Source organism: Nicotiana tabacum, chromosome 2, assembly GCF_000715075.1.
Source record: "Nicotiana tabacum cultivar K326 chromosome 2, ASM71507v2, whole genome shotgun sequence".
Taxonomy (NCBI): domain Eukaryota; kingdom Viridiplantae; phylum Streptophyta; class Magnoliopsida; order Solanales; family Solanaceae; genus Nicotiana; species Nicotiana tabacum.
This window is the reverse complement of record NC_134081.1, coordinates 24,703,038-24,766,335: the sequence shown is the minus strand read 5'-3', so window position 1 is coordinate 24,766,335 and position 63,298 is coordinate 24,703,038. Positions and strand designations below refer to the sequence as shown.

At 37.0% G+C, this 63,298-nt stretch overlaps 2 protein-coding genes and 1 non-coding gene across 3 annotated transcripts; 1 reads left to right on the top strand and 2 right to left on the bottom strand.

The window, feature by feature from the left end:
* Positions 1–35,405: 35,405 nt before the first annotated feature.
* Positions 35,406–39,239, bottom strand: LOC107789019 (protein OCTOPUS-like). Its single transcript, XM_016610785.2, has 2 exons — positions 36,961–39,239; positions 35,406–35,865 (listed from the first exon to the last, which is right to left on the bottom strand). The coding sequence occupies exon 1, from the start codon at positions 38,957–38,959 to the stop codon at positions 36,974–36,976; it is 1,986 nt and encodes a 661-aa protein (XP_016466271.1). The 5' UTR covers positions 38,960–39,239; the 3' UTR covers positions 35,406–35,865; positions 36,961–36,973.
* Positions 39,240–44,476: 5,237 nt separating this feature from the next.
* LOC142166333 (uncharacterized) lies at positions 44,477–46,821 on the top strand. Its single transcript, XM_075225349.1, has 3 exons — positions 44,477–45,146; positions 45,869–46,070; positions 46,146–46,821. Exons 1-3 carry the CDS (start codon positions 44,477–44,479, stop codon positions 46,819–46,821), a joined length of 1,548 nt encoding a protein of 515 aa, XP_075081450.1.
* Positions 44,900–45,004, bottom strand: LOC142173967 (small nucleolar RNA R71). Its single transcript, XR_012703337.1, has one exon. It is a non-coding gene; the product is annotated as a small nucleolar RNA R71 (small nucleolar RNA).
* Positions 46,822–63,298: the final 16,477 nt, after the last annotated feature.

The window sequence follows — 63,298 nt, the reverse complement described above, 5'->3', positions numbered from 1 at the left end:
GAAGAAGTGGAAGGGTTTTTGATATTTAATATATATATATATATATATATATATATATATATATATATACATTCTTAACGGGTTAACGGATTATCCATTAAGAAAATTAAATAATTCGCCCCCAAACCGATAAGCCGTTAATAAAAAAAATTTAATCTGTTCCCCGTCCGTTAAACCGTTAACTCGATACCAATAAGCCATTAAGCTTCGATTTCGGTTCGATTTTCGGTTTCAGTTCGGTTTTGAACACCCCTACCTGTGGCACTGGCCTTGCTTCTACGCACACGCAGGTGTGCTGCTCGCCTCCGCTTCTGCGACTTCCCACCCAGTCTGCCCAAGCCGCTTATGCGAGCCTCACCTCACTTTTGCAAGGTCGCTTTTGCGACCAAACTCCCGCAGAAGCGGTTGCACCAGCACCAGAAATTTATAGCAACTCTACCAAGGCTCAAATCGATATGAAACCCGTTCGAAACTCACCCGAGGCCCCCGGGACCCCATCTAATCATACCACCCAGTCCCAATACATGACATGAACCTGCTCAAGGCCTCAAATCACATCAAATAATATTAAAACTACAAATCGAGGACCAAAATTCTTCTTGAACTTTTCAAACTTCCAAACTTCGACGAACGCATCCGAACCATATCAAAATATTCCAGAATGATGCCAAACATTGCGTATAAGTCCTAAATCACAATACGAACCTATTCCTAGGTTTGGAATTCCAAACGAATATCGATAACTCCAAAGCCTGCTTAAAACCAAACTTAGGAAATCCTTAAACCTTCAAAATGCAGCCTTCTATATTAAGCACTGAAATGCTTCCTGTTGATCCGATACCCAACCCGAACATACGCCTAGTTCGAAATCATCATTCGAACCTATTGAAACCTTCAAATCCTGATTCTGAGGTCGTTTACTAAAAAGTCACACCTTAGTCAATTCTTCCAACTTAAAGCTTCCGAAATTGGAATTTTCTTACTAAATCCACTCCGAACTTCCCGAAATTCCATTCCGGCCACACGTATAAGTCATAACACCTGAAGTAAAGCTACTCAAGGTCTCAAACTACTGAACTATATGCTATATCTCAAAACGATCATTACAGGTAGTGTACGAAGGTTTTAGAACGAGGTTTTGTTTTATATGAGGTTTATTACCGATATTGGGTTATTTTGAGCAACTACTGTGATCAAAAACTTTATTACGAGTATGTGAGTCATGTGGTATGTCATATGAGTACATCTTGGGTTATGGTTATGGCTTGATACAGCATGTTCAGATTTATACAATGTGTAGATGTGAGGTTCGGGTCTTGTAGAAATTTTTGGATGTTGGAAATTGGATTTTGTGGTTTATGGGCTAAGGTCGAAGTAATAATATTCAGTTATGTTGTGTTTTCGGGTCTATATGGAATAGTGTGACGTAGGATCATCCCCGGGTATGTGCATGGTAAGATTACACGGAGGTTTGATGGCTTTGGAACAACTCTCGGCATTTTCGAGGACGAACGAATGTTTAAGTGGAGGAGAATGTAACGACCCGATCGGTCGTTTTGAGTATTTGCATTTCGCTCAGTAGTTTGTGGGCATGAGTAGCTTCGTATGATGTATTATGACAGGTGCGTATCGTCGGTTTTGGTTTTCAGACAATCCGAAGTTTGATTTGGAAGAATGAATTTCATCGTTAAAGCATTAAGTTAGAAGAGTTGACCAAGTTTGACTTTTGTGAATTTGATCCCTGAAACAGAGTTTTGATTGTTTTGTTAGGTCTGGATGGAGATTTTGGACTCGGGCGTATGCCCGAATTTGCATTTAGATATTTCTAGAAGGATTCGACACTAATTGGCAAAAGTTGGAAATTTGAAGATTTGGAAAGTTCATAAGTTTAACCGAAAGTTGACTTGTGGATATCGGATTCAGATTGTGGTTCTGGGAATTTGAATATCTTCGTTATGTTATTTGGGACTTTTGTGCAAAATTTGAGTTCATTCCGAGTTGATTTGTTATGTTTCGACGCGCGTTTTGAAGTTGAAAGTTCAAAGTTCATTTAAGTTTGATTTGAGGCTCGAGTAGGTCCGTGTTATGTCATGGAACTTGTTGGTATATTCGGACGGTGTCTCGAGGGGCTCCGGTGAGTTTCGTACGTGGTTCAGATCATTATTCATCTTGTTGCATTGTTGAATATTTGCTGGTACTAGTGTGCTACATCTGCGGAGTCTTGGTCGCAGAAGAGACTTCGCAGATACGGGCTGTCCATCACAGAAGCCAGAAGAGGCTGGGTGAGGAAGATAGCAGAAGCGGAGAATATGGCGCAGATGCGAGTGCGCAAGTGCGACGAATTGGAGCGCAGGTGCGGAGGTGTTCGCAGAAGCGGAGTCTTGCTACCGCAGGTGCGAGGGGTGCTGGTCCAAGCTGCTTTCACAGAAGCAAAGCATTTTACCGCAGAAACGGGGCCGCAGATGCGACAGTGTGACCGCATATGCTGAATTTCTGGGCGGAAGCTATAAAATCGAGGTTTTTGGTTCTTTTATCATATTTTGAGATTTAGGGCTCGGGGTGAAGCGATTTTGGAGGCAAATTTCATCACAAGGATTGGGGTAAGTAATTTATACTCGATTTTGATTATATTTCATGATTCTATCTTATTTTTTTGGTAATTGGATTATGAACTTTAAAGAAAAATTTGGGGTTTTAGCCTAAAGTTTCATAGAGTGAGTTTTTGAGTTTTGAACATTGAACCGGGATCAAATTTGGATGAAACTAGTATAGTTGGACTCATAATTGAATGAGTTTTCGAATTTTATAAGTTTTGTCGAGTTCCGAGGCGTGGGTCTGAGTTGGACTTTTGGGTTGATTACGGGCTTTTGATTAAAGATTTGACCTTTATCGATTGGATTTATTTTCTTTGGCAGTATTTGATGTATTTAAGTTGCTTTGGGCTAGTTCGAGCCGTTCGTAGGTCGATACGCATGGGATGGCATTTTTGGAGCATCGTTTGGCTTGCTCGACATTGGATTTGACTTATTCGAGGTAAGTAACACTTCTAAACTTGGTGCTGAGGGTATGAACCCTTGAAGATACGTGATATGTGTTTAGGTGTTGAGGTGACGCACATGCTAGGTGACGGGCATGTACCGTGTGAATTATGACTCGCTTATTTCTGTGGTGCTGTGTAGTTACCTAATCATTTTTTATCCATGAGATTTCTATGTGTTAGAGTAATTGAGTTGTGATCTATGTTAGAAACCATGTTTAGGCTCTATGTTGATTCTGTTGGGACCCATTGGGGTCATATATATTGTGGAGTTATTTGCTTAAATTGCCGTTACATATTCAGTCATACTCATTCATTTGCATATCATATCTCAGTCTCTGTTGCTATTTATTAACACATCATATCATCATTTTTGGGCAGATTTTCATGACATAGTGAGCCCGAAAGACTAGAGAGATTGATGACTGAGTGCTGAGAGCCTATTTGTGAGTGATATTTATGGGAGCGGGTTGCATGCCGTAACATTTTTTTGATTTATGCCATGATTGGCTTATTATAGCGCTTGGGCCGAAGGAGCCCCTTCAGAGTTTGCACATCCGTAGTGAGCGCAGCTATCTATTGAGTGCGAGTGCGAGCACCAAGCGATTGGGAGGATTGAGTTACTGTGAGGACTGAGTGACTGGGAAGAATGACTGGATTGATACTCTGAGAGTATACATATGGTTGTTCACTATATGGTATCACACTCGACATGCGCACTTGACATGCAGGCATAGAGATGTATTTTTCTCATATTGTACGGTATCACGTCATTCATGACTTCTCATACACATTGACATATAGGCATAGAGATGTACTTTCCTCAATGCCATTTGATAATGAAACATTTACATGTGGAAAAGTTCTGGAAAGAAAATCAAGGTTTTACCAACTTACTCATGTTTTAGAGCTTTCGGTAAAAGATTTGGGTTTTACTATTATACTTGAAAAAGCATGCCTATTTTTCCGAAATTTTGAACGAGCTAAGCACTATATCTCTGAGTTGCTTCTTTTAGCATTTTCATTATGATGTTATGAATTGTTGTTGGCTATTAGTGTGGGACTTCGATCTTTTTCTAGCTCGTCACTACTTTCAACCTAAGGTTAGATTTGTTACTTATTGAGTACATGGGGTCAGTTGTACTCATACTACACTTCTGCACCTTGCGTGCAGATGTTGGATATTGATATTGCTGCGTACGGCGGGAGCTGGATTTGAAGATGTACCTACATTCCATTTGTGTCTATCACTTGTCCTTGGTAGCATTGGATTCGAATTCTGTTTATTATATTTCAAACAGACGCTGTAATTATCTCAATTTGATTTTGTAAAAATTTAAATCTTAGAAGCTCATGATTTGTACTACCAGTCCTTGGGAATTCTTTGTATAATAGTTGAGTTGTATTATCATTCATTATCTTAATAAATGTCATTTGAACTGGTTTATGGTTAACTGGCTTACCTAGCGGGTTGGGTTTGGTGTCATCACGGCTAGTTAGATTTCGGGTCGTGACAAGTTTGTATCAGAGCTCTAGGTTCGTAGGTTCTACAAGTCATGAGCAAGTGTCTAGTAAAGTCGTGCGGATCGGTATGATGACGTCCATACCTATCTTCGAGAGGCTACATGGAACTTAGGATAAACCTCTCATCTTTCTTTCCTTATCGTGCGGTATTGATTCAGCTTGAAGCGTAACTCTTTGAATTCCTTCCACGCATTCATATGTGCATGTGAGCACTCAATATCATTTGTGCATCGATGGCCTATGATTCCATGGATGAGGTGCGAGATGTGATTTTGATGTGCTGATGATGGGCTAGTCTGGAGGACGTGAGGCCGGGTTCTGACTTTAGCTTGAGCATGATGATTTCGGTAGTGTCCCTATTAGTGGAACTTGTGGCTCAATGAGTGATTGGATGGCTATGTGATGAGTATGATATCACTGCTGGATGTGTTCAGATGGATTGAATGTGACGAGGAGAGTCTGCTTGAGATGTAAAAAGGACTATTGGGTGCTTTATTTCTGTCTTGATGTGGCGTATAGTCTCAAATTATGAGTGTATTGGAGGATCTTTCATGTTGTTTAACTGTGGAATGAATTAGATTCTCATGGCTTAGATTCGAATTCTATTTATTACATTTCAAATATCTCAATTCAGTTTTGTAAAAATTTAAATCTTAGAACCTTATGATTTGTGCTACCAGTCCTTGGGAATTCTTTGTATAATAGTTGAGTTGTATTATCATTCCTTCTCTTACTAAATATCATTTGAACTGGTTTATGGTTAACTGGCTTACCTAGCGGGTCGTGTTAGGTTCTATCACAGCTAGTTGGATTTCGGGTCGTGACAATTCTATTGTAGTTATATATATTTTTATTTGAATACTGTATGAAAAGTAAAAAATAGTTGTATAATGTATGGATCGCTATATAAAATTTGTATTAAAGTTATAAATACTATCTTTTTACATAAAGTTGTTGATATGTATCAAAATTATACTAAGAGAGGAAATTTTGATTGAAATTTCAGAGAGGAAGAAGAACACATCACATACAAAATACATACAAATCATATAGAATATATACAAAAGACATATTGTATAAAAATCGTATTTAAGTTATATGATATTGTAGTTATATATTACTGGGTAAAAATAACGTATGAAAGTTGTAAATAAGTTATAAATAAGTTTTATACTATATAATTAGTTATATAAAATTTATTTTAAGTTTATATATTGTTGTAGATGTATCAAATTTGTACGAAATTTATTTTTAATTTGTATATTATTGTACCATATAAATTTGTATGTTGCTGCTATCACTTAGTCCTAGACAACTAACTGGGTCAATTTTCTTTCCTGTGTGCAGTAATATTTGACTTGTTTTGGGATAAATATGTATTCATGATGTTAGGTGATGGTCATTGCTCTTCTTTCCCTTTAGCTTTATAGTAAGGAGCAAATAACTGGCGAAACTAAAGGGAGTACATGCCCAAAAAGTAGGTTTCAGCAATTACATTGTTTGACGGTGACAACTAAGGAAATGTTACAAGCAGTTTAGGCGTCAGAAAAATAAGGAAAGATGAGGGAAGAAAAAAAAGGAAAAGGGTGTAACTAAATCCCCTAATTTAAGGTACTAAGAATAGATTGTATATCATTTATAAGTAATCCTTGTTTAGGGCGGATAATATACAAAACTAGGACAATTTTGGTAAATAAGTTTCAAATATTGTATAAGAAGGAAAAAATTCCTTACAACTAATAGCCCATAAGTGATCCACAAGACACTAACCCACCACCCCTTTTAACTCACGTTTTTTCCCCATTTCATTAATTGTTCTTGAAACACCGATTTCTTCTCAAACACTGTTTCTTCATTTTTACTCTTGTTCTTAATGTAAGTCTAAATTTCAGTAGGTTTTTGATTTTCTTTTCATAGTCAAGTCTATAATGCAGAAAAAGAAGGCTCTGAAGAAAAATATAAAATTGAGGGCATCTCCAAAAACTATGAAATTAGTCGGTAAAGGAGTAAAATATAACCCTAGTTTCAGTAGGAATGATGATGAAGATTTTGTTGAATCACCAGAATTTGGGTGCAATTTAGGACATGCAACCCCTAAATCTGTTGAAGCAATGCAAAATACCCCTATTGATAGAAGGACTTGTTCACATAGTGTGACTCCCTGTGATAGAGTAACCAGGTCACAAACTGCTCAGCGTGTAGTTGAAAAAGGCACGAGTTCAAAAAGAAATATTAAAATAGTTGGAAGAGATATTGTGAAGCAAAAGTCTAAAATGATGGGAAAGGATGTTGTGAAGGATAAGGGTAAAGGTTATAAATGTAAGGCTAAAAGGGATCGGGATGATGTTCCATCAAAAAAGAGAAAAGTCCGCGTTGATCAAAGAAAAAATATTCTAGCTCATCTTATTTGAAGGTATTCTCTAAATGATATAACTCTGACCCATATGCGCTTAGTTTATTTTAGTATGTAGAAAATGTATCCAGTATAGCAGCTATATTCCAGATTTATATATAAAATATATTATATTTTTTTCATATAGTATATAATTTGTATCAAGTCGATAAGGAATGTGCAACTTGTATATAAAATGTATCATCTATCCACATAGTGTATAAGTAATGTTTAAAGTGCATATTTGTGGTTGTTATGAAGATTATATATATTTATATTTTTGTATTGTCTACAACTTTGGGATCACTATGTTTTCAATATAGTACTCGTATCAGTGTGCATACAAATTGCAATATTGTGAAATATTTGAAAGATACTTTGGATGATCAGCAACTTGAGATGTTTAGAAGAACATGTTTTGATTATTTTGTGGACTTGCCAAATTTTTTTATACATAATCAACTTATTCATTCACTATTTCTTAGTTAAGTGGTGTCACCAAAAGATGATGAGTTATGGATTAAAGTGAATAGCACCAAGTTACGCTTTGGAGTTGCAGAGTTTTGTATCATCACAGGTTTAAAGTATAACGGTGATCCCAATAAGGATTATGAATCTGTCCAGTCGAGTCGGTTGATAGAATTGTACTTTTCAAGCATGTCGAAAGTGTTTAAGAAATTATTAACTGACCGTTTCTTTTAAAAAGATGTGAAAATATGATGAGGACGCATTAAAGATTGCAGTATTGTATTTCATTCACATTTTCCTATTTTCTATTACGAATGCTGATTTCATAACAAATGATGATTTTTCGTTGGTTGAATCTGGTGATTTTGAGACATTCCCTCGGGGAAAAGTGATTTTCAATGCTATGTTGGAGTCAATGAAAGATAAGGTTCATGGTAGGAGAGAGATGTACTGATATGGTGGTTTGCCTTTGGCATTCCAGTATTGGTTTTATGAATGATGCCCCTATACTCACAAAAACTTTGCTTACTTGATTGAATATCTTGTGTCACACATACTAAACTGGACCGTAAAGAAGAAGGTGACCTTCAAGAGGTTGAGGAAAGAATTTTTTCTTTTAAGTCGGGAGCAGGTAAAAAATATTTTTGTTTACTTTTTAACATTTTGTAGCAATGCATATGAATTTACTTCATATGCTAACAGTATGTTGGAAAACTTTTATGAATATGGAGAATAAAGGATTTAGCTTGAGGCGTGTCAAGGACACTGTCCTTAAAGATATTTCGTCCACATCATAATAAAGAAAATTAGGCATATCCCCCAGGATTTAACAAGCTCTTCTAGTATAAACTAGGAACAAAAACAACAAAGATTGAATAAAAGAAAACCCAACATAAAATAAAGAAGAAGAAAGGCTATTACTTTTTGTCACACTTTTTTTACCCATCAAAATGATCCCAAAAGAATACTTATATATAGTCCAAAACTAATATGGACATCTAATAAAAGTTGAAACTATTAAGGCTTAATGTAATAGACGTTAAGAAACTATATAGCCATTAAGATTAAGGCTACTCAATATGCCAAATAGTTATAACCAAAAGTAACTTTCAAATCTCTTATTACAACATTCGATAGCCAATTTTATTTTGTCCCAATTGAATTCAAAACTTGTCACGACCCGAAATTCCCACCTTCGGTAATGTGATGACGCCTAACATTTCACTTGCTAGGCAAGCCAACGTAAGAATAATTTAAATTATTTTTTAACAATTTTAGATTTCTTAATAACAAAGAAACAAGTGCAGAAATAAAGTCTGGAATAAAGTGAATAATTCATAATAATAGTGATATCTAAATACCGTCCCAGAACTGGAGTCACAAGTGCACGAGCTTCTAAAATAATATAGACAAGGGTCTGAATAAAATAAAGTTATCTGAAAGAAAGAACAAAGCTAAAATAAAGTAGAAGGGGACTTCAAAACTGCGAACGCCGTGCAACTACACCTCAAGTCTCCACTGGTAGTTGAATCCGAGCACAATCTACAGTACGACGCTAGGACCAACTTCGAAATCTGCACAAGAAGTGCAGAGTATAGTATGAGTACAACCAACCCCATGTACTCTGTAAGTACTAAGTCTAACCTCGGCGAAGTAGTGACGAGGCTAAGGCCGGTCACTTATATTAACATGTACATAATAATAGTAACAACAACAATAATAGAAATAAAACAAGTAACTCATTTCAACAGTTGAAGCCAACTCGGCAATCATAACCAACTATTGTTTCAATTTATTTCCATTGCGGCGTGCAACCCGCTCCAACAATATAATTCTTCGATAAATTTTCATTGTGGCGTGCAATCCCGCTCCAATAATATAAATTTAAAATATAATCTGTTGCGGCATGCAACCCGATCCCTCAATATATTCCTTTTCATTTTCGATGCGGCGTGCAACCCGCTCCAACAATATAATTTAACAACTCTTAAATATAATAAAAATACTCCAATAAATACCACATTCAGTAAGAAATTATTAGGCAACAATGAACACAATATTTATAAATTATTTAGGAACAAGTAATGACAAGTAGCAATTAATTGTGAAAATCAGAGAGAAAATAGGCAATTTAATTTCTAATATACTAAATGTCAAGTAGCAATTAAGTTAAGTCAAATAAACATGTAACAATTATAGCATGGATTCAAGGCATAATATTGAGCAAGGAATATGCAAGAAACAATTAATATAATAAATAATTTATATTTTAAAATAATTTATGATTTCAAATAATTATGCAAATAATTAATTTGACGACGTATAGATACTCGTCACCTCGCCTATATGTCGTTCACATAAATTTCATATAACAAACCATTCAAGGGTTCTATTCCCTCAAGTCAAGGTTAACCATGATACTTATCTCGATTTGCAACCAACTCAAGATTCCAATATACCCTTGCCTCGCGAATTAGTGTCTGAAAGCTTCAAATCTAGTCACAAAAAATTCAATATACTCAACACGAATCGTAGGAACTAATTCCATATAAATTTTTTACTAATTTTTCGAATTAAAATTCGAAATTTATTTTAAAAATTGATGATGGAACCCACATCTCGAATCCCGAAAAAACACATGAAATCCGAACACCCATTCCGATATGAGTTCAACCATACAAAAATTATCGAATTCTGACATCGGATTGACCTTCAAATCTCAGTTTTACATTTTTGGAATATTTTATAAAAATCTGATTTTTCTTCTATAAATTCACGGATTCATGATGTAAATGAGTATGTAACCATGAAATATAATCAATATAGAATAAGGAACACTTACCCCAATATTTTCCTGTAAAAATTCCACAAAAATCGTCTTACCCGAGCTCAAAATTGTGAGAAGGGAAAAATGGGACGAAATCCCATTTTCAAAACTTAAGTTCTGTTGCCCAGTCATTTACCCGAAGCACAAAAATTTTTCAGCATTTTTACTCTATGCGATTGCGGCCATTCTCCCCCGGTCGCGAAGAACAAATTTTTCCAACAGCCTTCTCCAACTCTTTCGGACAGCCTCTAGTATAATAGTCATAACTATTTGTTAAAAACTCCAAATAACAAATGGTTTATCTTTCTGAAAACTAGACACCAATATTTACAACCTTCATGTTTTAGTCATATCCTAATTCCTTATATATTTCGAGATATAAGCTGTCAAAATTAGTCCCGTGCAATACAAATTTCTTCTTCGCGATTTTCAAACATCTTTCGAGATAGCCTGTAGAATACTAACCATAACTCTTTGTACACAACTCCAAATGCTAAATGGTTTGCTTTTTTGAAAACTAGACACAAAGGACTACAACTATTATTTTTGGATTATCTCCAAATTCCTTATAGATTGTGAGATATAAGCTTCCAAAGTCGGGTCAGTGCAGTAGAAGTTTCCTCTAAGCGATCGCGAAAGGTAATCCGCGATCGCGAAGCACTGGTCAATTTCTCCCATTTTACTCATCGCGATCGCGGACAATTACCCGCTATTGCATAGCACACTATTGTAGCCAAAAACTAGCATCTAAAAATGGCCTAGAAATGGTCCGAAACCATCCCGAAACTCACCCGAGCCCCTCGGGACCTCGTCTGAATATTTCAACAAGTTCTGAAACATAATACGGACTTACTCGGGGTTTCAAATCACGTCAAACAACATCAAAATTATAATTCACACCTCGATTCGGACTTATGAGTTTCAAACTTTTCAATTTACAAAACTTTTGCCGAAACATGTTAAATGACTCCGGAATGACTTCAAATTTGGTACACAAGTCATAAATGACATAACAGAGCTATTCCAATTTTTGGAATCTCAATCCGAGTCCGATATCAATAAAATCAACTCCACTATCAAACTTTGGAAATCTTTAGCCTTTATATTTCTAGTTTTCGTTAAATAGCGATAATTTGAGCTAGGGACCTCCGAATTCGATTTCGGGCATACGCCCAAGTCTCAAATCACGATACAGACCTACTGGAACTGTCAAAATATTGATCCGGGTCCGTTTGCTCAAAATGTTGATCGAAGTCAACTCAGTTGAGTTTTAAAGCTCTATTTCACATTTTAATCAATTTTTAATATAAAAACTTTTTGAAAAATTATTTGGACTACGCACACAAGTCGAGAAATGATAAATAGTAATTTTCGAGGTCATAGAATACATAAATAAATGTTTAAATTAAAGATGATATTTTAGGTCATCACAAAATTAAACTAATTTTCAATTACAAATATATTTAAAATAATTACTATAATAAAGGCTCATTAACATAATATCAAAAGAATGAACCTAGACATCAATTTGAATATTTCTTTTGGGCTATCAAATTAATTTTCTAACACAGTATATATAATTTATACATTTATGATATATTTTTATACATTTAATATACATAATATCAATTAAATTTACGATGTGTAGTTTCTGCAAATAATATTTGGTTGTCTTTTTTATTAAAAAAATTTTCATGATTGCTAAGTTAATTATTTTTATTTGTAGTTGATGTTTGGTAACATTGCCCCAACAAATGTTGAACAAACAAGGCTTGAATTTCGTGATTTTATCCCGGTGTATGAAGATAAAAATGAGATGGATATCGAATTTGGAGCTTTGCTTGAAGTTAATCCAAGAGATGACGTTAATGATTTCAACACTCGACCTGAAAAAAATGCTAAGAATCAGCCTAAAAATAAGCTAGAATCACAACCTATAAACAATCCAGATCCACAACCCAAAAATAAGTTGGAATCACAGCCTATAAACAATCCAGATCCACAACCGAGTAACTTCAGCTCAAGCGACAATGAGCTGAAACTTCTAAGAAGTGAAATCAACAAGGTATATACATTATTTCTATTTTGGTTTTGAGCAGTTTTGACTTCTCAATTGATATTCGGTTTCACTTTTTCTTTTCTAGGTAAACGACAAGGTTTCGTCTTTGAAGCAGTTAATGATTTCCTTATTTGAAAAGGTTTTAAAAGCTTTAGGTAAACGCGATGATTCAAAGCTATTCTCATGACTATGCTTATTTGTTATTTTTACCTGTTACTATAATTTTGACAACTTTTTGTATATTTTTTCTGAACAGGGTGATAGAAAAGACGACGACCATCATGAGAGTCATGGCCATCATGATACTGGTAATATTCATAATGATTATTTTGGTGATAAGGAAGTTGCAAAGAATAATTTCGAGTTTGAGGAAGTTATGGAGAAAAATATTGGTAGTGAGGAAATTGTAAAAAAAATGTTGGCACTGAGGTAGGTCTAGAGAAAATTATTGATGTTATGGAGGGTGTGGTGAAGGATTCTATAGGATCTGGTAAAAGTAGTGAAGAAGTTGGTGATGATGAAGCCTGTATTGAGGATGCGGAGCCTGAAATTACTGCAATTACACAAAAGTTTTGTGACAAAATGATGTAGATGGTGATAGTGTAGTTAATATTGTAGAAGTAAAGAAAAATACTGCTAATATGTGGGGTTCAGTGGAGGATTTTATATGAGTTATTGGTAAAAATAGTTGTGAGAAAGTTGGTGAGGACAATGGTCGAACTAGCGATGCCGAGGCTGAAATCGCGGCAATCACCTAAAAGTATTTTGATCAAAATATTGTACATGGTGATTGTCTAGGAGTGGAGAAAAATGTTGCTACTATGGAGGGATATCGTATAGTTGTTGTTGATCATGACATACCTGAAATAATTCCTAGAGAAGGGAAACCAACAGGGGTCATGAGGTTACCATTCAAGAGCACATTTGACTCTAGTGGTAGCATCCAAATTGCTCTAAATAAGCCAACTAAGTCAAAGAATCTCATCTTGACAAATAAGTCAAATAAGTCTATCTTTACTATAATGTATCCTTTTCAGAAAAATATTGACAATCCTGTTGATTTCAAAATATTGTGTAAGTGGAACACTTTCATCGATAGAGGCTTAAAGACTAATGCGCCGTAAGTTTTATGTTTCAATTTTTTTTTCTTGTTTATTTTTCTTGTTTTGTGTTATGAACCAATATCTTTTTATCATGATTCATCAAGGATAGTATTTATACATACATTAGCAATAAGCTTAATAAAATCTTTGAATTTGGAGTTGATGATATTGGAGAAAAAAATGGTTCTTCATATTTGCATATCCTGGCCTACCCCTGTAATGACCTGACCGATCGTTTTGAGCTCTAGTGTATTGTTCGGTAGTTTGAGGCCTTGGGTATGTTCACTTCAGATATTATGACTTGTACGTGTGGTCAGAATTGAATTTCGGGAAGTTCGGAGTTAATTTGGAAAGTAAAATTCTAATTTCGAAAGCTTTAAGTTGGAAAATTGACTAAGGTTTGACTTTTGATTAAACAACATCGGAAGATTTGAAGGTTCCAATAGGTTCATATGATGATTTCGTACTTGGGCGTATTTTCGGGTTGAGTATCGGATCACCCGGAAGCATTTCGGCACTTATTATGGATAGTTAAAATTTTAAAAGTTTAAGAATTTCTTATGTTTGATTTGAACTGAACTTTGGTGTTATCGATGTTCGTTTGAGGTTTCGAGACTTGGAATAGGTTCGTATCGTACTTTTGTGACTTGTACGCAAAGTTTGGCATCATTCCGGAATGTTTTGATATGGTTCAGGCGCGTTCATCGAAGTTTAAAAGTTTAAAGAAAGGTTTCGATCGTCGATTTGCAATTTTGATATTGTTTGGTATAATTTGAGACCCCGAGTAGGTCCGTGTTATGTTATGAAACTTATTGGTAAGTTCGGACGGGGTCCCGGGGGCCTCGGGTGTGTTTCGGATGAGTCGCGGATCACTTTGGAGCTTTGTTGTATTGCTGAAGGGCCTGAGTACTGGTGCAATCGCACCTGCGGAAAAAGGGCCGCAAGTGCGCCACCGCAAAAGTGGCCAGGAAAGCGCACAAGCGGATTTCGTTGGGCACATGCAAAAAAAGGGCTGCAGATACGGTCGTTTTATCGCAGAAGCGGGACCGCACCTGCCGAGTGGGGAAGTGCAGAAGTGGGGGCGCATATGCGCATTAGGGCCGCAGAAGCTGCCGACGACCTGGATTGGATTCTCTTAGGTACGAGACTTGGAGCTGCAAAAGCGGAATTTTTCTGGCCCATTTTCTTTCATTCTCTCTTGCCTTGGGCAATTTCTAGAGAGCTTCAAGGGGAGATTTTCATCAACCATTGCAAGGTAAGTAATTCCCACACAATTTAGTGAAATATTTGGAGTATATACGGATTTTGCACATGGAAATTTATGGGAATTTTGGGATTTTAAGAGGAAGACCTAGAATTGATAGTTTTGGATTTTCACCATGATTTTGGAAATAGAATTAGGAATAAATTATATATTTGATTTCGTAATGTTATGGGTAATGATTATCTTCAAAATAATTTGTAATCCGGGCATGTGGGATCGAGGGTTGACTTTATCGACTTTTCGAGCGGAGTTGGGGATTGTTATAAATTGATTAATTATGGGTAATGGAGTATATATTTATGGATTTTCATATTGTTTGACTAGTTTTGGAGAGACGGACATCAGTTTGAAGTGTTGGAGTGACGTCGGAGCCGGCTATGAAATTTCGGAGCGAGGTAAGTCTCATGTCTAACTCTGTGAGGGGGAAACTACCCCTAAGTGATGTATTTGATATGTGCTACTTATTGCGGGGGATACGTACGCACGAGGTGACAAGAGTCCGTACGTAGCTAGATTCATGTTAGGTCCGGATAGACATAGGTTCCTGCCATACTATACCTGTACTATTTGAGTTGTCCCTTGCCTATTAAATTCCTTTATTTTACGTTGCGACTTGAGACTAGACTTGCGTAGAGTGATAGACCATTTGGCGGGCTTCATGATTAGCCGCAAAATAATTGTACTCCTCTTACGAATTTCTCTCGTGCTATGCGTTTTCCTCGAAGGGCTTTCCTTAAAAATTTATATCTCACATGTTTATTCGTGAGTAGAGTCAAGGACCCGTTAAAACTTCTTATTCTAATGGGATCGAGCCATTCACCTCGACAGTATAATAGATACATCTATGGATCAGGCTGTTCGCCTCAACAGGATTATGTATCACCCTCTCATGGGAGCGGCCCGTTCGCCTCGGCAATATAATAGATGTATCTATAGTTCGTACCGTTTGACCCATGACAGTGCACACATTATGATGGGATCGGGCCGTATGCCTCAGCATTTCTCTAAAATACCCTTATGAAATAGTGCGTGATATTTGACAAGAAGCTAGTATATATGTGAGTTTTCCTGATTTGAACTGTGACGACCTATCTGGTGAGGTCCATTATATATATATATATATATATATATATATATATATATATATATATATATATATATATATATATATATATATATATATATATGTACATATACTCCGATTGAGAAGGTAACTACTAGCTGAGAGCTAGAGATATTGTTGAGAGGAGAATTTCACCACGTATTTATACTTGTTGTTTCGTTTATTTACTCTGACTCACATCTGTTTAGTTCTACTGTATCTCTCTTATTGGACCACTAGTAAGTAAGTTGATAGATCGACCCCTCGTCACTGCTTCTCTGGGGTTAGGCTAGATACTTACTGGGTACGCGTTGATTTGCGTACTCATGCTACACTTGCTACACTTATTGTGCAGGTACATATATGTCTGGTGGTCTTTTGGGCGCAAAGGCGCGGCTATTGCGGAGACTTTACCATGAGTTGCATTCCATGTTACAATCCGCAGCCTACAGAGTCTCTATCAGAGTTATTTATATTCTCATGTCTAATTTTTTATTCCAGACAAATGTTGTATTTTATTATATTTTCCAGTTGATGCTCATGCACTTGTGACACTGGTTTTGGGGGTTCCTACAGGTTATTCATTATTGTAGTTCGTGTAAATATTATCATTTACCCTGTAAATTCTATTTTATACTATTTAATTAATGAAAATTTATGATTTTAAAATACTAAATGAGTAATTAAATTGATAAATCACTGTTGGCTTGCCTGATGCCATCACGACCTTTAGTGGATTTTGGGTCGTGATAGCTTGGTATCAGAGCGTTAGGTTCACTTAGGTCTCACGAGTCATGAGCAAGTCCAGTAGAGTCTTGCGGATCGGTACGGAGATGTCTATACTTATCTTCGAGAAGCTACAAGGACGTTAGGAGCACTTCCCTTCTTGATTCCTCATCGTGCGATTTGATTCCATTGAGGCTTTTGCCTTTATTTCCTTCCAACTCAATCTTACTCGACGTGGGGCGCTTGTTATCAATTGGGCATCGAGGAGTTGTAGTGGTACTGCAGACGCGGTGCAGAATATTTTTCCTTGCGTGTTCGGGCAGGCTATTATCGTCGCCTTGCGGAAGGATGTTTTTTTGTTCCAGCTCAGTATATGTATTTCTTATGGTTTCAAGACTGTGCACAGATTGCTATGATGTATATGCATTTTTATCGCACAATGTTGGTGTAATAGTAGGGTGTTTGTTTATCTGTCGAGGCAGTGAATGACTTGAAAAGAGAATTTCTCAGTGCATGATTTAGAGGTTCAACATTTAATTCCAGCAAGGAAAGGCAATCAAACTATAGATGTCCAGGTTTGGTTGATGAAGTAACGAGACTTGATATTTGTTAGCGTGTTGGAATTCTTATTTGTGATGTGGTGTCATCGTCCTTGTTCGAACACATTAGGGTTCCCCGGTGTTATGGTCTTCTTCGATTTGCCTTCGGGGAAGGATGTTGGGAAGTGGCGCCTAAGAAGCGATTGTTAGAAATAGCGGAGTGTAGCAGTTTCATAATCGAATTGGTGTTTCTAGTGTTGATCGATCGAGAATGAATATCTTCTAGGAGGTTGGGAGTTGGTAGCGATTTATCAGTTCAGGTGCTACAGGTATGGATTTGATTTGAGGCAACATTTGGGTAGCGAAGTATGAGGGAGGACATGGCGGGAGATGTCTCGCGGTGGTTGAATTATTAGCATGTCAAGGATGAAAAGCAGAAGTCGAGAAGTCGCTTAAAGGAGATGGTTTGATCGAAGTGGGAGTGGCATAGTAGCGTATAGATTCTGTCGTAGGATAGCCACGTGCTGTGAGAAAGTTTAGGGCCATTTGGGAATCGTGATGGAAGGTAATTTGGTCTACGAATTTTATTTGGGATGGTGGCTATTGTACCGAGTGATATTGGATATGGCAGAAAAGAGTTTCCTTGAAATGAAGAGGGGTGTGAAGATTTGATTATCGTTTCGAAACCAACATGACTACGAGTTTGGAATGTTTCGTCGGACTTTCAGTTGAAGTCAATGGGGAAGGAACAGACTTGTACAGCTGGTGGACGAGCATGGGCTCATGAGGGTTTACTGAATGTGTGGTAGTTGTACCCAGTGCATCGTCCGTTGGAAGATGTCGGTATGGAGTTTCCACAAGTCGGTTAGCTCATGTGAACAGGTTGACGGTTGCGTGATTTTGATGAGGAGTTCTACTTACTACCCGGCAGAAGGTCAAATATGCGATCATGGCTGATAAATCGGAATGTTCACGAGAAGTTTAACAAGAGATTTTGAGGAAGTTGGTGTGTTAAAGGTGCGAGATCATAGTAATTGAGAAGGAGGAATCTTCGTGGGTTCTAGGTTTATGTAATTGTAGCTTAAAGATAAGTGGAGGAGCCCCACCATCTACAATTGGATCGCGTGGTTGTCTGCTTATGCAGTTTCTAATTATTGGTGCATTGGTGGGTTGTTATGACTAAGAAAAAGAAAACATCATGGGTAATTCAAGAAAAGAACTTGTCAAATATGTGTTATATTTCGCCTTATCAGTTCATGTTCGGGTTTTGGGAAGACTCAGAGTTATGCTTCTTGTAGATGTGATGTACAAGGAAAAGAATTTATCTGGTTGCCTCTTTGGGAGTGTTCATGTGCTAATAGAGTGTTGGAGTTTGATTATACTCGGGACCAGGCCAGAGTGGGTAACTCCTAATAGTGGTTCTAATGGGTTCAAGGATGTAAGCGCAGTGTCTAAGGATTTTGGGTCCGTTGTGTAGTTAACGATCGAGTTTTTGCAGTGGGTATTAAGATGATGTGGTCTCGCAATTCAGGTCACTCAAGATGATTGCAAATCGAGTTCGTTATGTTTTGAATGGAGCTATTATTATTTCTAAGGCAAGTCCAGAGTAAATTGAAAGAAGTTGGATCGGTTATTAATGGTCAAATCAGCATGTTTGTGGCAATGATAAGTTCCTTCGGCATGTGAAGTTATACATGTGGTTCTGGTTGTATGTGCGGGCTCGACAGCCACCATGACTTGATTGATTTGGGAGGTATTTGATTCAAATGGCCTTGTTGTGTAAATGGATTCCAAAAAAGTAATGGCGGTTTAGATCACGACTTGAGGTTTGTATTTTCTGCAGTTTGGGAATTCCGTTGCGTGTTCCAATGGTTCTTCTGAAATGAGTTGAGTGAAATGGATTCTAGCCAATGAAGTTTTTATTCTACTAGAAGTTCAGGGGTTATGAGGAATTTTGGTTCTCTCACGTAGCGACGCGGTAGGTGCAGTGAGCGGTATGGGAATTAGAAGTTGAGGATCAAGGTTGCGGTTAGGTGTTGACAAGAATGTCATGAGCTCGGATTAGCAGGGAAGAATTCAGATGTTCAGAGTAACCTCGTGTTTTCTTTAGCGTCACCTGAGAATGGTGTCCTGTGTAGGAGGCTTCGTGTATTGATTTACGGGCTCTTAGTTGGCCTTACAAAATTAGTACTGTTGGTGGTATGGAGGTGCAGACCTTGCTACCTGGTACGGAAGGTCGTGGGAACGTATCCCACGGGAAAATTATATAAGTGTGACCTATTAGTCACTTGATTGTTAGAGATTGAAACCAAGCATGGAGATTATGGCACTATCGTTAATGTGAGAGTTTATGCTTGGAATGAGCTCTATTCCTTTGATTGTGAAATTGAGACGTCTTGATTATTCGCACGTGTTTTGAGGTCCCGTGTAGCTTGTGGTGTTATATGAGCAGGATGGCTCTCGAGATACAGGTCATTTATCGCACCTTAGTTTTGCTTGGGTTTTGTGGCGTATTGCGCTATCCATCTCCCTAGAGTTGCGTTTTTGCACTTGGAGTGCTTGTGGACGATATTCGGCATTATGTACGTAGAAGCATTATGGCTTCATGGGTATGTCCTTATTTATTGTTATGAGTGGATCGGGTGGCACGTCGCCACAGGTACGTTGTTTGGATCGGGTTGCACACCACAACGAAATCATGTTTGGATCGGGTTGCACATCACAACTGTATCATGTGTGGATCGGGTTGCACGCCACAACAATGTGATGTTGAGTACGGTTTATTTTGTGTATTTGTTTTTCATTCTCTGAGAAAGGTTCATAGTATCTCTTCGGCTGTTTTATTCGTTATGCGGGCCGGGTAGTTTTTTTTCCAGAGTTCGTTCTCCATTATGTGTCATATTCAAGTTGTAGCTTATCAGCACATTGATGGAGTCATATGAGATCTGGGTCAGTATTTGAGATGTCTTATTGCCGGAGTAGCTTGTACTGGGTGAGACAAGGTTATTGGACCTGGGATCAGTGCGATCAGAGTTATGTAGGGTATATTAAAGAGCAAATGTCGTTATTCACTTCAGAATGAGGTAATTATCCTTGTGAGGAAGAGAGACTCCATGATTTGTTGATTCGGCAGGTGGTTATTAGTTTCTATGCATCTCTTCCGTCGTGGCAGTATTGCGATAGTTGGAACAAGACTTATATGCATCATGAGGTGTATTGTGGGCATCGAATTCGTGGAATTGCAGCTATAGTTGTCAGAGGATGTTGTTATGGTCAAGCGACTTATGTGGTGCATGGTGTGATTTTAGCGGAGGAGCATGGTCATGTTGGGTACTGTGTCTGGTGATTGATGCGGTGTTCATATGTTAGAATCGGGCCTCGTGGAAAATTTTGGATGTTGGAATTTGGTTCTGAAGCTTGTTAGCTAAGGTTATAGGAAGGATCTTCGGTCTAGCTCGAGCTAACGTGCTCACATGGGTTGTGGTGGCACGGATAGGTGCAAGAAGTGTTAAACAGTGATTTTGGACAACTCCGGAGCAGTTCTTAGCACATTTGAGGACGAACCTATATTTAAGTGGGGGAGAATGTAACGACCCGACTGGTCGTTTTGAGCTCTACCGTGTCGTTCGGTGGTTTAAGGCCCTGGGTAGCTTAACTTCAGGTATTATGACTTGTATGTGTAGTCAGAATTGAATTTCGGAAAGTTCGGAGTTGATTTGGAAAGAAAAATTCTAATTTAAAAAGATTTAAGTTGGAAGAATTGACAAAGGTTTGACTTTTGAGTAAACAACCTCTGAATAGGGATTTGAAGGTTCCAATGAGTTCGTATGATGATTTCGTACTTGGGCGTATGTCCGGGTTGAGTATCGGATCACCCAGGAGCATTTCAGCGCTTATTATGGAAAGTTAACATTTTGAAAGTTTAAAAATTTCTTAAGTTTGATTTAAAGTGGACTTTGGTGTTATCGATGTCCGTTTGAGGTTCCAAGTCTTGGAATAGGTTCGTATCGTGATTTGTGACTTGTACGCAAAGTTTGGCATAATTCCGGGATGTTTTTATAGGGTTCAGACGCATTCGTCGAAGTTTAAAAGTTTGAAAGTTTAAAGAAAGATTTCAATCGTCGATTCGCAATTTTGATATTGTTTGGTGCGATTTGAGTCCCCGAGTAAGTCCGTGTTATGTTATGGAACTTATTGGTAAGTTAGGACGGGGTCCCGGGGGCCTCGGGTGTGTTTCGGACGAGTCGCGGATCACTTTGGAGCTTTGTTGTATTGCTGAAGGGCCCGAGTACTGGTGCAATTGCACCTGCAAAAAAAGGGCCGCAGGTGCGACATAGCAAAAACGGTCAGGAAAGCACAAGAGCGGATTTCGTTGGGCACCTGCAGAAAAAGGGTCGTAGATGCGGTCGTTTCGCCGTAGAAGCGGGACCATACCTGCGGAGTGGGGTAGCATAGAAGCGTGGGCGTAGATGTGCATCAGGGCCGTAGAAGGGGCCGGAGACCTGGATTGGGTTCTCGCAGGTGAGAGACTTGGAGCCGCTGAAGCGACTGTCGCAAAAGTGACCTTCTGGACTGCAGAAGCGGAATTTTTTCGGGCAACAAGGTTTTTATAAAAACGGGGTTTGGCCCATTTTCTTTCATTATCTCTTGGCTTGGTCGATTTTTGGAGAGCTTCAAGAGGAGATTTTCATCAACCATTGCAAGGTAAATAATTCCTACATAATTTACTGAAATACTTGGAGTATATACGGATTTTGCACATGGAAATTTATGGGAATTTTGGGATTTTAAGAGGAAGACCTAGAATTGATAGTTTTGGATTTTCACCATGATTTTGGAAATGGAATTAGGAATAAATTATATATTTGAGTTCGTAATATTATGGGTAATATTTATCTTCAAAAAATTTCGGAATCCGGGCACGTGGGCTCGAGGGTTAACCTTCATCGGCTTTTCGAGCGGAGTTGGGGATTGTTATAAATTGATTAATTATGGGTAATGGAGTATATATTTATGAATTTGCACATTGTTTGACTAGTTTTGGAGATACGGGCATCGGTTTGAGGTGTTGGACTGGCGTCGGAGCCAGCTATAGAACTTCGGAGCGAGGTAAGTCTCCTGGCTAACTATGTAAAGGGGAAACTACCCCTAGGTGATGTATTTGATTTTTGCTACTTGTTGCGGGGGCTACGTACGCACGAGGTGACGAGAGTCCGTACGTAGCTAGATTCATGTTATGTCCGGGTAGACTTAGGTTCCCGCAATGCTATAACTGTACTATTTGAGTTGTCCCTTGCTTATTAAATTACTTTATTTTATGATGCGACTTGAGACTAGACTTGCGTAGAGTGATAGCCTTGCTATTGTAGAGATTTGACGGGCTTCATGATTAGCCGCAGAATAATTGTACTCCTCTTACGAATTTCTCCTGTGCTATGCGTTTTCCTCGAAGGGCTTTCCTTAAAAATTTATATCTCACACGTTTATTCGTGAGTGGGGTCAAGGACATGTTAAAGCTTCTTATTCTAATGGGATTGGGCCATTCGCCTCGGTAGTATAATAGATATATCTATGGTTCGTGCCGTTCGACCCTCGGCAGTGCGCACATTATGATGGGATCGGGCCGTTCGCCTCAACATGATTATTTATCACCCTCTCATGGGAGCAGGCCATTCGCCTCAACAATATAATAGATGTATCTATGGTTTGTGACATTCGACCCTCGGCAGTGCGCACATTGTGATGGGATCGGGTCATACGCCTTAGAGTTTCTCTAAAATACCCTTATGAAATTGTGCATAATATTTTACTAGAAACCAGTATATTTGTATGTTTTCCTGATTTGAACTATGATGACCAATCTGGTGAGGTCCATTATATATATACTCCGATTGATGAGGTAACTACTAGTTGAGAGATTGTGTTATTGCTGAGAGGAGAATTTTACCACGTATTTATACTTGTTATTTCGTTTATTTACTCTAACTCACATCTGTTTACTTTTACTGTATCTGTCTTATTGGACCACTAGTAAGTGTCGATGTCGACCCCTCGTCACTACTTCTCTGGGGTTAGGCTAGACCCTTACTAGGTACGTATTGATTTACGTACTCATGCTACACTTTTTGTGCAGGTACATATATGTCTAGTGGTCTTTTGGGTGCAAAGGCGCGGCTATTGCGGAGACTTTACCATGAGTTGCATTCCATGTTACGATCCGCAGCCTGCAGAGTCTCCATCAGAGTTATTTATATTCTCCTGTCTAATTTGTATACCAGACAAATATTGTATTTTATTATATTTCCTAGTTGATGCTCATGCACTTGTGACACCAGGTTTTGGGATTCCTACAGGTTGTTCTGTCACGACCTAAACTAACCCCTGTCGTGATGGCGCCAATCGTGAAACTAGGCAAGCCGACTCATTTCCAAAACAAACCGATGTTTTCATTTCAAAGATAATTTCAATGTTATTTAACATAAAAACCTTCGTAAAGGAGTTCAAATCAAAATAAAAGTGCGGAAGGAAAAGCCCGACATCGGGGTGTCACTAATCATGAGCATCTACTACAATCTGTCTAATAATATCAAGGCTAACTCAGCCTGAAAAATATCTAAATACAACTAGAGGAAGATAAGAGGTAGAAGAGCAGGGGTTGCGATCGCCAAACAGCTACCTTGCTATCTCCAAGAAAAATCTGCAACCAGAACAATCAATAACTGCTACCGTGTCCCTGAATCTACACACAAGGTGCAGGGAGTAACGTGAGTATGCCAACTCAGTAAGTAACAATAATAAATAAAGACTGAGCAGTAGTGACGAGCAATAAAGCATATAACATTCATATCAGAAAATCTCAGTAAAATACCACATGCTTTTAAAATCAAGATTTGAATCAAAACATCTCGTTTAAACCCAGTTCCAGTAAAAAAAATTATTTAAAGATATTTTTCAACAGTTTTCAAACAGAGGAAAAATGCAAAGGTGAGCAAAATGGTAAAATCATAAACAGCCCTTCGGGCATAAACATCACTCATATACATCCCCTCGGGCAAACCTCACAGTCACTCGTGCCACTCGGGCATACCTCACAATCACTCTTGCCACTCGGGCATACCTCACAATCACTCATGCCTCCCATTCACTCAGCACTCGGCACTCGGCACTCGCACTCAGTAGGTACCTGTGCTCACTAGGGGTGTGTACAGACTCCGGAGGGGCTCCTTCAGCCCAAGAGCTATAATCTGCACGGACAACTCACGTGTTGACGGATAACTCACGTGCTATAATAATAAAGTATGCTGCAGGCAGGCAGCCCCGATCCATACTCATCCTCACAAATTAGGCCCTCGGCCTCACTCAGTCATAAACCTCTCAAGCCACTCGGGCATTTCAGTAAAACAGGGCATTCGGCCCAAAATATTTATATGCATCAAAATAAAGTCATAAAACTGAGCTACGCGGTAAACAAGTATAAATATGATTGAGTATGGATTTTCAATCGAAAACAATGAGAGGATGGTAAGAAAAAGCCCCTAAGGGTCCAAACAGCACTGGCGCAAGGCCCGAACATGTCATTCAGCCCAATTTATAGAAACTCTTTCTAAAACATATAAGTATCATATAGTTTCAACAAAATATGCAACTTTACAGTTACTACGGGATGGACCAAATCACAATCCCCAACAGTGCACGCCCACACGCCCGTCACCTAGCATATGCGTCACTAAAATATAGAATGATACAAAATTCGGGGTTTCGTACCCTCAAGACTAGATTTACAATCGTTACTTACCTCAAACCGGTCAAATCTCTACCCTCACAATGCTTTTGCCTCTGGACTCGGTCTCCAAATGCTCTGAATCTATTCACAATCAGTACAATACCATCAATATGCGCTAATAAATTGAATTCCACAAGAAAAGCTAAAAAATTAGACCAAAGCCCGAAATTGGCTCAAACCCGGCCCCCGGGCCCACGTCTAAAAATCAGACAAAACTTATAAAACTAGAAAGCTCATTCACTCACGAGTCTAACCATACCAAATTAATCAAAATCCGACATCGTTTGGTCCTTCAAATCCTTAAATTACTCTCCAAAAGTTCCAAGCCCTAACTCCCCATTTTCACTAATTATAATGATTAAACAACGGAAAATCACCATATATACAAGTATTAGGGCTCAAGTAACTTACCTCAATGAAATTCCCTTGATTCCCTCTTCAAATCTCTCCCAAAAGGTCCAAAAACCGAATAGAAATGGTGAAGAATGCACCAAAATTAGCGAAGTGTGCAATATGTACCCTCTGCCTAGGCTCCTCGCACCTGCGGCCATTTTCTCGTACCCGCGCAACCGTACCTGCGGTCCAAGGAGCCGCACCTGCGCAACGCACTTACGCACCCAGACTCTGCATCTGCGGCAAACCCACCGCACCTGCGCATTTCCTGCGCTTCTGCAAAGCTTGCCCAGCATTTCCCTTCTCTGCATCTGCACCCCAGGTTTCGCACCTGCGGGCTCGCAGATGCGACCTCCAACTCACACCTGCGCATCTTGCCTAGTCCAGCGTTGCCCGTACCTGCTCACTCCCCACGCGCACCAGCGGCCTCGCACCTGCGAGGCTTTCTTCCGCAAGTGCGAAAATAGCAGTAGCAACTGCTCCAGCTGCATTTTCTAACTTCGACAAATCCGTTAACCACCCGGAATCACCCCGAGGCCCTCGAGACCTCAATCAAAAATGCCAACAAGTCATATATCAAGATACCAACTTAGTCGAACCTTCGAATCACTCAAAACAATATCAAATCATCACATTACCCTCGGATTCAAGCCTAATAACTTCTAAAGTTCTAAATTCGGCAACCGATGCCGAAACCAACCAAACCACATCCGAATGACCTCAAATTTTGAACACATGTCACAAATGACACTACGAACCTACTCCAGCTTTCAAAATTCCATTCAGACCCCGATATCAAATTTTCCAATGCCGACCGAAATCGCCAAATTTTTAATTTCGCCAATTCAAGTCTAATTCTACCACGGACCTCCAAATCACATTCCGAATGCACTCCTAAGTTCAAAATCACCTAACGGAACCATCAGAATTCAAATCCGAGATCGTTTACACATAGGTCAATATCCGATTGACTTTTCCAACTTAAGTTTCTACTTAAGAGACTAAGTATCTCAATTCACTCTGAAACCACTCCGGTCCCAAACCAACTAACCCGATATAATATAATATAGCTGAATAACATAAAAAGAAGTAGAAATGGGGAAAACAGGGCTATAATTCTCGAAACGACCGGTCGGGTCGTTACATGTTCATTATTGTAGTTCGTGTAAATATTATCATTTACCCTATAAATTTTATTTCATACAATTTAATTAATGAAAATTATGATTTCAAAATACTAAAATAAGTAATTAAGTTGATAAATCACCGTTGGCTTGCCTGACGGTGGTGTTAGGCGCCATCACGACCTTTAATGGATTTTGGGTCATGACAACTCCTTTGTGATTCAGTAAATCAAAACTATCCTGGTTAGTTAATATATTTTTATTGATGTTTTTTTAACTATCTTGTATAAAATAAGATTTGTCAGAATGTATAATAAATATATATTTTTCTGACTATGTGTGTTTATTCTTCACATTTCATCGTATTGATTTATTTTTAAATATTTGAGAAAGAAAGTGAAGTATAGTGCTAATGTTCCAGTAAGATTCGCAACTACTGATTGTTGGTTTAACTACTTGATTTGGAATTTGTACAAAGAGTTTTTGGAGAAAAATAGAAATATGAATTTGATTACTGAAAAAGATCCAATTGTTGAGTATATAATTGGGTATTTTTTAACATGTAAAGTTACTTGGTATACTGTTAATGAAGTCATTTTCCCTATAAATCTGCCTTATAAGTAGCACTGGATACTGGCGAGACTAAATTCGGAGATCAATTGAGCCATATTCAGTTTTGCTCTCATATTTCCTTCGTCGTATTAGTTTTTGGGACACAAAGGAGAATTCTATGGGAATTTTCACCACTGATCCTTTTGAGATTCATGTCGCTGATGGGTTGCCAACGCAACATAACACGTAAATTATTATTGAATATTTTTTATTCTTTTTCATTTTTGTACATCAATTCCTATTTGGATAGTATACTAACTTATTCAACGTTTATGTGTGACCTTGTATGTAGTGATTGTGGTGTTTATAGTGTTGCATTTGTTGAGTACATCATTCAAGGCAACAGAATTTCTAAAGCTATTGATATTGATGAGATACATAACCGATATGGTATATTGCTATGGGATTATGGAGTGAAGAAATAAAGAGCACGTGCAGTTAGTGACGACGAGTCTACTGGTAGATTGAAGGATCTGACAAAAAAAGGTAAGTCGCATGTCATTGGTGATGCCGAGGCTTTGAAGGATAACAAGAAAAGGTAAGTCGCATGTCGTTGGTGATGCCGAGGCTTTGAAGGATAACAAGAAAAGGGCAAGTCTCATGCCATTGGTGATGACGAGACTTTGAAGGATAATAAGAAAAAGGGCAAGTTGCATTCCATTGGTTATGACGAAACTTTGAAGGATATCAAGAAAAAGGGCAAGTTGAAGGGCAAGATGAAATAGTTTGGGATAGTTTAGCGGGAAGTTCACATGTAGTTTAAGATGAAGTAGTTTGGTTCTGATACTGCATTATGATTGTATACAGTTGTATGGTTATATCACATTTTATGCTTTTTGTTTGGGATGTTTTTGAACAATATGTTTGAAATGCAAATGTTGAATATTACTTTTAATTGCGACTTGTTTGTTTTCAGTTAATAGTAGAATTTTGAAAGTTTCAGATTTTGTGTAGTTTTGTAACTTCTACAGTTTTAATCTGTTTGGACAAGTTTTGCAAATTTAGTTGGTGTTGCTAAGTTATTCTAGGCAGTTTTGTGAATGAAGTTTGGGGGCAGCTAAACTATATATAAATTGTATATATATTGTATAGTGACAGTCTATTCGTATATTTTTTGTATAGTGATAATCTATTTGTATATGTTTTGTATAGTAATAGTCTATATTGTATAAACATATTATTTATACATACCCAAATTTTAGCAAGCAAAATAACAACTTAAAGGATACAAACATCAATTTAACAGTATTTGAAATAAAACTTCTAGTCTTCTGCCAATACTTTTATTATGACAGAAAGTAGTATCCTTATTCATACATTAAAGAGAATCGGATTGCAAATCTCATTATTTTTTAATATTTTAATTGTAACATTCACAAGGAAAATAATTACAAAATGATAAATCATTGTAGCAATATCTACTAGTTGTCTCGAGCATTCCTGTATGTTCTTCTGTTGTGTCCTTATTTTCCACACAGTCCACAGGTAACTGTTTCAATATACAGATATTCATAAAGTCCCTTGCGTCGCGACTTCGCTAGTCTTCCTTATTTGTCCTTTACTATCGGTGGTAGGACCAAATTATCTAACACCTCTGTTGGAAGGTCCCATGTAGTCTCATCTGAAAGTGGATTAACTGGCACTTCATATGTTTTCCTGAATTATTCCTTGGTGTAATAGGCAGAACAATATTTGGGTGTTTCTATCTATGTGTAGTCCAATACAGCCATAACATGTGGACAAGTAATCTCATCCACTTGAAACCGTTTGCACGAGCATCCCTTTTTTGCATGGAGACTATGTTCTGTCTTTGTCCAGCTTTCATCACTACATATACATAATCAGTTGAAGGCCTCACCTAAATTTAGATAGATATCATTAGTAAAACAGTGGTATGACAAGTATTAATGCATTTTTGTCAAATTATGTTATTCGGGTGTATGAAGTAAGACATGATAAAAGAATATTTACTGCCGTCTTCTACGACAAACTGCTATTTTCTTTCAGTACTTCGTTACATTTTTTTCCTAGGCCAATAAATGTACTCATTGCAGTCATTCAATTTGTATTATTTCATTCCATAATTATTATACATTTATATTACATTTATTATAAAAGTACTATAGAAAATGTCCCAGAGCAGTACACATATATAATCTCATTACATAATGATTATATTTTTTATATACATTTATATAAAGAAGTATACACAATGTCACAGAGAAGTACAAATATACAATCTCATTATATAATAATTATACATTTTTTTTATACAAGCAGTATATATAAAATTATAGAGAAGTACAATCCCATACGTAGAAATCATACCTTGTTGTAGATGATCTATCCACTATAAATTGACATTATTCCTGTATTGTGTAGTGCTTTATTATACTAATGAGTGTATCTTTGCCCCAATATAACTGACCTTCTATAATTTCTTCATGTTGTGGGTTGTCTATTATACAATTTTCCTTCATTATCTCAAATTTGTCTTCTTTTCCATGATTATTCATCATCTCAACAATATTAATTTTGTGACTTCTTCTATATTAGAACATTGTAAATGTAACGACCCGACCGGTCGTTTTGAGATTTAGGGCCCCGAACCCCTATTAACTACTTTTCCCATATCTATTTCTGCTATTGTGACTTGTCGGGATGATTGGTTTTGAGTTTCGGAGTATTTTGGGACACTTAGTCCCTAAATGAGAGTTTAAGTCTTAGAATTTGGACCGTAGTCGAAACTATGTGAAGACGATTTTGGGATGGAATTTCCTCGATTCTGTTAGCTCCGTTGGGTAATTTTGGACTTAGGGGTGTATCCGAAATGTGTTTTGGGGGCCCGTAGCTCATTTAGGCTTGAAATGGCGAAAGTTGAAATTTTAGAGTTTTGGACCGGTAGTGAAAATTTTGATATCGGGGTCGGAATACGATTCCGAAAGTTGGAGTAGGTCTGTAATGTTGAATATGACTTGTGTAAAAAAATTGAGGTCAATCAGACGTAGTTTGGTTGGTTTCAGCATCGGTTGTAGAATTTGGAAGTTTTATGTTCTTTAAGTTTGAACCGGAGGATGATTTGTGATTTTAACGTTAATTGATATGATTTGAGGTCTCGACTAAGTTTGTATGGTGTTTTAGAATTGGTTGGTATGTTAGGTTGAGGTTCCGGGGACCTCGGGTCAGTTTCGAGTGCTTAACGGATCAAAAAGTTGGATTTGTGTTGTTGCTGAAGTCTTCAGGCATCTGGTATTTTCGCACCTACGGTGGAGAGACCGCATGTGCGGGATCGCACGTGCGGAGAGGCAAGCGCAGAAGCAGAAAAGTGGAGGAGTTTCAAGGGTCGCATGTGCGAGGTGAATTCCGCATCTGCAATGCCCGCAGATACGTTACGGTCATCGCAGGTGCACAAGGTCCGCAGAAGCGGAAGGGATTTCCGCATGCGCGCACGCGCAAGTGTGGCCTTTTCATCGCAGGTGCGAAGGAAGAGGGGGCAAGTGAATTGTGCAGATGCGCACATTTCCCGCACCAGCGCACCCGCAGGTGCAAGCCTGGTGCGAAAATATCTGGGCAGTGCTTAAAACCGAAGGGCTTCACGATTTTTGTCATTTTTGGACTTTGCAAACTCGGTTTAGGGCGAATTTTAAGAGCATTTTCGAGAGAATTCTTGAGATCCCTTGTGCTTATTTTGATCAATAATCTTGCCTCCCCATTTATTTTTCCACCTAGTTAGTGTATATTTAAGGTGGAATTTGAGAGTTTGAGACTAGGGATTTGGAGAGTTTGATTTGAGGATTTGAAGGACCATTTGGTGTCGGATTTTAGTAAACTTGATATGGATAGACTCGTGAGTGAATGGGCTTTCGGATTTTGTGACTTTTATCCGATTCTGAGATGTGGCCCCACGATTATGAGTTAATTTTGGACATTTTATTTAAATATTAATTTCATTAATTAGATTAGTTTATTATGGTTGTATTCATTATATGCAATTGTGTTTGGCTAGATTTGGGCCATTCGGGGTCAGATATTCGAGGAAAAAGCATTCTTACCGATTGATTGAGCTTGGTTCGAGGTAAATGGCTAGCCTAACTTTGTGTGGAGGAAATTCCCTTAAGATTTGGAACTATTGTGATATGTGAGTGCCGTGTACGTGAGGTGACGAGTACGTACACATGCTAGTTGTGGTAAAACCCGATTTTCTTACCTAGCAGCAACATATTTTCCTATTATTTTGAGTTATACCATTTTAATGAGTACTAATCTATTTTCATTCTTAATTGAGTTATTCCAATATGTGTAGCTATCATGTTTAGTCTAATACAATATGTCTACGTGTCTTAATTGTTATGTGAATTCTGTGCAGTATGCTTAGTGAATTTTCTATTTCTTCCTTGACTCGTACTTAGTCTAAATCGTAAGATTTCATGATGTAGTTGTATTTCTAACTTTGCGCTGCATATTTACTTTGGGCTTACGGAACGGTATTCCGGGAGATCCCCATGTACTGTATATTTACTTTGGGACTACGAAACGGTATTCCAGGAGATCTCCTTGTACTGCATATTTACTTTGGGACTACGGAACGGCATTTCGAGAGATCCTCCTATACTGCATATTTACTTTGGGACTACGGAACGGTATTCTGGGAGATCTCCCTGTACTGCACATTTACGTTTGGGACTACAAGACGGTATCTAGAGAGATCCCCTATTGTGTTTCTGTATACTGAGTTGTTACCTTCTATGATTTCATTGTTGTTAAATTTTAGCCTTTATTTGATTGCGGTATTACACTCTATCTTGTTTTATTATATATTTACCATTAGGGCCCTGACCTAATCTCGTCACTACTTGACCAAGGTTAGGCTTGGCACTTACTGGGTACCGATTGTGGTGTACTCATGCTACTCTCTGCACATATTTTTCGTGTGCAGATCCAGGTACTCCTTATCAATTGCACTATCAGTGAGCCGGTGTAGCTTTGGAGACTGCAAGGTATATCTGCCGTGTCCGCAGACCTCGGAGTCCTCTTCTACTCTTTCTCATGTCCATTATCTTATGTATTTTTCCTTATTAGACTCTAATGTATAGAGACACTAGATTTTTCTTTCTGTAGTTTGTGTGTGATGACCCAAAATGTCATCTTTAAAGTTAATAATTAATTATGTGTTCTAAGACCTCGAAAAGCACTATTTATCATTTCTCGACTTGCGTGCGCAGTCCGTAAAATTTTTCGCAAAGTTTTTATGTGAAAAATAGATTAAAATATGAAATAGAGCTTTAAAACTCAACTGAGTTGACTTTAGTCAACATTTTGAGCAAACGGACTCGGATCAGTATTTTGACAGTTCCTGTAGGTCCGTATCGTAGTTTGGGACTTGGGCGTATGTGCGAAATCAAATTTCGAGGTCTTAGAACACAGAATTAATTATTAACTTTAAAGATGACATTTTGGGTCATCACATTGTGATTTACGATGTTCCGGTTTTTGGGATTTGTTGTGTATTTTTGAATAGTTGGTTAAATTTATATTTTTATTTCACTATTCCGCAAAAAAAATAAAAAATATTAGGTTTACCTAGTTGTAGAGACTAGGTGCCGTCACTACGTCACACCGAAGGGAAATTGGGTCGTGACAGTAAACCAGCTGAAGTTGTTGCGAGTAAGTTACCACCCAAGTATGAACTTGAATATGAATATTCAACACCTGAATACACAGTTTTCAACATTATGCATAATGGATATTCAGTGATATCCAGGTTTTTCTTTTCCATCTCCATATATAAGCGCACATTTATATCATTGTATATTGGAATTGCTACATAGCCATTCTTCACTGTATATTTTATCTCCATCTCACTTGTAATTGAATCCCTACCCAATTGCTTATATATCTCATCAACAAAATACTCATAGGCCACAGCCATAGTCCGAATTGATCGGCACACCTAACAAGGAAATTAACAAATTTACTCTCACTTACCCACTCACCACTGTGTTGAAGTAAAATAGGAATCAAAATTAGAACAGTAGTTCCAACATTCACAATCTCCATAGACATTAATTGAGTCTGTCAATTTTGTATCAATTTCACAATTTCAGAACGATATCTCAACTCTATTAACCTGATTATATGCCGCAATTGTGCAAACACTTTGAATTTTAGCGTGAATTTTTTTGGAGCTCTGCTCTGGGTTTACTCTTCAGAAACCCTAGAATTTTTTGATAATGTGAATATTTGGGTGACTTTTATACCGTTTGGGGGGTTGAAGATTCCGTACTGAACACGTGAATATAGGATACAAAATCGATTAGGAGTGATTTCCTTTCCATTTTAGTTGAGCTTATGGTATCAGATTTTTCAATTGCTAGCCGTTATTATTATTTTTATGCTATGACTTGTATGGGGTCATTTTGTGGCTACCGGGTGATATAAGTTTGGCCCGAGTAACTACAAATGAATTTTACTCTAAAATATATCTCTTAATAGTGCTCAAGAGATGTCCAACAAAAAAAGGCCCGACTTTGTACTGTGAGTGGCCCAGTGAGCTAAATAACCATTGCAGAACAGCCCAAACCAGAAAGTGGGTTTTGACATTTCAAAGACACAATAAGACATTTCCTGAGAAATCTACACGGTTTGCCTTGTTGAAACACCTGTTCATTCTAATACTTGCTTTTTCCAGTTTTATTTATATTTTAATTTAATACTATGCATATTTAAAAAGTAAGTATGAAAAGACTTGGTGATCGTAGTAATCAATTACAGCCTCTTCAATTAGTAATCAATTACAATTAACTCAAGCTAATAAATCAAATGCTCATACTAATGCCTCGACTGTTTCACCGCGTACTTGCTACCTCTCATCAGCATTGATATCGAATAACTCTGTCTATTAAAGTTTATGTACATGGAAAGAAATTACCAAGTATTTTTCGTCCGTAATAAGTGAGGCAGATGCAATCTTGATGTACTGTGAACTAGTATTTTGGACGCGAAGTATAAATTTATGAATAAAATTTTCTAAAATTGCAAACAATAATAGATATGGACTTATAATATTAAAAATACAATGAGTTCAATATTATTGTTCTTGGAGTTAAGGTCATAATAAAACATGTAATTGTGAGACTCGTAAAACTATTTTCAATTTTCATGCACCTCATCCACGTTGTACATAACTGTTGAAAAAGAAGGCAAACCCTACTAAAATCTCCAAGAAAATCTTTGCCAACCATTTCCACTAAAGAAGAGGACTTAATTGGGAGGAGGAAAGTAGACATATTGGCATTGGGTTTTGAGCCTCTTTTGTTTTCTTTTTTCATCTTTTTGTTGGTCATGAATTGAAGGTAGAAAACATGTACTGATGTTTTCTTTAATTTTTTCCCTCACTTTTTGACTTTAATAGGCAGCATATTTTGATCATTGAGCTTTTACTTGATGAGTTGATTGAGGAAAGAAACACCAAAAAGTGGACACAAACATGAAACTCTCAATCTCATATTTAGAAATTTTTTAGGGATTTGCCGACTTTATTAGTACTCTGATTTCCCATTAAGATGAGGAAAACACCTCAGTATTTAGACATATAATCATTGCTTTGTATTCTTTTTTCTTTTTCACTTCATTTCCTTTTCAAAAGAAGAAAGGAAAGAAATGTTTAGGCTGATGAATTAGGCCAAATAATGCTTGGATTTCCACTTAGAGCTGGTTTCTTCACTCCCATAATATTTGATAATTTTCTTTCATTTTTTTTTTTGAAAATATTGTTTGTTAATGGAATATGATCAATTTTTATAAAAAAAATATATTATTTTTTCAACTTTTCAAAATCCAGTTTAGGGCAGTTTTTGGGTAATTTTTTTTTTTTCCACTCATAAAACTTCAAGTTTTTTAAAAAAAAAAATGCATGTTCAAACGCAATTTTAACTTACAAAAATTTACTAGTTTAACACAACTCCAAACACTTATTCTTTTCAAATCTTAACTAAATTATGTCCAATCGCTCGCTAAGACTCTTCCCTTTTCTCCATTTTCCATGCATTCATTAAGATTTTTATGGGTAATATTGCAAAAACTATAGTGAAACTCTCTAGAGTTCAGACCAATCCATAGCTTTTCTCCAAAGAGATAAAATCTCTAACATGTAATAGAATCTTACCATTTATATCATAGTTATTCCTGCAAATTATGATCTTCCCTTGAAATGTGAGCAAATATATCATGTCGATTGCTCAATTATATTTTGGCTATATTACGTTGTTTTAGAATTACAACGAGATGCCTCTGAACTAGCTGGAAAGATGAAATTGAAAAAAGATGTACATGGCGCATTCACATGTAATGAATCCAAATGGAACAAATGGATATTAAGGATTCATATAACCGACTCAATTGAATTAGGATTGAAGCGTTGTTATTGGTATGAATTTGCTGTGAAATAAGGGAATCAAGAGAAAAACTTCTCCTTACAGCAGATCCACCAGTTTATCTTTTATCATTTCTAACCAAATCTAATGAAACATACACACCCCAATTGAGAAAGCAAGAAAAATCCAAGTCTTCTGAACTAAGAGTGGACACTACATATACTAATTAAGTGAACATTTACATATAACCAAGACAAATCTTGTGCAGTTTTTTTTTACACAATCCCCCTATTTGAAACTTTAGCAGTAGTGTAACTGCAGTCTTTCCAAACAAGGTCTAAGGTAGAGTTTCCAGAATACACTTGTTCAAAGTAATGCCATTCAATACTCTACATAAATTTGCTGATTCTCAAACTGAGTTACCATAGAGCCTATTAGCAACTGAAACTTCTTTCAAAAGGCAGTTTTTGCGCGCTGATATTTTCAGTTACCAAGAAAGATAAGCGGCTTGTAGTACAATCCTAAGCCTCAAACTCATTCCTGGATAAAAAAGGGTAAAGAAACTTAATGTCAGTTCCAGCAGGGTATACACAATGAACATCATAAGCACACAACCTTGGATATGTAACTTTATCTAGTCAAGTAAAAACTTTTAACAGCTTGATCCACACCACATTATTGTTTTTCTTTTTTGGGTGGGTGATCCACTATGTTTTGTTTCCTTGACAAGGACTAGTCCGAAAAGAGCAATTGACGCTGACCAACAGAACAATGAACTCAACAAACAACAATCATGAAAATCACTAACAAGTGTACCTGTCAAGAGCTTGGGTTTCATGTATCCTGAATCTCAAAAGATTAGCTGATTTAAGTAACCTTTGGAAATTCACATCATTGTTATAACAGCCATATTGATGGCTTCAGTTTTCCAAATAAAATTTTCCGGTATATGCACAGAACAAGTTGGAACATATCATTACTGGCAACATTGCTATAGCAGAATCATAGCTGTTATGAGTATGAAAAATGGGTTAAACAACGTATAAAGTCAATCATCTAGAAGTCCTAGCAATTAAGAGAGATCTGCTGCATTTCTCCTATAATACAAGTGTGGAAATGTGGAAACGTTTAGAAGGAAAGCAGCGTAAAGGACCCAAGTAACGTGAGATTGGTAACAAAAAGATACACCCTGGCTGTCATACTACCAAACATGATACAATCCCCAACTTCCATAATTATAATTCCATTTACAGTAATATGCTTGCTCATACATATCCAATAGTAAGAACATTTTTGAATGGTTTGGACATTCAAATAACACTAATGACAACTGAAGGTACTCCGAATTTACAGGTAAAAATCAGCAAAACAAAATTAAGTGAAACAGAAGTATGTACAAACACAGTAATCCTACTCAATTAAGACATGAAACAAAATCATTGAGGGTGAAATGAGAGACATAATATTAGCACTAAAAGGAAAGGTTATGACAAAGAAAAGACTTTTCCTGTTATTAGAAAAAATCCAAGGAGTACATAGATGACATATGCATTGTCGCGAGATTACATTGGCACAAGGGATATGGAAACAAATGCAAGGAAAATTAACATTTTGATCAAAAGAAGCACTAAGGACCTTGGATTGGATATCAGTACAGTCGAAGTAAGCTCCTCGCAATTGAGTGTGAGCCATTTGGCCTACTTTTTCCTGGTAAACCTCTCCGGCTGCCTCTCATGGGTGTCAAGTAGAACCTCAAGAGTCCATTATCAAGATGACTAGGTGAATACCTCGCACTCCGATTCCTCTCCAACACAAAATCATCTCTTTTCTTCTTTACATGCCCATTCATCTCAACACCAGATTTCCTCACACTCCCACCAAATGATCCACCAATACCATTTGTCGAGCTTCTCCAGCTCACACTGCTATTACTCCTGAACACCTTCCTATTAATACCACCTCTTACATCACCATTAGTCCTCAAGTCTTGCCAAGATTCAGAAAACGACCTCTCCACTCCATTTGATCTACTATACCTATCATCTTCCTCATCTTTGTTCCCATTACTACTACTTCTCCTATGTATAAACCCCCATAAATTCCAGGCCCACCTCCTTGACTTTTTCGACGACCCCTTTCTCTCCCCACCATTTCCAATCACTGAACAATTATCCCTAAAACCTGTCAATTCAAAAGTCTCAGAGCCGTCATCTCTCAAAGAATTGGAATTCGAAAACGAATTTGAATCCCTCTCACCAACCAACACTTTGGCTCCATGAAATTGATCACTCACACTCACAGCAGGCAATACTACTTTATTAGCATTAGACATTGCAGCAGCCTTCATCTCATCAATTTCAGCCACGACAGCAGCTGCAGTCTTCCTAATTGAATTAGACCTATCAAGACTCTTCCTTCTCCTCGTAGACGAATCAGAGTAATACTCCTTAGTCTGAGTAGTACCTCCAGGGACCCCACCTTCATCCTCATTGATAGAATTCATTGAAATACGTGGTGGTTCTTCAACCAGTATCTGGTTATCCGTGCGGGGAATTTGCACAACAGGGACATCTTCTATCACTGAAACCATAGGCGGCATTCTAGGAAAAGCACTCCTGCCAATCAAATAACCGTCCCAAGAAGCACGAGGCTCGTCGAAAGAATACCTCGGATCATCAAAGCTAATCCTACCAGCATCGAGTGAAAACCGAGGATCAGTATCACAAGACCTTCTCCCAAAACCATAATCCGCTATCTCCGATTGGGTATCCCTATTATTATAACGCCTTGAAATAGGCTTTCCTACAGGCAATGTACCCGAATTTTCGCCATTGTTTCTCTTTTTCAGCTTCTGTTTTCGCCTCCAGTTGTGCCATTTCTTGCTAAACACCGATGCAGCTGACCAAAAACTCCCTGCAACTGAAGCCTTTTTCGCCTGCGAATCAAGATCTATATGATCTTTCATCGGCTTCAATATATCCCCGTTATTCACCTCCTCCACTTCTTCTACTACAATCTCTGGTTCCACCTTGTTCTCCACTGGTTTCACCTCCTCTTCAGTTATTTCATCCACCACAGCCTCTAATTCTTCATCGTTTTCGGGTTCTTCTTCTTCTTCCTCATTAACAATATCATTTGGGTTTTGCGAACAAGTGGGTTTTTTAGCAGTACTTTTTGTCTCGTCGTCGATGGAGAACAAAGACCAAAGAGTATTACGAACACGAACGTCACAGGATTTCCGTTGGGGTTCAAAAGCAGAAGCATTAAAGCCCAACGCCTCGTTTTTCGAAGCAGAAAAAGACTTAGTCCGACGAAGCTCGGGGAAAAACGAGGAGTTGGGTTTAATATTCGGTTTAGGAGGAAGATTATTAGCAGAAGGTTTAGAGAAAAGGGATTTAATGGCAGCAGCAGCAGCAGAAGAAGAGGAAGTAGAAGGACGGCGAGAAGAAGAAGAAGGATTATTATTATTATTACTGTTATTGTCTAAAGTAGTGAGGCGTTCACAGAGACATTCAGGGCAAAAGCCGGTGAATTGTTCATCTGGGTGACGGTCGCAACTGAAGGAGGAGCGCGGTGGTTGCAGCAGCGGCGGCGGCGGCGGTGGTTGTGTTGGGTCTACACTGGTGGGATTCATTCCCGGCGAATTCTATGGTGCTGTGTGCAATGCGCACTCTGCTCATATTAGTTACAGCAGCATTATGTACCAGGGCGTATAGTAGTGAGGAGAAAACCGAAATTTGCAGAAATTTGTGTTCACAACGGGCAAGTAAGAGAGAGAGCGAGAGAGAAAGAGAGAGTGAAGAAGAAGACTAGAATGTGTTGGAAGGAGAGACAAATTAAAAGAAACAAGAAAATCTCTCTATCTCTCTTTAGATTCTCTTTTCTTGTTTCTCTCTCTAAATTCTCTTCTTTACTTAATTGGAATGACCAATATACCCTTCATACGTTTCTAAATTAATACTAATACAATATTAAGTACGTATAACATTTAGTAGGGGTTTGGACATAAGAATTGTAAAATTCTTAAAAATGGTTGAAATTTTTTTTCAATTGAAAATGTTATTTGAAATTTAGAGTTGTGTTTGGACATAAATTTTGGTTTTGATTGTTTTTTAAGTTTCGTGAAATTTGAGTAAAAATTTTGAAAAATGGTTTTTTGGAGTTTTTCAAATTTTCGAAAATTTTTAAATTGAATTTTCAAGTAAAAATTGAAAATTTTATAAACAAACGATGATTTCAAAAAAAATATTTTTTAAAAAAAAAAACTTCCATCAAATTTTATATCCAAACGGGCTCTTAATCTTTATACACAAACACATTATCACCGGTTAATATCTATAGTAATTGTGAATGAATGACCTTAAAATCTTTAGGTATAACCTATTAAATAATGCCATACGATGACCTTAAACAATTTACTTTATTCAAATGGAGAATGAAGTAACTTTTGTCCAATATTCAAAAACTATTCGATGTAATACGAATTAACTTGACTAGTTCTTGAAATAAAATTGAATGCAAAATAAATTAAATCATTTCCAAATTACGTTAAGAAAAGAGAAACTAAAAATAATAATCAACATTCATGTATCTTTCTCATTTCAAAGGTTTCTAATATTATTTTACAATTTTACTAACTCTTGAAACAGCGTTGAATATTTTGTGAAAACACACCACAAATTAACTTATCTCAATTTAATCACTTCCAAACACCCAGCTGAATCAAAACTTTCACTTTTTTCCGTTAGTAATTTTTTTTAACAAGAAATGTATTATTTAAATTCATTTACTTTTATGAGAAGTTTGGATTTTCAAAGATTCCTGTCCTGATAGAAAGCAAAAGTAAATCACCCCATCACACTTTCATCTCCTTTCGCTTTCTTTGCTTTTTCTTCTTTTAATTTGTTGTGTGTGTGTTTTTTTAAAGAAAAAAAAAACTTATCTACTTTTTTTCCCTCTTTGTTGGTTAAGGGAGTTTCTTTTTGTTTTTGGGGGGCTTTCTTTTTCAGTGTCTTTTTTTTTGTTTTTTAGCACTAAATTTTGAGTCCCATCGTCGTGGGGCTTACCATTTGCTACTTGTGGGTTGTTATGTTTCACCTGACCCATACACAATACTCTCTCTCTCTCTCCTCGCGTCAGATTCAGCACTGCTCTAAATAAAGAAATTTGAGCATTTTTTTCGTTTAATAAAAAACTTATGGGACCTAAATTGTTAATTAGTTAAAATTTCAATGCGTGCACCGGACATCGAAGAGTAACAAAGTGTTGCACCACCTAGAAGTGTTATGAGATGAACGAGATTCTTTCATCTTTAATTAAAAAAATTGAATGTAAACATTGAAAAATTCCTATGGCTCCCACTTGAGACAAATTTGTTTTAATTGAATTAATAAATTTCGAATATTAGATGGTCCAATACAAAAAATACCAAAATTTCAAAGCTTTACAGTAGGTACAAGACTACTGAATTCTTAGAATGAGTACTGTTTTAGATAAAACACTTTATTCTTTTAGTGGTCTATTCGAGGATAGTCCAGATTAGTCAAACAAAATGGATTTAGGATACATAATAATAATAATAATAATAATAATAATAATAATAATAATAATAATAATAATAATAATAATAACTGATAGGGGAACTAATGTATTCATTACACATTTGTGAAAATAAATTCCTCTTTAATGGAGTATATATTTTAAAGAAATTTGTAACTGTATATATAGCTAAAACCGATTACATTAGTTGGCTTATAAGTATATCTGGAAATTTAGAGAATTCCATTGGATTTGATATGATCTAATTTTATTAATCAGTTATTAATAGCTTATAAGCATCTTGCTATGTTCTCATGATCTGAAAAAATAGTTTGCACTTTATTCTTAATTGACTTCAAGATAGTTAAAACTGCCTTAATTTAACCCAAGTGACTAAGTTTTGTGCTCATAGTTATAGGTTAAGATAAGAGGACAAAATTCCGTCCACTTGCCCCTACACTGACCAAATTCATGTCAAGAACAGTGCAAAACTTCTAATTCTAATGAAAATAAAAGAAAGCAAACATATTAAACTGAATTCTCAAATTAGATCGAAGCTAAGTGTTACTCACAATTCAAAATCCTCGAAGTATTACCCTATGGTGACAAAAAGTTCACTTTTAAAGTTGGAGGTTTAGATTGGGCACAGATTAATTCTTTCTTATACCATAGTTTTAGTTACTAAAAAATCATTATAAATAGAAATATAAAAAAAATACATTATTATACCAAATCTTATTTTGTCTTTTGGTTCAAAGGAACTGAAGGATCCTATTTGTTCAAACGACAAACTCCTGTATTCTTTTAATTTATGGTATTTCTGAACAAGTTCATAAATAATAAGTCTAAAGGTATTCCCAAAATGTTTGCGATCGAATAAATAACTCTACGAACGGATGGTTGAATCGACTTGAAAAAAATATATTTCTACAAGTTAGACGTCCCGTCGCCACTTTGTAAAAAAAATCATTATATATGACTATGTTAGATATTTGTGTTGCATAGTAAGTTCCAAAGTAGTTACTCATTAATTACCAAAATGAGAAACTAAAAGAATAAGTCCATGTAAATATGTTTGTACGTTGATGGCCTCCCAAATCATAATCTTAAGTCATACTTAGAAGAGTTAATTACCCGAAAGTAGTCTCTAAACTGTAAAATACCATACACAAACTTTGGTTGCCTTTTTTTTTTTTTGATGAAATCATAGCCACTAACGGTAAAAACAAAGCACTTTTGGTATGAAATTATTGTAATGGTCATGGATCAACTTACACAAGAAGAAAAGTTAAGTTAAAACTGTTAAAGGCATGCAAAAAAAGGCTTTGTAGCTGGTTTTGGACTTTAGCTCGGAAAAACATTATACATACATAAACATAATGTTTTCACTGAACTAATTAATGCAATAAATATATTATTTGTGTAATCCTTTATAAATTATCTATAATCAAATGAAATGAATTATCAAGGTAATATATATTTTTTTAAATTAAATTATTTAATTTATATACTAAAATTGGCTGTTTGAAGGTTTCAACTTTCACGTACTATATTCTTTCAATCTTGCCTTATAAAGTGAGATATAAACAAATAAAACTAAAGTTATAAAATTCAGAATAAAGTATTGAAAAGAGGTAGGTGGGGCAAAGGAATGAAAGGAAATGTGGGGACTTGTCTGAAAAAGTCCAAAATGTGTCTCCTGGGGAGTCGCCAAAGAAAGGGAAATGACATATCTCACCCAAATCCATCAGATCTAAACGAAATTCACCCACATTCTCATTTTGTTGCAGCTTTTAGTAACCTAATTTTCATGAAATGTAATACTCATAAGAGTTTAGACCATGTGCACCAATAATTTACGTACGACAATATACAAGAATACAAGGATAACGAGTTTAGACCTTGTGCACCGCTAAACGTACGACAATATACGGCTTTAAATATAATAAAGGATAACGAGTTTAGACCTCGTGTACTAATAATTTCGATCGTGTCTGCAAATGGGGAGGTGAAGATGGTGGGGAAAGAAGATACTTATAAGTTTTTTTTTTTTTTGGTAATGACATGTGGTCCAGTAACACATTGCCAACGCATTAAAAGTGGGACCCACATATTGTGTCGTTAGTAAGAAGGGGTAGTTTTAAGCCTAAAATTAATGTTGAGGGTATTTACGAACCAAAAGGTGGACGAATGATATTTAGCTTAAACTATATATATTTATATGTATATCACTCATGTTTTACTTTTGATTCGTGGATTTAGGATGTAAAATGTGTTGATTTATATTAATTTGAGGTGTTTCTATGTGTAGGAATGATCCGGGAGCAATTGGGGGTGAAAGGTGCGAGATTAGAGCCAAAACGGACGAAAAAGCAAAAAAGGAAATTTCCAGCGCCACAGCCAGCGCCTAGCGCTACCTGTGGCACCAGAGACAGTGTGCTCCAATTTAACAGCGCCAGGGACAGCGCCTAGCGTTGGGCTGGGCGCTGGTGGCGTGAATTCTGTCCAATTTTGCCCGGGACAAGGTTATTTCGGCCCTAGACCTACCCAACACGTATAAAAGCAAGACTAAGCTTATTTTTAGAGGGGAGACGCCACTTTGAAGGGAGAATACACACGAGAAATATCCGAGTGCGAAGAGATCTCAATTTTCTTCATCTTTTCTTAGTATTTTCAATTAACCAACACTTATAAAATTATTTGATATTATCATGAGTGGCTAAAACCCATAGTTTCGGGGTTGTGATTTAACCGTGAATATTGTTGTTTAACGTTGACTTAACCTTGATTATAATTCACTAATATATGATTATTTTTTCAATTTTGTGATTAATTACTTAATTGTCTAGTCAACAGTTAAGTTCTATTTACTATCTATGTTATGCTTGGGAAAGCCATGTTTAGATTAGAGAAGAATTGAAGAGAGCATGATCTTAACTCTTAGGGTGGCGGATTTGTGGTTAGGATAGAAATATACCTAGTCACCGTACTTAATTTAATATCGTAATCTTAATGCATTCTTGATAGATTAATTCCGTAGGAATATAGGCAAGTAGTACTTCAGGAGAAGGCTATGAGAGCAATTATCGATTAATTAGCAACCATGAGTGAATTGTATGAAAGGGAGAGTTAATTAGAACACAATAGGATTGGTGAATCGATCACAATCTTGGAATATTTGTCTCTACTGAATACACAACAACCATTTTACTGCTTGATAATTTAGTTACTATTTAGAAGTATAGTTTAATATAACCACATTCTTGAACTCGAATTTGGCTTGACTGAATAACAATCTTGGTGAATCTAGTGGGTAGTTGATATAAGTCTATGTGGGTTCGACACTCGACTTATCATTTTATTACTTGTACGACCATGTATACTTGCGTGTGCGTTTGGGAGTAACAAATTTTTGGTGTCGTTACCGGGGACTTGAATATTGACTACTTTCTAGTTTTTGCTTTGTTTGTTTATTTAGTCAAGTCTAATGTTACTTGGTTGTTGCTCTGATCTCAGGAACTTTGATTGAATGCGCAGGGTCAGAAGCCAGGACCGACTTCAAGGCTTTGACCCCGAACCTGAGAGAACATTTCATAAGAGGTTGAGGGAAGCAATGGACACGAATAATATTCACGCACTTGTTCAATTTCCTGTGAACATGGCAGAGGAACATATGGTTGTTCAGGAGGTGGCAATGCCCAGCATTGCTAATGTCACCTCTAGCATAGTGAAGCCCAGAATCACTGGGCACTTTGAGCTGAAACAGAGCATGATCCAGCTACTTCATGCGAATGGGCAGTTTATGGGTCTTCCACGCGAGGATCCACAACAACATATCCTGAACTTCTTGGAGATTAGTGATACCTATATCACTAATCGGGTCACTCCAGACTATGTGAGGCTCACACTTTTTCCATTCTCTCTGTTGGGCGAAGCAAAGCGATGGCTGAAGGCAGAACCGGCTAATTCTATTACATCATGGAATGATTTGGCAAGGAAATTTCTCGCAAGGTTCTTCCCTTCAGGCAAAACTGTAAAGATTAGAAGTGAGATAGTTGCCTTCAGACAGAAAGCGGGAGAGTCTTTATACTCACCTTGGGAGAGGTTCAAGGGGCTACTCAGAGACTGTCCTCATCACAATCAGACAAACGAAGTGTTAGCTCACACTTTCATAGAAGGGCTACATTCTGAAACAAAAATTGTGGTAGATGTTGCAGTTGGAGGTCAAGTATTGGAGAAACGCTTTGACGAGATATATGTATTATTGAACAAATTCTCCAAAAGTAATCCGGATTGGCAATGAGAGATGGGCAGACACATAGTGTAAAAGTCTGCAGGGGTTCTCGAGTTAGATGTCGTCTCGGCATTATCAGCGCAGATTTCTACATTGACCAACAAAGTCACTCAGATGACTTTGGTTATTAACAAGCAACAAGCCGAGCCAGTGCAACAAGTTCAAATATTTTGTGAAGTCTGTGGAGAAGGTCACATGAGCAATCTATGCCCAGCAAATCCGGAGTTTGTATATTTTATGGGTAATGCAAATCGAGGCCAGATAAATCAGTATGGAGACACTTACAATCCCAATTGGAGGAACCACCCAAACTTCTCTTGGGGTGGAAACCAAGGTTCTCAGAATCAATTTCGACCAAAAGCACCTCAACAACAATATAGACCACCTTAGGCTGAACAATATGCAAACTCAATGAGTCACCTTGAGGAGATGATGAAGAGATAAATGGCTGACTAGCAGGCCCAAACAACAGAGATGATAAAAACATTAATGGCTGACCAGCAGGCCCAAGCAGCAGCGATGTGAAATTTAGAGCGACAAATAGTGCGCAACTTGCTAGTGCCCAAAATAATCGGCCAGTTGGGGCTCTTCCTAGCGATACTGAGCCTAATCCTAAAGCTCAAGGCAATGCGGTTACCTTGAGAAATGGAAGATTATTAGAAGAAGTTCCAAAGAAAAAGAAGTATACATCTCGTCTTGAATGAGAATTAGTTCCCAAGCCAGTTGAGGAGAATGAGAAAGAGAACAAAGGGTCAGAGCCAGTAATTGTGACAAGGCCACCACCTCCGTTTCCACAAAGACTGCAGAAGCAAAAAGAGGATGCTAAGTACAAGAAATTCTTAGATATTTTGATCCAAGTGCGTGTGAATTTACCTTTGGTGAAAATTTTGCAGGAAGTGCCTAAGTATGCAAGGTATCTCAGAGATATTGTGGCAAACAAACGAAGACATACATAGTTCGAAACAGTTGCATTTACTGAAGAGTGCAGTGCCAAAGTTCAGAGTAAACTTCCTCCTAAGTTGAAGGATCCTGGGAGTTTCACAATTCCTTTGTCTCTTGAAAAACAAGAAGTTGGTAGAGCCCTGTGTGATTTAGGGACTAGTATAAATTTGATGCCATCCTTTTTGTTCAAGCAACTCGGATTGGAGGTGCTTAGACCTACTACAATCACTTTACAGTTAGCAGATAGGTCACTAGTTAGGCAAGAAGGAATTATTGAGGATGTGTTAGTTCGAGTGGGAAAATTTATTCTTCCTGCTGATTTTATTGTTCTTGATTACGAGGCAGATGAGGAAGTGTCCATTATTTTGGGGCGACCATTCTTAGCTACTGGTGGAGTGATTATTGATGTGAGGGAAGAGAAGTTGAAGATGAGAGTTGACAATGAGGAAATCACATTTAATGTGTACAAAGCACTTAAGCTTCTTAAGCATTATGAGGACTTGTGCATGATTACTGTGGTCGAATTGAAGGGGATAGAGCAGAGTCCTTATATGAATTGTAGTGATCCAGATGGGACAACTGAGTTAGAGGAGGTGGTCTTGCAAGCTGAGTGTGTAAATGTGATTGAGAAAAGAGCCAGAGATAAAAGAAGAGACCTTCCAAGAGCGTGCAAAAAGGCTAAATTTCATGGGAGAAAGAAGAAGAGAAAGCGCCCAGCCTGAGTAGAGTAGAAGAGTCGTGCCACAACTATAAATAAGGCACTTGTTGGGAGGCAACCAAGCCTGTATATCTTTTATTGATTTATTAAATTTTTGTGTCAAGTTTTGTGTTGTTTTTATTTTGCAGAGTAAGGGAAGTGTGAGTACCCAAAGTTGAAGTTGATGAGCATGTTTGAGCTTAAGTGTGGGGTCGTCCCGACTCTAAAGATTGAGTATCATGTCCGATCTAGGCACGAGAGGGTCTCAGGGAGTATTTCTCACCCTTGTTTTAATAATTTTCTATGTGATCATGCATCGAGGACTATGCATAATATAAGTGTGGGGTGAAAAAACTACTTTCTAAAGTATAATTGTATCAAACTATTTTTTTATTAATTTTTCTTTTAGAACTCGTAGAATACATAGTATAGGTTCTCAAAATAAATAAAGAAACAAAAATTGAAAAACAAATCAGAAAAAGCTCGTACTTTTCCCGATGATAGAACTTTTGGATAATTTTCTTGAGGGATAAAGTCCAACTAAAAATATCAAAAAGATTTTTTTTTTGTTTTTTTAGGATAGCTAGGTAGTATCCCTTGGTTTTTCTTTGGGCGCCGGTTCTTTTCCAAGGATGTAGCTCGAATCGGGTACTTTAATTTTTTTTTAGGAGTAGTTAGGAAGAAAATGAGTTGCTCTGAGCTACCTAGTAACATGTTTCGTGCTGGCACATTAGGCTATGACATACATTCTGTATTCCCATATATTTGGTTTGAATTGTGACGTCTAAGTAAAGTAAATAGCCTATTTTGTGATGATTTAGCTCAGTGTTTGACTTGTATTCCACTTAGTACAATATTGCTTAATTTTTCTCAATTATGTGTGCTTGTTTGACTTGAGAGTTGAGTAAAACCATAGTGATTGAGTCATGTGCAATATGTGTGTGAGGATTTGTGATCTTCTGTGCTATCCTGGGTAGTCTAGAACTTGCCCCGTGTGTTAATCGAAGCGACATTGTAAGTTGTGCTAATCTAGGAGATGACATAGGCGTTTTCTTGCTTGATCATAGATGTGCATGTCACATAAAAATAAATTTTTTCACTGCTAGACCCTTTGAGCCTATCGACTTTTTCTTTGGCACCCATATTATAAGTCGTTCCCCTATTTTGTTCTTAAATTGAGATTGTTGAGCCTTTACCTCCTAAGGCACTTAGTCGCTAAAATAAGTAAGGTTAGAGATTGTGAAGTAGCGTTTGAGTGGAACCATGGAAGGTCCCTTTGGTGCACAAAAATTGAAATCAAAAGTCACCAGCTGATGAACCTTAATGTATGGAGTGTGAAGAAAAGAAAAAAAATGATAGTCAAGGTATGTAGAAAAAAATACACACCTCCAATCCTTATTAATTTGTGCTAGTGGGAGTATAAAAGTGCTTAATGAAAGTAAGGGCTATGTTGCATGTGGTTTGTGGCAAGTGAATTGGTTGAGAAGAATATGTGTTTGAATTGTGAGTGTAGTGATTAAAGTGCTTAGGAGGGTTAGTCACTATTTCTAAATGTATCATACTCGTCCCTTAGCCTACATTACAACCTTAAAGTCCTAATTGATCCTAGATTTGGCTAGCTTAAATTAGTAGAGATATACACTACGGGCAAGCTTATGGTACGACCACGGGATGCATATGAATTCTTTGTGAGAGTGAGCGAATTTTGTTCAATTGTGTGATGTCCTTAATCTATACTCAAAAGCATATTTGAATGTGTGGACTAGTCTATATTAACTCTTTTGTTTGTTGATGAGCGCACATGATCTCACGAATGATTGGTAATATTGTAAACTTTCTTGTTGGGCGAGTACGTGAGTTGAGGGTGCTTAGTGGTTACAAGTTGACTTTTGAGGTTGGTTGGTGACAAATAGATTGTTGGAATTGATTGAATTGAAATGTTATACTTGGGCATGCTTAAACGATGAGAATGTGAAATTTTGTATCTTCATGCCTGTGTGCCGATATTGATCATAGTCAAGGGTAGAGTGTATGGTTAAAAGTTGAATTGCTCCTCTATAGTTGAGGCTTGTATGTAGTTGGGGGTTTATTGATAGTCCCATTGCTCGAGGACGAGCAAGAGTCTAAGTGTGGGGTGTTGATATTTAGCTTAAAGTATATATATTTATATGTATATCGCCTCATGTTTTACTTTTGTTTCGTGGATTTAGGATGTAAAATGTGTTGATTTACATTAATTTGAGGTGTTTTTATGTGTAGGAATGATCCGGGAGCAATTGGGGGCGAAAGCTGTGAGATTAGAGCCAAAACGGACGAAAAAGCAAAAAAGGAAATTTCCAGCGCCACAGCCAGCGCCTAGCGGTACCTGTGGCGCCAGAGACAGTGTGCTCCAATTTAACAGCGCCAGGACAGCGCTGGGCTGGGCACTGGTGGCGTGAATCCTGTCTAATTTTGCCAGGGACAAGGTTATCTCGGCCCTAAATCTAGCCAACACGTATAAAAGCAATACTAAGCTTATTGTTAAAGGAGAGACGCCACTTTGAAGGGAGAATACATACGAGAAACATCCGGGAGCGAAGAGATCTTAATTTTCTTTATCTTTTCTTAGTATTTTCAATTATCCAACACTTATGAAATTGTTTGCTATTATCATGAGTGGCTAAAACCCATAGTTCTTGGGTTGTGATTTATCCATGAATATTGTTGTTTAACGTTGACTTAACCTTGATTATAATTCACTAATATATGGTTGTTTCTTCAATTCTGTGATTAATTGCATAATTGTTTGGCCAGCAGTTAGGTTCTATTTACTATCTATGCTATGCTTGGGAAAGCCATGTTTATATTAGAGAAGAATTAAAGAGAGCACGATCTTAACTCTTAGGGGGCAGATTTGTGGTTAGGATAGAAATATGCCTAGTCACCGTGCTTAATTTAATATCGTAATCTTAATGCGTTCTTGATAGATTGATTCCATAGGAATATAGGCGTTAATCTATTTTGAATAGGCGAGTAGTACTTCGGGAGAAGGTTATGAGAGCAATTATCGATTAATTAGAAACCACGAGTGAATTGTATGAAATGGAGAGTTAATTAGAACACAATAGGATTGGTGAATCGATCACAATCCTGGAATAGTTGTCTCTACTGAATATACAACAACCATTTTACTGCTTGATAATTTAGTTACTATTTAGAAGTATAGTTTAATATAACCACATTCTTGAACTCGAATTTGGCTTGACTGAATAACAATCTTAGTGAATCTAGTGTGTAGTTGATATAAGTCTCTGTGGGTTCGACACTCGACTTATCATTTTATTACTTATATGACCACGTATACTTGCGTGTGCGTTTGGGAGCAACAACGAAAGATAAATTTACATCAATGTTGAGGATATTTACGAACCAAAAGGTGGACGAAGGATAAATTTACATCATTTACCAAACGATAAAGACAATTTTGACTATTTTTCGTGTTAAAAATTAAGTAATAAAGAGATTAGGTTATGAGCATTTTCCATCGAATTCTTTTTCTATATTTATTCGATGAGAAATTAATGCTAATTTGTCTAGTCTACTTTCTTTATTGGTGCTGTGAAATGATTAAAAAAAAAAGAAGGAAGGCATACTTCCTTATTTTTCCTGAATAAAAATTATTTAAGAAATAAATATCGTGCATATATTATTTAATATAACATCAAGTTCAAATATATATTTTTTACACAGCGTAAAATACAACTTCCTCAAAATGTGGAGTTTTGGGACTTTGGTTGTGAGATGCTGAGGAGTAAGGTGATGGGGATCACCTTACAGGTTAGGATAGATAGAATCCTTTCTATCATTAATTAAATTTTGAGCTCTAAATATAAAAAGATTGTAATATGAAAAGGTCTTATGTGATGCTAATTTAAATTAATTGGGACTACAATGCAAGTATGAAACAGAAAATGAAAAATGGAAAAAAGTAGGAAGATCGGGGTCTATGTTCGTACCAAATACTCATTACAGTATTATGAGTTGTGAGATATATACTTATATAGTATGTAATTATACAACAACCTATTGCCTATATTATACTACTCCCAAGTTAACTCCTACTCTTTTGTCTACTGCGTAAGGATTACGTTACCTATCTTGCTCTGTGTTTTCTACGTCTCTTCATTCATTACTGTGTAAGTCGAACCCACGTGTGCCATTTTTTAATTTTCTCTTTCCTCTTTTCCCGTCTACCAATTTCCTCTATAACTATATAGGGAATATATAGAATAGGCAATGTTGGAGCTACAGCAATATATATGTACATACGAATTAAGTAATTAAAAGGCCAAATATATACGTAGGCTCTCAAAGTTGTCTCTTTTTTTTCTTTTTTTTTTTTCATTTGGACACTTAAACTAATATTTGTTCCTATTAAACACTTAAATTTGAACCAAAGTGTGTCTATTAAACACACATTGTTGACATGGCAAAGTGTATGTGCTGCACTAACTACGAGCGCGTGAGTTTTTTTTTTTTTTAAATCAAAAAAAATTCCTTCTTCTTCCTCACTCTCTCCCCCTGTCACCATCATCCACCACCTTCCTCTTCTGTTCTCATCACAAAATTAATTCCACACACAGAGATTGAAATTCACTCACCTACACGCCACAGAATCATACTACAAAATTTACATACATTATTCTCTACAGGGACACTAAGAGATACTCAAAGATTTCCTCTGTGGCTCCACCGTAAGGCAACCAACTTGCAAGCCACCCTCATTCTTATTCTGTAAAATTATTTTATACTCCTTAACCTCAATCAATAACTAACTAGGCCAAAATACTCTTTGGTTTCCAGAACTCTTAAGTGAAAGAAGAGCATATAAATTGCCTCTATTAAAGAATTTTCCTTGAAGTTAAGAGATTCATTCTCATTTCATGTTTGCTATGTGCCGCATAAATATTAACTCGAATATCAAAGTAATTTTGTAGGATTATTTCTCAAGTTATGATTGTTATGTGGGCACCTTCTCTCCTCGGTAAATCAGTTTCACTTTCACGGTGGAGGTCTTAGGGGTGTTGGGGGATCGGAGAAGAAGATGGGGAGCGGAGAAGAAGATGGGGGAGGGAGATTCGAATAAAATATTATAAAAGAAAGGTTTTTTCTTTTTTGTTTTTCTTCGTACTTTTCACGTGTCACATATGGATTTGTTATTACCATGAATAAAAGGCGTTTGAAAACACACGCTTAAGTTGTTCCAGAAAATATGGAAGACGTGTTTAATAGACACACTTAGGTTCAAATTTAAGTGTTTAATAGGAACAAAGGTTAGTTTAAATGTCCAAATGAAAAAAAGGACAAATTTGAGGGTCTACATATATATATATATATTTGTCCTAATTAAAATAGCACCTCTTTTCAAGTGGAGTATATATCTCAAGAGTTCATTCGGACTCAATAATTTAGGCTTACTAATAAACAAGCAGCTAGTAATAGATTTTGAACCTTTTAAATCAAATGAGTTTATGATTAAATTAGAAACCTAATCCGCTGCTAGCTTGGCTAGACTAGACTAGAAGAAGCAAATACTCCACTTGTTATGTCCTTTTCCTTTCACCTATCTTTTTAATTCTCGCGCTCGTTCTATCCACTTTCTTAGGTATTGCCCACTCAATTTTCTAGATTTTTTCCCTTATAGTATTCTATTCGTTCCGATTTATGTGAACTTGTTTGATAATACTTAATTTTAAAAAAAAATAAATGACTTTTGAAATTTGTAGCCCTAAACAAATCAAAAAAAGGTTTAGAGTATTTGTGTAATTATAAAAAAATTTCATTAAGAGTAGAATTAAAAATTTAAGCTAAATTATTTTCAAATTTAGAAAGAAATCATTCTTTTTGGAATTTAAAAAAAAAAAAATCATTCTATTTGGAATTAAAAAAAAAAAAAAAAAAAAAGGTTTCATGGAATGGTGGGAGTAGTATTTTCTTGTTCTCATAAATGAAGAGGGAGTCTGACTTTGATAGACATTGTTTTATCCTTCAAAGTAAAATATATCCGTGCTAATTTAATTAGATTCTGAAACGAGTACCCAACCATCCCCATATAATCATTCCTGCATTACAATTCTTACATTATTAACTTTGATGCTTCTAAACCCAGCGACCCCTGAGGGGGTAGCTGAACAATTTCAAGTAAAAAAGAAAAGCTTTTCCAATTTATATGGGATTCTCTAAAAAGCACGAGGCTGGAATACAAAATTGTCCTGTCGTTATATTTTTTGGTCTAAAAATATATACTATTATATACATATAATATTTATATATTTAAAAAATTATTATTTTTTGAAGTGCCTAAATATATACATGTCTCAAAGAATTAAATTAAATGGGTAAATAGTGGGCCTTTGAGTAGAGGCTAATGAGAGAGGCCGCCGCTAAAGTCACGAGAGCCGGCCGGCCGGCTTGAGGTTTTAACTCTTTTTCGGTTCAAACCTCACGCGGGCCCATTAACTCTCATTTATTCACACCGCATGGGACCCATATAGGGAATAAATAAAGTGTCGAAATAACAGCCTCGTGTAAAGCCCCATGACAGGACACGCGCGCGCCCGCACACACACACTTCTACACTTCATAGTAGTATTAAGGAATATTTTTTTCTTTATTAAGGGATCATTTGGTTAAAAATCTCGAAGATTATAATCTTAAGATTATAAAATCAAAATTATATTTTTGAATACCTTTTATATTGGATAAGTTATATTAAAATTTTGGTATAAAATAATATCCGATTTAGCTAATACCTTCAACCATACACGAGATATATTTAATTTTAAAAATTTATATCGGAATAACCCACCTAATCCCTTGAACCAAACGAACCCTACGAGTCGAGTTTGAGTCTTGGATATTATAGATCTTATACCGCACAAATAGACTCTTGTGAAAATAACCTCTTGCACAAATGCAGGGTAAGATTGCGTACAATACACCTTTGTGGTCCGGCCTTTTTCCGGATTCCACGCATAGCGGGAGCTTAGTGTATCGGACGGTGTTTTTATACTGCACCAAATTCGAATTAATCGGATATTCGGGCCCTAATAGTAGTAAACACTAGTGAAAAACAAAACAAATAAGAATCTTTTTTCTACTATCTCCCTTTTGAACTTAGTGAGCTTCACTTTTAAACTTTGCTCAAATTAATGAATCTTCTTATAAGTAACAATAGACACCAAAAAGACTATTTTTTGTAAAGAGATGCACCCTCTTCTTGCAGGTAAAAAAAGATAGGCTGATGAGAAGGATTCCACATAGGTAGGTAACAGAAAAATATTAGATTAATACATTCGCTGTTGTAAAAATTTACTCCATCGTTATGAGTTTATAATGTTAACTTACTCCGCAGCTGTGTCATTTTCTCCTTTTCTTTTCGGCAACACATTCTTTAATTATATATACATAGATTTTTGATATATATATATATATATATATATATATATATATATATATATATATATATATATATATATATATATATATATATATATATATATATATATATATATATATATATATATATATATATATATATATATATATATATATATATATATATATATATATATATATATATATATATATATAAAAATGTAGAAGAATATAATTAATCCGATCCCACTGAATTCACAGTGTTTCCTTAAGGAACTCAATCCCCTCTTATTATCCAAGGTTTAGGATTATTTTCTCCTAGGATAGAACGGATAACCTCACTGGTGTAGCGATACTTCAAACCCCGCTGACCAACGAACTCAAAGAACAGTAGTAAATCACACTTACTGCTTTCTTTTATGTTAAAACAATGCAGAAGGAAGGAGAAATCTTTTCGTAAGGAAAATATGAGGGAGAGTTCATGTATTTATAACCAAAACATTGGGTAATATTGAAGAGTTGCACCTCTTCGTATAAGGCTACAACTCAAAATTGTTGCTTTATAAAACAGTCATTTACGCAAACAACCAAATTCAAATTAAAACGGAAAAACAAAACGGAGGAAAAGAATTAAATTACTGTTACATAAACGGTCTAATTTGGATTAAATAATATTGCGTTAATATTAACAAATAAATTTGGTCCAAAAAATTAATCAAATAATCAGATCATTTGACCAAATCCAAATCCAAATCTGAAGCCGAAGCCGGCGACGACGATGCGAGGCTTGCCTTCTTCTCAACTCTTTAAGAGCTAGAAGACGTGCAATTGTATATATACTCATCAAAACTCTTTCCTTCTCCAATATGGGACAATTTCCCTTTGTCAAAGAGGAAAATTCAAAAAAATTATTTTTTCTCCATTTCCCATTCACTCTATTTTAAGCTCTAGGAAGCTTAAACCCATCAATCCCCCACATGAATAGCAATGGCTATATCACGGAAATATGCATGAAAAACTGTGTGATTTACAAGCAAGGATTAATCACATCTAGATAAGTAGGTTTCCCTTTGAACTTTCCGTAGTGAACTTATGTCGGATATACTCGATCAATCGGTAGATTTGATATCTTTGAACCGTCAAACTTTGGTGTATACCTAGACAACCATTAAGTCACACATTCAACCCTTAACCGTCTTTGGTTCTCATTGTTGTGTTCGTTTCAGCCATGAACACCACATGGTTTCATAAGTGCTTAGAGAACTGGCCTTACAAAATTCTTCTTGAAGCGGCTAACACTTCACACTTACATAGGCGATTCCTAAACGTGTCATCCCGTAGATACACTCTTTCATATACCCCGTATCAAATTTAAAAATTATTAAAAAGCCTTAATGCTTTATCCTTGGTACTGAACATTGTCTCATCAAGAGAATGGACAAAAATTTTAGTTGACAATATTGAACCGTCATTAATGACTTTGTTTGATCTCCTTGAACCTAGATCTTGGGATCTCCAGTCTTCTAGGTAGAGTTACCGCCACAATGACTTGTGCTCGGCCATAGTCCCATTCCCATCGATGATCTTTCAACTATATCTCTAGTTAAGCCTTTTATAAGCGGATCCGACACATTATCGCTTGACTTTACGTAGTCAATTGTGAAGATCCCCCTAGAGACTAGTTGTCTAACGGTTTTATGTCTTCGTCGTATATGACGAGATTTGCTGTTATACATAACGCTCACAACCCTTCTAATTGTCGCTTGACTATCGCAATGTATGCATATTGGAGCCAACGGTTTGGGCCAAAATGGAATATCTTCCAAGAAATTCGAGAGCCATTCAGCTTCCTCACCGGCCTTATCTAAGACTATAAACTCAGCCTCCATTGTAAAACGGGTAATACAAGTTTGTTTGGACGACTTTCAAGATATCGCTTCTCCACCAATAGTGAATACATATCCACTTGTGGATTTAGAATCGGTTGAACTGGTGATTTAATTTGCATCACAGTATCCCTCAATCATCGCATGATAATTACTGTAGTGCAAAACAAAGTCTTGGAAATGTTTTAAATATCCCAAAACTCATTTCATCCCCATCCAATGAGATTGACATGGATTACTCGTATATCGACTCAATTTACTTATAGCACAAACTATATCTGGTCGAGTATAATTCATGATATACATTAAACATCCCAGCACACGAGCATAATCCAACTGTGATATGCTTTGGTCTTTGTTCTTTGCAAGTGCAAGATTCACGTCAATTGGAGTCTTTGCAACTTTAAAATCTAAGTACTTGAATTTTTCAAGTACTGTTTTAATGTAATGAGATTGCGACAATGCCCTACCTTGAGTAGTCTTATGGATCTTAATACCCAAAATTAAATCGGCAACTCCCAAGTCTTTCATATCAAACTTGCTAGTTAGCATACGTTTAGTCGCATTTATGTTGGCAATGTCATTACTTATTATCAGCATATCATCTATATATAAGCAAACAATGACTATGTAATTTGTAACATTTTTAATGTACACACATTTATCACATTCATTTATCTTAAAACTATTTGACAACATTATTTGGTTAAATTTTGCATGCCATTGTTTGGGTGCTTGTTTTAGTCCGTAAAGAGACTTAACAAGTCTACATACCTTTGTTTCTTTACCTAGAACCACAAACTCTTTAGGTTGTTCCATGTAAATTTCTTTCTCCATATCTCCATTTAAGAAGGTCGTTTTAATGTCCATTTGATAAATTTCAAGACCATATACCGCAGCTAATGCTACTAATGTTCGTATGGACGTAATTCGTGTAACTTGAGAGTATATATCAAAATAGTCAAAACCTTCTCGTTGTCTATATCCTTTAACCACAAGTCTTGCCTTATATTTGTCAATTGTACCATCATCTTTCATTTTTCTCTTAAAAATCTATTTAGAACCCAATAGTTTATTGCATGGAGGAAGATCAACCAATTCCCATGTATGGTTGTTCAGTATGGATTCTATTTCACTATTGACTGACTCTTTCCAAAATAATAATTTGGAAGAAGACATAGCTTCTTTAAATGTTCGAGATTCATTTTCTAATAAAAAAGTCACAAAATCTGGTCCAAATGAAGTAGACGTTCTTTGATGTTTACTACATCTTGGATCCTCCTGATTATACGTACTTTCTTTAGTTTTTTCCCGAGGTCGTTTAGATCCTTCACTAATTGACTCACATTCTTTTTTATATGGATATATATTTTCAAAAAATTCAGCATTATCTGATTCTATAACCATATTATTTTGAATGTCAGAATTTTTTGATTTGTGGACCAGAAATCGATATGCTTTACTATTTGTTGTATATCCTATAAAAATACAATCAATGATTTTCGGTCCTATCTTTACCCTTTTGGGTTTAGGAACTTGCACTTTTTTCAAACACACCCACACTTTAAAATAATTCAAGTTGGGCTTCCTTCCTTTCCATTTTTTATATGGAATGGATTGCATTTTGCTATGGGGTACTCGGTTTAATATTCGGTTAGCCGCAAGAATGGCTTCCTCCCACAAGTTCTGTGGCAAACAAGAACTTATCAACAAAGCATTCATCATTTTCTTTAATGATCGATTCTTTCTTTCCATAATCTCATTGGATTGGGGAGTGTAAGGGGCCGTTATTTGATGGATAATTCCATATTCTAAACATATCTCTTCAAAAGGAGATTCGTATTCACCACCCCTATCACTTCTAATCATTTTGATTTTCTTGCTAAGTTGCGTTTCAACTTTGTTTTTGTATTACTTGAATGCATCTACTGCTTCATCTTTACTATTACGTAAGTAAACATAGCAATATCGAGTACTGTTGTAATGACCCGACCATTCATTTTGAGTATTACATCCCTATTTCCCCATTTACTGCTCTATTTATGCTTTATAATTGTTATGTGACTTGCCGGGGTAATTGGTTCGGGTCCGGTGAAGTTTTGGAATGAATTGGAACACTAAGTTCCAAGGTTTAAATCTTAAGTTGAAATAGTTGACCAGATGTTGACTTATATGTAAACGACCCTGGAATAGAGTTTTTATGGTTTTAATAGCTCTGTATGGTGATTTTGGACTTAGAAGCGTGTTCGTAAAATTATTTGGAAGTTCGTAGTTAAATTAGACTTAAAATGTCTAAAATAGAAATTTAAGTTAGAAGTTTGATCGGGGAGTTGACTTTTTGATATCGGGGTCAGAATCCGATTCTGAAAATTTGAATAGGTATGTTATGTCATTTATGACTCGTGTGCAAAATTTAAGGTCAATCAGACTGGATTTGATAGGTTTCGGCATCGAATATAGAAGTTAAAAATTCTTAGTTTCATTAAGCTTGAATTGGGGTATGATTCATGGTTTTAGAGTTGTTTGATGTAATTTGAGATTTCGACTAAGTTCGTATGATGTTTTAGGACTTGTTGGTACATTCGTACGGGGTCCCGAGTGGCTCGGGTGTGTTTCGAGATGAGTTTTGAGCGAGTCTGGGCCTTTCGGTACTCTGATGTTGTTCTAGAACGTTTGAAGTGCGGGGGGCACATTTTGGAGTGCTGAGGCAAAGCCTCAGGTGCTGACCGCAGAGGAAAAGTGCGGACCGTAGAGGAAATGTGCGGTCCGCAGAAATTCTCTCGCGGCCGCAGAAAGAAGATTTTGCAGATTCGTCTGTCCGATTTCGGAAGCTTATATCTTTTAATCTACAAGGAATTTGGAGATGATCCCAAAATGAAAGTTGTAGTCCTTTGAATCTAGTTTTCAGAAAGTAAACCATTCATCATTTGGACATTTGTACAGAAAGTTATGGTCAATTTACTGAAGCCTGGTATTACAGCCACCGTTGAAGTGCGACCGCATAATTTGGACTTGCGGCCGCGGGACCTGGAATGTGCAGCCGCACAAAAACAATGTGCGGTCAGCAAAATGAGGGATCCGAATTTTGTACTATATAAACAAGGGTTAGAGTATTATTTCATATTTGGACTTTGGGAGCTCGGTTTGTGGCGATATTTTGTGGAATTTTCAAGAAATTCATCGGGGTAAGTGATTCTAACTCGGATTTGGTTAATATGCATGAATATATCATTGTTTTCATCATTTAATTAGTATTTTAAGATGAAAATTTGGAAAAAATTGTAGAAATTTCATAAAATAAATTTTTGGGATTTGAATGTCGATTCGGAGTCGGATTTGAGTGAAACTAGTATGGTTGGACTAGTAATTAAATGGCTTGTCATATTTTGTGAGTTTCGTCGTATTTCGAGATATGGTAATTTTTTAGTGCAATTTTAGATTTTGTTGGAAAATTAGTATTTCCATATGGAATTAATTCCTACAATTTCTATTCACTGAATCGAATTAATTGTGACCAGATTCGAGGCGTTCAGAGGCCAATTCGCGAGGCAAAGGCAAAGAAGAATAAAGAATTACACGGTTTGAGGTAAGTAACAGTTCTAAATTTAATCTTGAGGGTATGAAACCCCATTTCTGTGATATGTGATTGGTTTGAGGTGACGCACATGTTAGGTGACGGGCGTGTGGGCGTGCACCATAGGAATTGTGAGTTGATCAATTCCATAGATATGTGTAGTTGAATAATTTATTGTTATTAGTACATTTTTCACGTATTAGAGAAATCGAACTATAAATCATGTTTAAACCATATGTTGACATTGTAGGGACCCACAAAGATCGTGTACATGTTGAATTATCTACCAAATTGCTGTACAGTCACAGTTTATTTGCATATCATATCTCAGTCTCTATAGTTCCTTGTTGATACATTGCATCATTTCTGTTTGGGCTGATTTTCATGATTACTGAGAGCCCGAGAGACTGAGAGATTAATGACTGAGTGAGGCCGAGGGCCTTATTGTGAGATATTATACTAGCATGTGAGTCATCCGTGCAGCACGTGAGTTGTCCATGCGGATCCAGATATTTATACTATGGCACGTGAGTTGTCCGTGCGGATCCAGATATTATACTAGCACGTGAGTTGTCCGTGTAACACGTGAGTTGTCCGTGCGGATTATAGCGCTTGGGCTGAAGGAGCCCCTCCGGAGTCTGTACACACACCCCAGTGAGTGCAGGTACCTACTGAGTGCGAGTGTCGAGCGTAGAGTGATTGTGAGGTTGGAGTGAATGGGAGGACTGAATGACCGTTGCTATGAGATGATGCATTGATTTCATTATTGTGGTACTTCTGTTGTCATATATCATTGTCTCAGAGATATTATCTTTTGTATCACTTGAACTTGATATGAAATTACTGTTTTGGCCTTAATTGTCGAACTTGAAAGCATGCCTACTTTCTTATGTTGGAAGCTACTGTAATTGGACTTAGCTGTGAAGCTCGTCACTATTTTCAGTTCTTTATTTAGTATTGTTACTTGCTGAGTTGGTTGTACTCATACTACACCCTATACTTCGTGTGCAGATCCAGGTGTTTTCGGACATAGTAGGTGTTTATTTCTTCGCGTAGTTGATTTTTCGGAGATTCCGAGGTTGCTGTCAGTGTTTTGCAGACCTTGTCTCTCTTTCCTTTCAGTTGATTGTACTGTTCTATATTTTCTAGACGATGTTTTATCACTAAGACTATGTTGTCATTTAGATGCTCATGTACTTAGTGACACCGGATTTTGGGAGTATATTTTATATCAATATGTGTGAGGTTTTTCTATTAAATTTATACATTATATTTTCAAACTTAAAGGAAATTATGGATTATTGAGATTGTCGGCTTGCCTAGTACCACGATAGGCCCCATCACGACAGGTTAGGATTTTGGGTTGTGATAAGTTGGTATCATTGCTCTAGGTTACAAAGGTCTCACGAGTTATGAGCAGGTTTAGTAGAGTCTTGTGGATCGGTACGGAGAAGTCTGTACTTATCTTTGAGAGGTTGCTGAACCCTTAGGAAAATTTCACTTTCTTGTATTCTGTCGTGCGAATTTGTTGATTCCGGAAGATAAATTTTTGTTATTCTATTCTCTCACAGATGGTACTCATACCCTGTTGTCCGTACTCAAGAGCAGGTAGTGCAGGGACTTCAGATACCGGGGGCACTACTAGCCCAGCCGGTTGTAACTGCTCAGACCCCGGTAGTTCCCGTTATGACTGATGATGAGCATAGGAGACTTGAGAGATTTGGGAGGCTTCGACCTCCATCATTTAGCGGTACTGAGTCGGAGGATGCCCAGGGCTTCTTGGACAAGTGCCAGCGGATGCTTCGTACAACAGGTATTCTGGAGACCAACCAGTGGGGTCTCGTTCACTACTTTTCAGTTTTTTTTTGTTGCCTTCAGATGGTGGGAGGCTTATGAGAGGTGCAGTCTGGTCGGTGTAGTACCACTTACATGGCAGGAATTCTCGGTTCTCTTCTTGGAGAAGTTCGTGCCGTAGTCTCGCAGGGAAGAGCTGCACATACAGTTTGAGCAGCTTTGGCAGGATGGCATATCTGTGACCCAGTACGAGATGAGGTTTTCTGAGTAGGATCCTCACGTAGTTTGGTTGGTTCCTACCGATAGGGAGAGGATTATGAGGTTCATTGATGGCCTCACATATCAGTTGCAACTGCTTATGACTAGGAAGAGGGTATCTGGTGCCACTTTTGACGAAGTGGTTGACATGCAGATAGAGGTGGTCCGTAGCCAGAAGCTTGGTGAGAGGGATGCCAAGAGACCTCGAGGCTCGGGCGGTTTTGGCGGGGTACCTTCTGGGGAGGGGGGCAGTCCTACCACAGCAGGAGTCGCCCTTATAGGCCCGCTCATACGACTCGTCCAGCTCATCGTGGTGCATCAGCTAGCCACGGTTCTTACAGTGCTCACTCAGGCTAGTCTTCATTCAGTGCACTACCAACGCAGAGTTCTCACCATGCCTCGTCTGCTAAGGTTTCTATAGGCAGTGCCTCGGGTTATCAGGAGCAGCAGTTCCGTCAGAGGAAGGGTTGTTTCGAGTGCGGAGACTATGGTCATATCAAGAGAGATTGCCCTAGGTTGTTGAGTGAGGCTCCACAGCAGAGTTCTCGGCCGATGGCACCAGCACCAGCAGTTACACCACCCGGCCAGCCAACTCGGGATGGGGCTAAGTTAGCTAGGGGTTGCCCAATAGGGGGAGGCCGATCAGGTGACGGTTAGGCCCGATTCTATGCCTTTCCTGCCATGCCAGATACCGTTGCTTCAGATGCAGTGATCACATGTATTGTCACAGTGTTCCACAGGGAATCTTCTATGTTATTTGACCCTGGTTCCACTTATTCATATGTATCATCATACTTTACTCATTATCTGGATATCATGAGTCCTTAGTTTTACCTGTTCGTGTATATACGCCGGTGGGCGATACCATTACTGTGGACCATGTGTATCAGTCGTGTGTCATAACTATTAGGAGGACTGAAGACTAGAGTTGATCATTTATTGCTCAGTATGGTTGATTTCGATGTAATCTTGGGTATGGATTGGTTGTCTCCATGTCATGCTATTCTGGACTGTCACGCAAAAATCGTGACGTTGGCGATGACGGGGTTGCCGAAGGTCGAATGGAGAGGTTCTCTAGATTATGTTTCGAGCAGGATAATTTCTTATTTGAAGGCCCAACATATTGTGGGAAAAGGGGTGTTTGTCATATTTGGCCTTTGTGAGAGATGTTGATGCAAATACTCCTACTATTGATTCAGTACCGGTAGTGCGAGATTTTTTGGATGTATTTTCTGCAGACCTGTCGGGTATGCCACTCGACAGGGATATTGATTTCGGTATTGACTTGGTGTCGTCCATTCAGACCATTTCTATTCCTTCATATCATATAGGATGGGACCAGATGAATTGAAAGAATTGAAAGAGCAACTTCAGGAACTTCTTGATAAGGGATTTATTAGGCATAGTGTGCCGTCTTGGGGTGCACCGGTTCTGTTTGTGAAAATGAAAGATGGTACTATGCGGATGTGCATCGACTATAGAGAGTTGAACAAAGTTACAATCATGAACAAGTATCATTTACCGCGTATTGATGATTTATTTGACCAGCTTCAGGGAGCGAGGGTATTCTCCAA

Coding starts and splice junctions, on each gene's coding strand:
- LOC107789019 (XM_016610785.2), bottom strand. CDS start 38,959: ATGAATCCCACCAGTGTAGACCCAACACAACCACCGCCGCCGCCGCCG.
- LOC142166333 (XM_075225349.1), top strand. CDS start 44,477: ATGGACACGAATAATATTCACGCACTTGTTCAATTTCCTGTGAACATG. Junction 45,147..45,868: donor ATTGAACAAATTCTCCAAAA/GTAATCCGGATT, acceptor AATGAGAATTAG/TTCCCAAGCCAGTTGAGGAG. Junction 46,071..46,145: donor GAAGTGCCTAAGTATGCAAG/GTATCTCAGAGA, acceptor TGAAGAGTGCAG/TGCCAAAGTTCAGAGTAAAC.